We start from the raw sequence: 72,089 nt of genomic DNA on the forward strand, positions 1-72,089 counted from the left end.
GGCTATGATGTATCTGAGGAACTCACACATATTTTTGAAGGATGTGCATCTCAAACTTCTTTTTGAATGGATTCAAGTGCTGCTGATAATTGATTTCTGCCTAAACCAGTGTGTAAAATAAGTAAGTTTAGTACTGGTGTTGGATTTTAAAAGGGACTGGAAATCATTCTTTTATGTGCAGGGAGAAAAAAAAGTGTTCCCTACTTGTGTAGCAGTAGAAATTATTTTCTCGAACGGGACTGTAGAAGAAGATGAATCTCTGCTTTTGAAACCATCATCTTTACTGTTTGAATTGAACCTACACCTTATGATGGTCATGCAAGTTTTCTGTCTGTATTAGGGCATCTTGATGTTCCCATCTGTTTATGTGGCTCAGCAGCTCACTGTGGGACAGAAAAAAGTCATTCCTAAGAAGAAGCTGCAGAAACAAAACCATACCTGAGAAAGGGGGTCTGTAATGGTTGGCCTGACCCATGGAGTGGGTACCACTACACTGGCTTCTGCTAATGCTGTATTTCAGCAAGATGTAGAACTGAGCAGTTAAGAGTGTGGTTAACACTGTACTGCTGCAGTTAAATATTTTGGGGCATTTCATCTAGGTGGCTTAAATCTACTTGGAATATGTCCATTGAAGGCATGTTGCTGATGGTGTAAATGTGCTATAAGAAAAAGGGGTATAATACCTGCAAGTGATTTCTCTTTATTTAGTGTTTTTATTTATATAGATATATATAAATATTGCAGTAACTTATCTAGGAGCATCATTAGTTATCAGTTAGGGACATGGTATGTCGAACAGCATGCATCTAAGTCAGAGAGCTCTGGCCCTGAAAAACTTGCAGTCTGAATAAGAGTCAAAGTACCGATACAGACAGTTGAAAACAAGTTTGGTTGGTTGTTTTTTTTTTCTTTCCTTTTTTTTTTTTTTTTATGTGCCCTCTAGCAATGTTTAAGGACTGTGAAGATTCTTGACATCTTACCGTTTTGACTCCCATTATTGTGGAACTCTGTGGTTATACATATTTCAGCATCTTCTTTTCATGTTTCCATATGTCTTCATAGCTGTTGGACGAGTTGGTACACGAGATGACTCCTTTCCTTTTATGTGTGCTAGATGTTGTAGATTTTTAGAACGAGTAATTAAATTACTATTTCAAAGGAGTTCACCACCACACTAATAACTTATCTGTAAGCTTATTAAAGTAATTGTTTGTACTCTAAAATGACTAAATAACTGTTGTATAATCTCAAAATTACAATAAATCATAATTCTCCCTGGATGGGGCTAACTATGACTTCTGGATGTGTTTAACTGCTGATGTCTGGCAGTTACAAACACTGTACTTGAGCAGACCTGGAAGAGGGCACAGAAAAATAATTACAATTTCTGCTATTGCACATTCTACATGTTCACACTGTGGTTATGTGCCTCTTGCACCATTAGCCAGTCCTTAACCAACAACTTCAGTTAAAGAGTATTGGATTGAAACAAACAACAGTGATAGCTACCTAGGAGATATTGTTAGTGTTTTGAAGGCAAAGGTAAATTCCCTGTTTCACCCCTGCTGCAGAGGACACTTTTCAGCACTTAGGAACTTCTAAAAGAGGAATAGTCTTTCCCCTCCCTTCCATTTGCACATGGAGAGAAGATGATTGACCTGTGGTCAAGTTAGCAGAGGAGGCATTAAACACTGTAGCCTTAGTGCAGTCTGCTATTGCTAGCTATCTCCACGTAAGTCCTTAGAGGTATAACTGCTATGATAAAGTCAGGTAAATATATGTATGGCACTGTGGCATGGTCTTTGCAGTTGGACAGGAGACTCAGCATTTCTGAGACCTCTGTCTGCTTCCAGGGACAAGACCCATGCATGTACCGAGGGGGAAGGAAAGAGTGGAATACAACAGGTTTCAGTCCTGCAGCTCAGATCCATGTGGCACCTCCTAAAATTTTTCTTTCTAATCGAGTTCAGCCTTTCTTTTTCATACTGTTGGATCAATGAAATGTTCCTAAAATGAGCTCAATGGCTGGGTTTTATTATAGCCTTAAGGAACAATTTAATTTTGCCTTAGAAATGCATCTGATATGACTATTTGCTCCTGGGATCCATAAGATGATTTTTACCTTCCCTTCTACAAATGACTATTCCTGATCTTTGGTGACTGGCAAATGTGTGTATACTGTGTGCTCATCCTGGAGAAGTCAGAAACAGTGTAGCTGGCCCAGGCAGAATCAAGTGTTTATAGCAAAATTAAAGGCTTTACAGTAGATTTAATTGCAACATCTATTAATGAGTTTACATTTTAGAAAATAGTTGGGAAAAAAGCTCACACAGCTAAAAACATTCTGCAAACAACTGTGTAAAGTGCCACATTGCTTAGCCTTAAAAAGCTGTGTTTCAGGATGAAAAATGGGAAACTTTCGGATGACAGAAGCAAATATCCTATCCAGACTGAATAAAAGGTACAGGAAATAGAGCAAAATGTACTCTGCTGCTCTCTTCTGCCCCTGGCTATGTGTGTACTGAAGGACACTGACACATGAAAAACTGTGACTGAAAAGATGATTTCGTCCGTTAGCAGGGGTGTCTGTTTAGCAGAGTGCATGGTGTTCCTTCTCTCCTTTGCTCACTATTTTGTTATCTCTTCTTCAAAGCTATGTCTGAGCCCAAAGGGCCTTGTAGGCCAGATGTGTGAACTCTGTCATCCCTAATGACAGCTGCTTATATCCATTTTGCACTTTTTGTGCTGGCTATTCTCTATCCCAAAACTGTAAGGTCACAGGGGGAAGACAAAGGTGTTAGTTTTGGAAAAGGACTGAGGGGATGAAGACTGAGGTATAATAATGATTTGTAACTGAGAATCTGGGCAGCCCCACTACTCCCAGGTCCTTCTTCATTTGTTGTTTTACTTATCTGTGTAGAAAATAGAACCACAATATTTCTTTGGGGATTGACTTTTTTTCTGAAGGAGCTAAGAATCTTTGGTGCATGCTCCTGTGGGAAAGGACTGGCAGGTGTGTGCTCAACTCCCCTAAACTGCCTTCCAGATGCTGACATTGCACATTATCTTCATCCTCAAACTGAGAAAGACCAAGGGCGGTGAAACCATCCAGGATTTTCCACATGCAGGCAATAGTGTAAAATTCCCATGTTGGGGAATACTTTTTCAGTATTCAAGGTATTGCTCTCAGGCTGCACTCTTAGGACTCTCTGTGTATAAGATTTCACCATCAGCACTTACTCAGTTTTATTAAAATTAGACATTTTATATTGAATTAAAGAGGCATGACAAATTAAAAATTAATCATTTTATTAGAGAAACTTTCCTATATTTCAGTGACTTGAAACTGAGTCTCATAAAACTGATTTCTGATTCTTTTTCAATTAAATATGTTTATCTTACTGGTGTATTTGGAATAGATTACCATACCATATTTTAACATGCTCTAACAACAAATCAGCAGATATGTAAAAAAAGTGAGTTAATAACATAAATGATTGCCATCATGCTGCTTTGTAAAACCATTCTTAATTTAATCCATACACTAAGTGTGCTTTCCAGTTACAAAAATTCATTATAAGTATGAAGCAGAAGTGAAACCATGAGACAGAATTGTGACTGATGTAAAACAGACACACAAAATGAGTAGCATTAGCACACTTACTTTGAAGTTTGTTAAAACCAGTAAAGTGATATCCACTTTAAGTGAAACCTGCTGTTACAGATACCTACTGGGAACATTTCACTTTTGAACTTACTCCTTGCACTCTTCTTTAGCATTTAATATGTTGTGATTCTTTTCTTTTCTTTTTTTTTTTTTTTTTTTTTTTTAATGTAGCAAGGAGAAGTATAAAAGCTGACCTACTCAGATACCTCTTTGCCCACAGACAGGGAGTTGAGTATATTCAGTGTTTGGGAAAAGAACATGTCTTTAACTACATTTGAGAAAGTATCTTGCTATATCAGAGTACAGTTGAAACAAATAGCAGTTTACTCCCACTTAGTACCCATAGTACCACTGCCACATGTGAATAATGGAAGAAATATTGAGTCATTGAGGAAGCGATTTGAGAATCACAAAGCAAATGAGGGCAGTTAGGTTGGTCACTGAGTAAACTTTTAGCATCTTATTGATGGTGTTGGTGATAATTTGGACCCTAGGGTTTGATTGCAGTCTTTGTGAGCTTCTCCAGTTAAAAAGGCAGGTGGAAGGAGACAGGTGTCTCCTCCAATTCATGCCTATTTATTTATGAAGATTGGACAAAGTTACAGTTTCCTGAGCACAGCTGAGATCCCACCAAGAAACAGTTCAGCATTCCAATAGCTAATATTTATCCAGGTAACAAAGATAGGTATGTTTATGTTGCATTAAGACTTTATTCCTGTTTGAATTGCAATAGTGACCCATGAAATAGGTCTGCAAATTTAATGACAGTACTGTCATTAAGCAGAATACTCTTCAAACCCTGGCACTGTGTTTATATGTATATTCTGAATAGTGAATTATATAAGTTTCATAGTAACGGAAAGTAACAGAATTGTCTCTTGCTCAAAAAAGCAAGAACATGACCATCTGAAATGGACTGAAAAAGCTCTTTTTTGGAGAGCTCAAAGTGCTCCAGGATCTCTGTGATTTTCCATGATCTGTCAATCACCCAGACAATACACGCATACTGGTCTTCTAACAACAAGAGTAACTATTAGACTCCATTTGTCTAGTTACTTATGTACATCTGCACATAAAATAGACAAAAACCTCATTCTGATGACTTTGTTCATAAGAAAGATGTGTATTGGTTGAGACATGTTTAGTGTGTTAACTGTATGTGTTCTGAATCAAGACCTCATGTCAGCTTTCCAGTATCTGAAGGAGGCATATAGGGATGCTGGGGATGGACTCTTCATTAGGGACTGTAGTGATAGGACAAGAGGTAATGGGTTAAAACTTAAACAGGGGAAGTTTAGATTGGATATAAGGAGGAAATTCTTTACTGTGATGGTGGTGAGGCACTGGAATAGGTTGCCCAAGAAGGCTGTGAATGCTCCATCCCTGGCAGTGTTCAAGGCCAGATTGGCTGAGGGCTTGGGTAATATGGTTTAGTGTGAGATGTCCCTGCCCATGGCAGGGGGGCTGGAACTAGATGATCTTAAGGTCCTTTCCAACCCTAACTATTCTATGATTCTATGATTCTATGAAATCAATAACTTTATCATTATCACAGACTTCCAGATCTGCTCAGGTTTTCTCCTGAAGAGGACATTTTTTAATGTTAATTTTGTAACCTGAAGTAACTATCTTTGGGCAAACCACATGACCTGTGGGAGGATTATATCGAATGGATGCCAGTGGGTGGAGTGTCTTCTGTTGGCCAATAGAGTGGTGCTGCAGCTTTGCATTTTTGTGAGTGTATGGGTGTTCTGAGACCTGAACTTCCTACTTCAGCTAACACACAGAAGCAGCTCGGTGGTCTATGATCTGGGTTATTATTTTGACAATGTGCAATATCAGCCATGATTTCTACATATTTCTGTAGCATTGATTGGAGTTATGGTGTCATGGGTAAATATAAGAACAAAACAAAAGCAGTGTAGGATGCTAGAATGAGTATTACAAAATTAAATTAAGTTCCTTCCCCTTGCATTTTCTTCCAAAGTTAAGAAGCATTCTTAGCTTTGGGGGAAAGTTAAGAATGCATCAAACTTTAGCTGTATTTGTAAACATGCAAGAACTCTGCTCCCAAGACTGCAGGCTGGAACTGCAGGTACTCCTCTGGACTTGAGAATTTGCACTGGCTTCAGCTGTCCTCTGAAGGGATGCACAGAGAGGTCAGAATGTACAAAGCTCCTTCCCTTGTTCACTGCACAAAAACTATTAAATAAACAGGGAAAAAATGTCATACCGCACAACCAGGACTATATCTGTGTACACTTGCTGTGTGTCATAAGGGTAGCAAGGAACTGAAATATAAATTCCACTTACTTGTCCAAGGAATGACTTGTGAATCAGGCATGTTCACTCTTGTCTTAACAGCAGAAGACTTAGCAGCCCTAAATGTATTTTAGTGTTTTTGTCAGCTCTGGTTACCTCTTGATGAGAGTTTTCAGTAGTGCTCATCACTTCCTCTTGTTTCTTTCAATCAAGAAGGAAGTCTGAAGAAAACCAATGCCACATAATCTAAAGGGCTGTTCAATGTATGTGTATTTCTGAAACATGTATAATTAGCCATGTATAGACAGCTGGAGAAAAGCAATTTGCAAAATAAATTCATTTAGAAGGCAATTTAGAGAAAATAGTGTCTTATTCATTGTGTCAGTGAATAAAAATAATGAATTATTGAGATATAAACTTTCCCTATATCGTTTGTTTCCAGTAGGCAGCGTGAATGCAACTATCTTCTGTGTGTTCTCTTCTACCATATTATCCAGAATCCAATGATTTAGTCCCATGAATCTGGGACAGGTGGCTTGGGAATAAGCTGTACCTGGCTCAGTACTGCACTTTTTGTGTAGTGATTTTTATTTTTTGAGGACAGTTGGCTGGAAGGAGACAGACAAATTGTAGCTGACAGAGTGGAAGATAGTTTGCTGTGCTCTGACTGACGTGGGATTTGATCCCTTTCTGACAAGAACAGCACCATGTTCATTTCCTTTACATCACACATTTCTTTTCAGAGCCCGTTGTCAGAAAGCTGCTGAATAACTTTTTCAGAAAGAGTGCATGACAAGGAGCGCGGTAGCAGGGACAAAGGCAGCTATTCATTTAGCTACTTCTTTGTTGAGATGCCTGACTTAAAATTGTATATCATTTCCCATGGAAGAATGGAGATTTGGGGCCAATCCTGTTTTAACTGCTTTGCCTAAAGAAAATAAAACTGAGAATGAATTTGGCCTTATCTCTTGCCCTGAAAGCCTTTGTTTGCAGAAGTGGAAACTGATGGGCACAGGGTCAGACTGTGACCTGGAACTGCTCTGCTATTCTGGACAGGATCCCCTTGCTGTCTTGATCAATTAATGGTATCTCTTGCAAATGTGAGGGTTCAGGACATTCCTGTTGCCTAAACTAGCTTAATATTTCCCTTGTGTTGATTGATTTTTAGATATTCTTTCTACTTGACTAACATCACTCATTGTGGCTTCCTGAAGGCATCCTGGTAAAAATTCTTGTTCCATATTATGGAAAATTACCAATGCACAATATTATTTCTAAATACTTGTTCACCCTGAGCACTGTTTTCTGAATCGCACAACTGATGGTCAAACTGGAAAAGGATATTTACATCTTGTAAAGATTGCTTTTGCCTAGACACTGTTACTTTTCTCTCTGGAGACCTCCTTGGACCATAATCTTGAGCTTAATTCATATGTTCAAGGTTCCCATAGATAGCTAGAAGATTAGGCTAGAATGCTACTGTCATTGTCTTTAAGCTTATTTTGTATTTTCCATTGTTTGTAGCTCAGTAATTGAAAAATAAATTAACTGTAGCTGTAGAGGTATGTGAGACAGAGTTAGATGGAGAACAACTTTCTTTTTCAAGAGGTGATTCAGTGGTGAAGGGAAAACGGACTCTGCACCCTGATAGGACTTATTTTCTTAGAGAATAGCAACCACTGTGTCCTCAGAAGCTGTACTTCAGTGGCATTTCAGTGGCCAAAGCAGAGATGCTTAAAGGTGACTGTTAGACAAACACTGCAAAACTGAAGTCTGGCTGTGATGAGCCGCCCATGGGTGGTATGAGGACAACTCAGTATAGTCACTGGGGGAGGTCCTTTGCTCCAAGACAGACAACTGAGGTGAAATGTGCATTTCTTTATTTAAACTTTAGGATTTATTATATGACTGGGCTGGCATTTTCTTTCTTCTTTTTTTTTTTTTTTTTCAATGCATATGCATGCATACAAGGATCAAAAACCTTGCAACTTCTTAAAAAAAAAAAAAACAAAACACCAACTTTTTTGCCAGTTTCTTGTCCTAAAAATGAGGTTTGTGTTTTTCCTTTTCTCTGCTGTCCAGACCATGCTCTTGGTTTGGGGGAGTAGATCGATCTGGCAGTGTGATACATTCTGACTAATTTTTCTGGCATCTCTATGATCATGTTTTCCTGTTATCCTTGACTTGTCGTCAGGGACAGACTTTTGAAGGCATCTTTTTCTTCAAAGTGTTCTACATGCAAAAAAAAAATATGTTTTTTAGTCTCTAAAGCTCTCATTAATGTTAGACTCTTAAAATGGATTTGACTGTATGCAAGGCTGTGTATAAAAGACTTTCCCTCTTGCTTATCTGTTCTTCAGCATTTCTCACATGTGTTTGAGATTTTGAACCTAAAAATATTAGATTGGATTATTATTTTGTTTTCCTTTCAACCATGTAAATATTGAGTGGCAAAAATGAAACAGAATCCTCATTCTTGTTAAAATACAGCAGGACTTAATAGAAACTTAGAAAATAACCTTAAGATTTTATTTTTTTCCTGCAATAGGTTAACTAAATATGGCCCCAGTTCTGCAAAGGATTACTTATGTTTAATTTTACATACTGAGCATTGACTTTTGATGGCACACTGCATAAAATAGCCTCATTGAGACTTTTGAGATCATGGTCTAAATGACCATACAACATGATGTTCTGTATACCATTAAACTCAAAGCAGTTCTGCCAGGGTTTCCTTTCATGCCTCTGGGTCTGTGGATCTCTGTCACTTACAAGTCTCTCTTTTTCTAAGGTCAGCTGATGACACTGATGATAAACTTTGTTTCACCTGCAGGAAAGTTGGCACCTCTTTCTCCATCACTGAGCTTGTAACAACAGATAGTTATCCTTTTTGAGTTAAACCAGCATACACACTCTTTCCCAAAATCATAGAATGAAATCCAATATATAGGCAATATATAGAAAGAAATATTAGAGTTGTTTTTTTTTCCCCTCCCTGAATTATAAAGAAGAACATAAAATTTAAGAATGCACTGAAGACTGCCTTTTTAATGTTGCTTTGCTGCTCTCTAAGAAAACGCTAATTCTGGATCATAAAGGCATATTAGTCCCCAGGTACATCAAATGTAAATAGATCTGGAAAAAAAAAAGCCAAACCAACAAAACAGTGCTGGCAGAGGCAATTGAATTAACAAGTAAAAATTAAATTCATTGCATATTTACAGTCGCCCCAAGTATTGTTTTAAAATATAGTTTAAAATTTTATTTCAAATAGAGCTTCTCATTCGACAAATTTTAATTCTAAAGCGATAAACAGTTAACTAGTTTGATTGCTTAAATGTAATTCAGGAAGCAAGTAGAGAATACCAGTGCCATAAACTCCATCCCCTGCTTTCCTCGGAATAACTGTCCTTGTTTGAATAGTAGAACTGATACAAGTATGCACGCAGATGCCCTGAAGTTCCTAAGGGACTAGAGCTGTTTTCATCAATGTGAACGGATATTACCCTTGCCAGGGATTCAGTTTTGTCCCTGTCCATTCTGGCTCTCTTTTTCAGTATAAATGGATTTGGATGTGCAAGTATGGCACACTTGCAGTGCCTTGTGTGGGGAAAACTAGAAAGATGCATAAAAGTGCAACTGGAACAGGAAGCTGCCCTGCCTGTAGAGCCAGAAGCTTGCAGTGGTGCAACTAACGCATTCGGTATCACAACAGTTCAAGCCAAAGTATTGCAGCACACCATGGTCCTCCATCCTCAGTTACCTCTTCCTGCCCTCTTGCTTGGAGCGGCATTGGTGCTCTGGCCAGCAGCTAGCTCTGAGATGGTGGTAAACTGAAGCTAAACCATAGGGTGAATGGTTCTTCAGTTCCTCTTAACATTACATTTGCTGTTATTCTGTTAGAAACCTATTGCAATACTGATGTTCTGTGCTAGCGTGTATGCAAGTATAAGGGTTTTGTGAGTAAGGAATATATATATGAAAATATGTAAGTCAATACCACAAAGGCTTTGCTTTCTGTGTAAGTGTCTGGAATACTTCTAACAGACATAGAGTGGACTAAGCTTCAGGTTGTGTGGTCAGAAGGTACCTGGAAAAAGATACATTGGAAGTAACAATCTTCATAGGTTCCTTTCCAGCATGAGGACCAATGTTACTGCAGTGGCTGCATTGCTCCAGGCCATTCCTGCATGGACGGGAAGATTAGGCACTTCATGAAGATGTAAAATAAGTGCCTGCACCTCGCTGGTGCAAAATCCAGGAGATGAGAGGAGGCATCTTACTCCCTTTTGCAAGGACATTCCTGTATCTGCTTGATTCCAGAGCCCTAATCTGTCTCCTGAATTTGGGCACCTCTGAGCATTCTGTCACAGGACTGAGCAGGAATCGCTGTTGTTCTGGCTAAGCTGGACAGTGTATTTTAAGAGGTTAAGGTTAAGGCTGGTTGCTTTACTTTATTTCCCCAGCATACAAGCTAATGATCATTGTTCTTAACTGAGCATGGGTCTTCTAAAAGTGCTGGGCATTGGTTTCCATTGAATAGGAGTACCTTGAGCCTGGTGCTGGGTGCTTTAGAAAGTGCTAAAGCACAATTCAGCCTGTGAGGGTAAGGGAACTGTCACATGAATACCTTGACAGCTTATGCCATACTCAGTCGTTGGGATTTTGAATATTTACGACAATTCTGCGATTTGTACCATTTACACTGAAGCGAAAAGCCCTCCTTGATGAGAGACTGAGCAGAAATGTACTCTTATTTCTGATTGCTTTTTCCTTCCCTTGTGTGGGGACATACTGATAATATATTCTCCCCCTCATCATGATTTTTTTGCAGTTGTCCTTTTAATTTTGTCAGAATCTGTGCTCTGCAGCCCTGAAATCTCCCTCCCTTTTATTTTTTTGGTTTTTTTTTTTTCTTTCTTTGACAGATTGCAGTACTTTGCTTTCCCAGCTGGTTAATGGCTGTTACATTTTCTTTTGGGTTTTATTGTTCCGTTTTAAGAAATAAGCATACTTGAAAGTTGCTGTCAGTAATGAATTGAGTTTATACTGATGTAGTCATGGGTGAGGAGTTTTGAGGTAGGGACTGTACTGGAAACTCATTTAACCTTATACTGAGTAGCATGGATGTCTTCTTTCTCTTTTCTCTTTTTTTTTTTCAAGTGGAACTTGGGTTCCAGCAATTGTCTGTGTTTAGCAAAAAATATGTAAAAATTTTCTGCTTCCTTGCTTTACATGCTGAATATGTAATTCAAGGTACTTTTCATTAAGGAATATCCATGTATGAAAAAGCACCCGAGGGCTTATCGTGAAGAGAACAACTTAATAAAAACATATTATACTATAAATTCACATTTCTGTCTTGATCCAAGTTAATTTTCAAGTGTAGGCAAGCTTTGGAGTTACTTACTGAACTCTGTTTATAACGTAGCTATGGCATTGGGAAGAAAATACCATGCATAGAGACAAGGGATGTTTTCCAAAGAAGCCAAACTACTTTTTTTTTTCTTTTTTTAAATACTACTCGACTTTTATGAAAAGCACAGTCTTTATGTGCCTGACTGAACAGTACATTTAAAACAGTGAAATGACAGTGGTACACCCCAAATGGAAAACTTTTCCATTTGCAGCACTGAAGACTCTCTACTGCCGCCCAGATATTCTCTAACTTTCTAGGGCTGAGTCTTACAAACTTAAAATAAATGTTTAATTCCAACCCAGCAGTGCGTGTTTGAACCTCGGTTTATGAAATCGATCAGATGAAGTAGGGGTACCTGATGGTAGTGACAGAGCCACTTTGAACAGCTGACAGAGATCATTATTAAAAAGGTACAACAAAAAGCAGAATTCAAAGACTCAAAATCATTTACAATGTAAGCCTGAGTTCGTTTTCCCCACAGTGCAACTCAGAATAAATTTGATTAGAGGCAGAATGGCTGGAGAGGGCTCTTACACAAGTTTGTAATACCAGGCATAATCAGGCTTCTAATAGCCTAAGGGATGGCTGTGTTTGAAAGCTAATTTTGACTAATGCAGGGTCTGAATTTAAAGCAGGACTAGGTATTTCTGAACAACTGTATTTTTATTCCAGAATAAAAATGTCCACATGTGAAGTTATTCAGAAACAGCTATTTTGGCATAATCTATTTGTATCCAAGCCTTAAATCTCTGCCTGTAGGCTGCTAATGGAGAAACAAAGAATAGTATCAGCTAATAGGATCTCTCATGAAACCTCTTCCTTCCAAAACCTGCAAAAAATCTTCCCCAAATGCAACATTTTAATTTAACTGTGCATATCTTGATATTTTTTTCTCAATTCGAAAGAAGTCTTTTTAATTAAGAACAGGATTAGCCCATATGGCTTAAATGATATCTTCAATGTGCTCATCATTTTGTTAGCCTTGATTAAAAACAAGTCTTTCATTTTCAAATCTTACACGTAATATTGACTTTTAAGTATTTTGGGGTTTAGAGTAAAAATTCAGAAGGCTAGTAAGGAGAAAGAAAGCACTAATGATATTCCACTGGTAGAAATGGTCAAAGGTTTTGCGGTGAAGCCCTAGAAGAAACTTGGCTTCGTCCCTGTCTTTGTGTTTTCTTCCAGCATCTGAATCCTCAAGCATAGGAAACTCACTTCAGATTTACAGGTCAGGGTTTTGTATTCTTTGCAAAGTTGAGATTGCAGTGTGAGCGTTCGAGAAGCTTCCTGACCTGGCTGCATAGATGTGATTTTTGGAAGTGCTGAATTCCCTCCTCTTGGGATAAGTTGCAAAATATTTACGTGTGAAACTTGAGGCCAGTTGTTATCACTGCTGAATGCAACACCTCTTACTTCAGTGCAATCTTTACTACTCTTAGCGACAGGATTGGCAGAATCAAGCTTTGTGTTTAGCTTTCACAATGTTTTGTTTTTTTTCTTTCTTTTTATATGTAGCATTTAAAATTCTTACTATGGCTGATGTTTTGTATTCAAGTTAAACTAGGGTAGGCCTGCATAACCCAAGATCAAACAACAATTTTGCAGCTTCTGTGCAAAACGTTTTGATAGCATTTTTAGATATAAAGGTAGCAAAAAATATTTGATATTTTTTCATAGGAAATCAAGTTATGTCCATTAATAAATAAAGTTACAACACACTATCAGGTTTCAGAATTGAATATAGGGATAACTGTGTGTTTCCACTGGAATAAACACCAGTAGGATTTAGAAGGCATGTTGTAATATAGGTAATATAATGAGCTATTATACTACTAATGTTGCAGTTCAGTTTGATGGAAGTCTGTTACCAAGTACCCGAATATGTTCTTAGATGTGTTTGGCAGCATGTTGAACAGGCATGCAGTGATGCATCCATGTGGAGCTCCCTTGAAATCAAACCACCTCTGGAAGGAGTTAGTGATCTGCTGCATCCTGCCTTTTACTCTGGAACGCGTTTGGGTTGGGACTGGGACTCACACCCAGCCCTTGGTTGTGTTTTGCAGCCATAACACCTGCTTTTCAGCTGTGCCAACTGGTGCGTATCCCAGATTTATTACCCATATATTTTCTTTTTCCTGTTTAGCAAATATATAAATGTGCTTTATAATTTGCCAATAAATGAAACATTTTGTATAAATCTTGGCTCTTATCCATAGTCCTGCCAAAACTTGCTATATATCCTGAAAGCATTAAGATGGAAGTAACATTACCTTGAAGACCGACACCTTTTTTTGCTGAACTAGCAGCAAAAAATGCATTAAAATGCACAGAATATTTCCAAACATGTGTAGTCAGTGTGTTTACATTTATGATACCTGAGAGGATGCTCTGAAATGCAAGAGTGCAAAGTAGGTCTCTGTGGCACACAATTCCCTGAATGTATGTGTGAACTGATTCTGTAAGTGGAAATAAGTTTCTTTGTTAGCCTAAAGTTTTAATTCTTGCCCTTTTTAAGAGTCTGTTGGTATCATAAGATCAGGTTGTTTATCAAGGGTAGAGTATGATAGTTATTTTTGCTTTACCAAAAGCCAATTACATAGGTTGCTTCCAGTCCCTCTCTAAATAGGTTTTTCTTTCAGCATTAATTTTAATGTTTAAATAGCATGTGCATTTTCTTACAGCTGCATAAAGATATGTATAAGTAGAAGGCTACTTTGGTTGGGAAGTTCCAATGCTCAGTGAAGCCTTTCGCATATATAGAATACTGAATATCTAAACCATTATTTAGCATCAGAATCAGTTATGGTTGTCTGACTGATGGACAATCTTTTCCTGACCCAGTCTCTTTGCAGGTGACCTATACTGTCTAGACAGTTGCATATTATTTATACATTCATTTCAGTTTTGTAGTTCTTTTAACTGAAGTTGAGGGTGTTAGTTTGCTAGTGACTTCATATCTGCATCAGTCCTTGAAACAGGCTGGAACAAAACCAGACACTTAAAACTAACAACACAGACCCTTTCCATTGCTGTCTGCTGGTTTGCCTTTCCCTTCACCACTCCTCCTCTTCATCACTCTCTCATCTCTCTTTCTCTCTCCCCACCCAAAAAAAATTGGAAAGGGATAAGGGTAGGAAAGGAAGAAGAAAAAAGAAACCTGACACACAAGGAACACTGTGTAAAACCTGCTAAATTCAAAGAGCGGAGATAAAATCTGGTTGATCCTGTTGGGTGACTGGGGACTTGCACAAACTATATTTGCATCCAGTTTTCAAGTCTGAAATGTTAGGACTAAAACAAAAAAACTGTTCTGCAGGGCTGTTTCCTAAAGGGTGGGTAAAAAAGGAAATAACATTAAGCCAGCCCTGAATACATCGCACGTGAGATATCATTCCTCAAAGGCAACCTGCAAGAGCCCTTCTTAATGTATGAATTTCTTTCTAGTATCGTGCTTTTGATTTCTTTAGGGGTAAGGCAAGAATGAACATGAAGTAATGTGGTGCTGCTCTGTTAAATTCAGTTCCTAACACTTGCAAACACTAGCTGTGTTGTTGCAATTACTGATGGTATGTGAGTCCATTATTTTGAAGATTTTGAGGAGACAACGTGAAATTCACATCTAGTTTTAGGCTGTTCACCATTTATGAAAATTTGTCAACCGTACTCTCCTAAGCAACTTGATCTCTTTTTTCTTTTTTTTTTTTTTAGGTGTATAGAAATAGAAGCTCACACAAATGCATCTATGTGTGGTAACAGGTTATCAGATTATGTCAGAGAATATTTACTGGCTTGTTTTGAGATGAAGGTTGTGCTGTCACAATTTAGAGCTGGAGGAGCAATAAATTCTCACCACCTCCTCCTTTCTTTTGCAAATGGATGATTTTCTTAGGGAGGGCATTAAGAATCTGAGAATATTTGTCTTCAGTGTGTTCCCAACATCTTTTTATGCATGAATAATCACAGTAACAGTTATAAAGGCACTGTTATCAAATGGTATTGACAAGCAAGATGGGTGACGCAGAAAGAGGCTCCAAAAAACAAGGGTCTCTGTAACAGATGCTCCAAAGTTAAAGGAAAGGAGGGCATGCCAGGAGGTTCATGGAAATATAGCAAGGTGGGTAGAGCACACAAGTGCCTGGGGAGAATTGCTTGGGATCCACGAAGAAGGAAGGATGAAGTGCAACAGAGTAGAAGACAAAGGGCAGTAAATGGACTTAACTAATAGAAAAAGGCAGAAATGTGGTGTTCACCAGCCTCTAGGGGACCTCAATAGGAAAATTAATTTTACTGACCATGTTAGAAAGGATTTTCAAAATCATTATCTTCCCCCATGCTTGAATATTGTTGTTTCATATGAAAACAAATTTAAAAAAAAATCAAATAGTCAAAAAGGTATTATTAGTTACTGCACCCAATCCATTTCAATTCTTGCAGTTCCAGTAGTGCTCTACTCAAGCATATCTGAAGGTTTTCTCATAAAAATGCCTTGATTTTCATGTCTCTTACAAAAAGACTTCCCTCTAATTCCTGTTAATTTCACTGAGAGGAATATCCTTAACTCTGGACTCAGTGTATTTGTAGGGAGTACAAGCAGACGACAGCTGTTTATTTAAAAGATGGTCCTTGTGATGTTGCTTAGAATTAGGGTAATAGATTAGATGAAGGTAGTCAGAGATCAGTTCTATTGGTGGACTACCTTTGTACAAATTTTAAAATAAAGTAAGGAAATATCAAATTAACCACTCACTGAAAAAAATGCTTGGATTTTAAAATTATAATCCTAAAAAATACACATTTTCTAGGTAATAGGAAAAAAATGTTTGGACATTTTTCATGCTTGTTACTTGGAGTCCCAGAATCTTTCTGTTTAGCTAATACAGTATAAGATTAATTCTCTCACAGCACATTGCCTGGAGTTCAGTGCACATGTTTACTGATGTGTACAGCTCTCAAATAAGTTTAGTGCTTCTTTCATCCACTGTTAGGAAGTATATTTAAAAGAAATTGCCTTTTATAGATTTAAATTACAAAAGTACTGATATCATGCAAAAAGCAATGCAACTCATGCAAGCATACAAATGTGTAAATCTTAGGGAAAAAGATACCCAGGGCTAATATGAATGTAAATAGGATTAGCTGCTTGCATTAGTGACTGAAATACCATTTTAAATGCTTACTGCCTAGTTATCCTTACGTATATATATGCATATATGTCTATATAAGTATTTTTGTATATACATATATATGTGACATGTATGTATTTTCCCCCCAAAATATACCTTACTAGAATTTGAAAAAAATATTATTTTTTTTTAGACAGGGAGGATTTTTAAAGAGATCACTTAATGACAGCTGTGTTAGTGATGGAATCTAATATTTTATTAGACATAGAAGGCTTATGTTTGTTGTTATATGAAATATTAACACAAAATGAGGACAGATTTCCATCCACCCAAATGCACTGGTAATTTTAGACCCAGTCTTCTCACTGAATCATGAACAACGACAGCCACCAGATTCTCTTTAAGCCCATGAAAAGAACAATTTTCAGTTAATGGTACCACTAAAGCTGCATAAATCAATGTATGAGGCATTTCATTAGAGATTTTAGTCCCCTGTGTCATGGCTTCCGCAGCAGAGCAAGTCTTTTAAGCAGCCTTAGTGGTAGTATAGGGAATTTAGTTTTGTTATTACTTATGCTAAACTGATAGAAGTATGCGGGTTATAAGAAGCCTAGAAAAAAAACCCAAACCAGTGATACTCTTGAACTTGAAATAGGGTAGGTGGTTAAGGAATAGGGCAGATTTTGTTTCTCAAAATATTTAATCTTCTTGTTGTTTCTGCTTGTTAATAGAAATAGTAATCCTGTTTTCTAGAAATAACTATATGTACCTGTGAATTGTTTAGTTTAAGTGACAGCTAAAAAGCGATAATGTCATTTTTCTCTCCTGTATGTAGTGAATATGTTAGAATGATGCCATAATAATTGTACATGAGCTTGTAGAGAAGAAAGAGTCCTAATTAAGGTACCTGTGTGCCCTGTCAAGCTGGGCCAACAGTTGTCAAAAGACACAACATTGCATACCTGTAGTGTGATGTCAGAGTGATGATTGCTCAAGCAGAAAAGATTGTACTTGATATATATCTCAGCTTTATAAAGCCATGCCATTGTGTAGAGGGGCCTGCAAAGAGTGGTGCTATGGCTTCTGTTTTGATAAAATCCATATTGCTATAGGCTCTGTGTAGAACATGGGAAATCAAAATTAATTAAGCAGAATAAACAATCTGGCAAAAAATTAACCCTCATTTTTCAGGTTAGACTTAATTTATTTTAACATTTTTCAGTAAAATACTTTGAGAACATTTTTTATTTATAAAGATTGTTCATTTCTGTTTAAAATAACCCTTGGGCCCTTCAAATCACAGCAAAGCTTTGTTTTACATTGAATTCTTTTTTTTTCCTCATTCAAAAATTAAATACACACATAACCCCCCAAAATCTGTTTAGGCTGACCATCCTTTATATTTATTTTTAAATATCTTTCAGTGAAACAAAATTGTTTTTCAGTTCTGAGCAGATGGTTGAATTTGAGTTGATGTGATGGAGCAAGCCTGTACATTAACTGCTTATTCCACATGGCCTAAGGCATTGGTCCTCACTCTTTTGAAGCCATCAGATTTCTCTGCTGCAAAATACAATGCCATGTGGGATATAGTTTGGGAGTGGGAGATCCCGCACTTGCTCTTTGTATTGAATAGGATTGGTTTTGGCTGTTGTACGGACAGTAGCAGTTCCCTTGATGAGCTAATTTTAAACCTGAAGTCTGAAGCTACTCTTCAGCCAACCAAGAACAGACCAATAATGGTAATATCTGCTCTGCTTTCTGGTCTTTGCTCTTGCACTTAGCGGAGAAAAGGTTGTTGTTTGGAAAAGCTCCTCAGGAGCAAGCATGCTGAAGGAGTCCGTTTTTCTGTCTCACTAAACCTTCATCTTACATCCCTGACATGTAAATCACTCAGTGAAGCTGCTTGGCCTGCATTTGATCCCAAGGCACTGTACATCTGGAGCTGCAGCATAGAAGTCAGTGGAATTACACTAGAATTAGTGTAATTCCAGAATCAGGCTCCCCAGTGCACACACACAGGAGTTAGGCAGACAGGACTTACCCTTTGTTGTGGGCTACTGGTTTCCATCCTTCTTGAGTTAATTTTCTTGGATAATTCACCCCATTGTAACTAGACCAATTGCCAGCATTATGTAACTTAAAGAAAGAGAGCTTACTACATCATTTTTTTGTAATTATACAAAGATAAAATAAGTGCATAAATGAGACCAGAAAAGAGCTCTGCGTGTTTACAGAAATAAAAATAAATTAGTGTTTTTCAAATTAATATTTTCAAATGCTCAGGTTGAATTAATTTGAGAAATATGAATATGTATTGGTAGTGTTAATTCTTTGGGGTTTTGAAAATTCTTACAACCACATAATTAAATGAGCGCCTTTAGAAATACTGATAAAACCCATTGCCATTCAAATATCCATACAAGACAACAGGGGCTGTAAGCTGTAGGCTTTAGAGATTAGTTTGGCCATGGGCCAGTATTTATCACAACATTTCCATCTTAGAAGATAAAATTTAATCATTTTTATTTAAATATAAATCAAAATTAATGCGGGTTTTAGAAAAACGGGTGTATAACCTAATCACAATATCTTTATTTTAGAGATGCTTGCCTCTATTGTCTCTATTCACAAGAGCAATGCTGTCTTTGTTGTGCTGCTCTTCCTTCAGATTTTTTTTTCTTCTACAAGGGTGCAAAAGGAAGGGGTGGTTGACCCAAATACAGTCCTATCTCCTAATTTTGCCAAGATCAAAGGCATTTCTAGCTTTTAATGTGCTGCCTATTGGTGAAGTCTAAAAACACTGCATTTAGGCATTTCTCTACTTTCCAGACACAAACACAGCCAGCCCAGAGTTATGCTTTTGCAGTGCTTCATTCTGTCAGTGACTTATCCATGCAAGAATACTTACTACCTGCACACCCTTGTACATGCCAGATACCATAATCAAAATAGTTGACTGAGGTGCCCTAGCTCTGCCTTATCAACTGTGCATGTACTTTTGCTGAGCTTGTGCACTTCAACAACCTGTAATTATAATGTTGGGGCTTTTCTTATGAAGCCATATAAAAATTACCTTATGAAAGAAATTAAATATAAAATAATCTGGTAGTTTAAAGATAAATTTTGAAAACTTTAACTTTTTGACATGAGGCTATGGCCAATGTGCTCAGGAAGCAGAAAGAAGTTCCGGTTGATGTGGTAGTATTTATTGATGCCAGTTAGCTTGCTGAAGGAACAATATTTCTCTTTAAATAATAGAGAAGTAAAAGCTTGGACAGTATTTGCAGCAGCCACCAATCTATGCGAAGCTTCCTCAGCCAATTCTAAGCTAAGTCTGGGATTCCTCCCCTCTGGCTCCAAATTACGAAATGCAACAAGGGAGAACATTTTAAAACACTGAAGGGTAGAGGTGCTGGTATTGTTCTGGTAACACTGATTCTGTTAACAAGCCATGTGGAATGTCAGCCTTAAGATCCCTGGTTACATCGTACCTTCAGATTGGACAAGAGATCGCACATGAATTCCTGCACAGCCATCTGTAAAAGCAGCTTTATAATGGGATTTGATGTGAATGTATATACACATAAGAATGTGAAACTGATACTTAATAACATGATAATTTAATCTATAATTGGAGAGCCCTTATGTTAGGTTGCAAAAAACCAAACTGGTCTTGCAGTATCCGTCACCAGCTGGAGAACACTTTGATGAACTTTCTCTGGGAGAAAGAAATAAGACTGTTGCTCTTTCTCAGTACTATTTCTCATGCGAGGAAGGTAAACTGCATCTGACCTTTAATGCAAAAGCAAGCTCAATGTTGTTCCTCAGCTTCATATTGGAATAAATAACATATTAACATCTCTAAAATGTAAACTGCTGGTTACTTTTGTGTTCAGAATTTTCTTCTATAGGTGTGTGTTCAGTTGATTTGCTTCTCCAAGATAGTATCCAGGCCATCTCATGGAAAAAGAACAATTGTTTATAAAGCTCTGAGACTGCTTAATATTGGTAAAATACATATATTAGAGGTATGGTATACCTCTATACACAGAGTTAAAATCTCAGCATTGTTTACATATCTCAGCATCAGCTGTGCAGATGACTGGAGTGTTTCCTATGATAAATTGTAGCTTCCAGTGTCTCCTATTTCTTCAGTAAACAGGAATGAATTCAAAGCTGAGCTAAAGGTGGATCTATTTCTTCAGCTTCAACGGATTTCCTTGCTTGTTTTGCAGCAGCTCTTGAATACTAAAAGGTAGTTGTTGAGCTCTCACTTCTTTACCTAAGGCTATGTTGGTATTAGTTGTTATAACCCTTTAGCGATTCAGACTAAGTGGGGCACTTCATTAGCTCCAGTTAGAGACAAAACAAAAATGTTTGTTTAAACTGGGAGATCTTAAAGCTGTGTATCTTTCACACCATTTAGAAGATTTCGCACAAGTGCTCCCCTTGGGGTTGTCTTCAAAAACCAACATTTTTTCAGGTGCTCTACTTTCAGTCTAGCTTTCAGTAACCTCTTCCTTGCTGTTAACCCACACTGTGTGCATGCACATTGTATCTGAAACATGTTACATGGCATTTATTTTTCAGTTTTCCTGGGGGCAGCATCATACTGCACAAAGTATATTTCACCTGCTGCCAAGTGACTCTGATTTCCAGTTAAATACTGATATAAGTATAAACTAGGTCCTCAGAATTATGTTTTGATGTACATTTTTACTGCATTTTGGATGTTATATTCTGCCCGTTACTAAACACAAAGGAACCCTTGTGAAAACAGAGAGCTAGCAGAAGCAAGTTGGGGAAGTGTCTTTTTGGGGATGTTTATCTGTGGCATCCACATTTGAATTGTATGTACCTCACCTTGTCACTGTCATGCAACATCCTTTATACATATCAAGATTGGCTTTGCAAAAAATCTACTCATTGGAAACCATTTTAATGGCCCAAAAGTGACTTTCAGGGAGAGCAGAGGACAAATAAAGCAAAGGGGAAATATTTCATGGGAAACTTGTAGCTGCCCTAGTATTGTGGCAGGGCAATGAGCTGGTTGGTGGGAAATTGAGAAATTCATGAAACCTGGGGACTATTCCTTCTGTTAGAAGGTCTGAATGTTGCCAGCAGAATGAGGACACACAACTGTGTAACAAGCCAGACACAAAGCTTGTGTAGTTGGATGGATGAGCTTAATTCAGGGCATGTGGGATAAAACTGGTGGTTTGGTTTGCTGTGTTTTTTTTCCTGATAAACTGACTCCAGCAGCGTGAAAACCAAGCTCAGAACTGAAATCTCATACACCTTTCTTGCAGGTCCAGAGAAAAATGACAATGTTATTGAAAACTATCCATTTGTCTTCAGGGTGAATGTTTCTACCATCTGGCATAAATGCCTTCCCATAGGGTAGAAATCGTGCTACATTTTTTGGTGCCCACTGAAATTAATCAAGCTGCTTGTGTTTCAACATGTTGTAAAATGAGCTGCTCCATCAAGACAAGAAATAGCTATTGTTTAAACAACTCCTCCAGCATCCTGCTGTTTGATTCTTAGATAACAATGTTATGGGATTTTGGAAAAGCTTTGCCTATCAGGTTTACTGAAGACAGCTCTTTAAAGGAGCAAATTAGAACCTTAAGAAACTATGGCTGTGGGAAAATATAATTTTATTTTAATATAACAAAGTTCTAAGAGTATACAAAAGACCACTTATTCTTCTGTATGGGATTTGCATCAAATCTAATGAAGTCACTGCAAACTTCATTGTTTTTTACCTGCCTCATGCTGAACTGGGGCTGCAGTTCAATGCCTGGTGCTGTTGGATATGTTGGGGATTGTAGCACTGTGTACATCATTGATTTTTCTGGATCTTGAGGCACTCTTCAGGGGTGTCAATTCTCCTGCAGTTGCCTTTCAGCAAAAAGATAATGTGGGCAATAGCAGTGGTTGTACACGTTTTCTGGGATCAGTTGCTGAAGTAGGTAAAGCCTCAGCAGGAGTATTCACAGTAGCATCTTACGTTTTTCTTTACTCTCAGAAAACATTGGTGGTTCAGAGGAGCTGCTGGGGTGAGAGAGAAGGTGCAAGGAAGATTTATATTACAAACATTCTTTTCATGACAATTGCTACATCACTGGTTTTATAGCTCATCAAAGTGTGAGTGAAGTCGGTGTGTCTGTGTGTCTGTATGTCTAAGCATGTGTGTGTATGTTGTGGAAATGTTCCATGTCTAAGGATACACTGAGATGGTCAGTTAAGTCTGATAATAAACCAGAGGTCTTCCTGTTTACCTGATGTTTCTGATGGTTTGGGCATAAACTGAGGTCATGTTTAGAAGATTTTCCTCACAAGACTAAGCTTTTTTTCCTTCATTTTCTTTTTTTTTTAGCGAACACCTCTCTCCTCCCAAAAACATAAACCAAACCAAAAATCTTATCTAATCACATGCCTGCAGGAATCAGGGCTTTAAATGAAACCCCAGATATCTCCAGATTTGTCCTAAGAACACAGCTGCCAGCAACACCAGGTGGTGTTGTAACAATCAACATTATTATTGCTAAAAAAAAAGAAAAAAAATTGGCCAGAATATACACAGAAATGTACTGAATAGTAATAAAAAAGTGAATAATAGTTTAAATGCTTTTCAGCTGTTCAATAAGGCAAACAGATGTAGTAACACATACTTGAGAGCATGTTATGTACTTCAAATAGAGAAGTTTAGAGTATCATTTCATTATGCACAAAAAGAAAGAGACAGAATAATAGACTTATTTCAAAAGGCAAAATTTTAAGGAAGATTGTCAGAGCTGCCCTGAGTTTTGTATCAGATCAAGTGCTGGGAGCTGAAGTAAGCTACACTTAATGGGAGAAGACCTACTGCACCAAGGCAAGTGGGTTCATAAAGCGAAGATTCCCCCGCTGCAATTAAACAAAGGATTTTTGAGGAGTTTCCAAAGTGTTAGAGGCACATAACATTGGAGTATTTGTAAAGGCAAGAAAGCAAATGATAACAAAATGTGAAATGTTTAATGGAGAGTGCCTTAGAAATGTTCAAAACCTCACAGGTTTTGAAAATATGCTGGTTGAAATACAGCAAGCATAGCTTGGAAGTGGGGAAAAGGCGGAAATTCTGGTGTGAAGAATCATAAGTGATCTAGTGCCAGTCAAATGGGAGGGCATCAAAAAACATATAAACCTGTGCATTAAGCTGTATGTGTTACCACTGTTCTGATGGAAAAGTAAAGAAAAATTCAGTGAACGGGTTTTCTGGAATTAAAAATAACTCTTCGTATAGATATAAGTAAAAATCTTCCTGCAGGGGTTCTTATTATGTAGTTATTGTTATTTGTTATAGTGTTGTCTTAGACACTTGGCTCCCAAGCTGGTGCACTGTCTACAGCACTTTTCAGAGGAGGCTTTGGCCCAGGGGGGGACTTGGGTTGGAATTCTCTCAAGTGCCTTCTGCATTTCTCTTGAACTGCATTTATCACCCTCCCCTGGCTTTGTTTTAACCCAGCTTTCTTCCTTAGCCAGACAACCTCTGAGCATGTCCTCTGTTCCTCCCTCCTTTCCTCTGTGTGCTCCTCTGAAATGGTGTCTATCATCTGGCTTTGTTATTTCTGATTTGGTGTATTTCTGCCTGTGGAGTCCCATTTCTGCTCATGCTGCAGAGGCAGGATCTCTTGTCCGTGGCTATCCCTCCATGGTACTGTTAAGCTTGAGTATGGCTGTCATGGTTTAAGCCCAGCCAGACAGCTCGTTGACTAACTCCCCCCCTTTTTCTCCCTCTTTCTTTCCTTCCCCCATTTCTTTCCTTCCCCTACTCCCCCTTCCCCCCCCCCCCCCCCCCCCCGCTTCCCCACTCCTGGAGGGACGGGGAGGAGAATTGAAAGAATGCAACTCCCACAGGTTGAGATAAGAACAGTTCAGTAACTAAGGTATAACACAAACCACTACTGCTACCACCAATAATGATGATAAGGGAAATAACAAGGGAAGAGAATACAATACCACCTGCTGAAAACGAGTCCAACTCAGAAGAGCCCGTGTCCTTCTGGGTAACTCCCAGTTACCCCCCCAGGAATGACGTGCTGTGGTATGGAATACCCCTTTGGCTAGTTTGGGTCAGGTGTCCTGTCTCTGCTTCCTCCCAGCTTCCCCTCCTCCCTGGCAGAGCATGAAGCTCAGAAAGTCCTTGGTCAGGGTGAACATTACTGAGCAACACCTAAAAACACCAGTGTTATCAGCTCTGTTCCCAGGCTGAAAGTCAAAACCACAGCACTGCACCAGCTACTAAGAAGAAAAAAAATGACTGCTACTGCTGAACCCACGACAATGGCTAATAAGGTTACCAACCTATTTTACTACTTCCCTAGATTCTCCCAGCAGTGGGAATGGCTAAGAACAGCTAGGATGAGGCTCCCAAGAAGCCACTAATGGTACTGCAGGACTACAAAACTAACTAAAATTCATGGTGTACCAAGTCTGATTAAGACTTTAAGCCAGCCAGTGAAGTTTCAGAGTTGTGGCTGCTTTGTTTCCCTTTCCTTCTCAAAGCAATGTGTTGTTATATGCTCTTGTACCATAAGCAAAAAGTTGTGATATATGCACAGATAGTTTGAAATCAGTGGGATAACTCAGAATAGGGTGATAGCTTGCTTGAAATTAAAGTAACAGAATCTGTGTCGTACTGACATTAGAAGAAATGTAATTGCTGACAAAGGTGTCTTCAAACAGCAGTCAAGATTTCATTTCAGGTGTTTAATCATCCAGATGTACAGTATCTGTAACAGTGAAGTTCTGTACACCCTTTCTCCCTACAGAATTTTTAGAAAACACAAAGACTTTAACACAGTTTTAATAACAAGTTATTATATATGTAGATATATAGAAAAGCTAAGTACTTCCTATGCCAGTTGAAGATACATACACACAGAGAAAATGTCTGAAAAGCTGCCTTCTACCTATAAGTGCAAACATATTCAGATTTAATGCCAATAAATTACAGATGCTTCCTTTTAGCCATCATTATCCTTATTCCCTGGAAAGGGGTGAGTTTAGGCTGAAGCATCAGCCCTGATATTCTGCTCTGACTTTAAATTCCTGTACATTTTGATTTTGTCGTACATTTAGCATTATTTCAATGCATTTCTTGTGTGTAGGTGAATACAAAGAGCAGGAGGTCACGAGAGGCATCACCTTGTTATATCCAGAGGTCAAAGCTAAGAGAGTGTCAGTTTCCACTTTAGGCTTTTGTGACATAGTTGACATTATATATACTCTTAGGTATGCAATGCAAATCACATTCCTGCAAGCTAATTATAGGATAAATGTAGCCACTTAACTAGGCAGCCGGCATGTCATCTCAGCATGGAGCTATCATATTATATACATTTGCTGTCTACTGTATAATTAACAGGATAAAAATATTACTGCCAGATACCATAAAAAAAATTAACACTATCTTAATTGTCTTTTCAGCTCAGGTATAGCCTATTACCATTTCAAAAAAGACTTTGTCTAATACAGTAGAACTTTAAACTTCGTTTGCTGAAGATGCCATTAATCCCTTTTCATGCTTTGATCTGCCATTGTGATACCTTTGGACTTTGACTTTCTGTTTTGTTTTTGAACTCTCCTTAAAAACTATTACTGAGATTTAGTGGCTTAAATTTGAGACTTCTCAGGACTCTATGTTTGATTTTTAAAAACTTCATGGCTGTGCATTTGGGTTTTGCCATAAGAGAGATGTGTGCAGCCTGTAAGAAGCTTTTGTGTAGGGTGCCTTGTTTCCAAGCTTTGCACATTGTTCTTGTTTAATCCAAATTTTGTGGTTTTCTAATCTCTTATTTTTAATGCATACCCTATAGTGTTCACTGCTGTCTTGTACATGGCTATAAATGAGTGGAGTTTTTGAAAGTTTAATCCTAATTGTAACTAGTGTATGCTTTCATCAATATTTGTGCACTATTTTGATGGAAAGTGGTTTATTCCTCCCCCTCCTTGCAAAATTGCTGTAATCTCTCTGTGATCTGAATGGAACATCACTGCTGATATGTTGGGAATTTCTAGAATATGAATGCTGCTTTTACTACTTGGAATTAATTATATAATGGCTCACATTAGGTATATGTTAAGAGCACGTTTATTTTCAGGTCTTTGTGGCAGTAATTAAACCTGGAAACAGTCAGTAATTTAATGAATTGCTCCTGAATTGTTTGCTACAGCAGTTTGCAAATTGCTTCTGCTTCTAGAAAATATACCTGTGTTACAGACCTGTAAAACCTAGTGACTCAAGAGAAGATTGAGATAAATGTAGCAACATTTAATTTGGCAAAGCTTTCTCTGTTATTTCTGTTGCAGTAGGTCTGCAGAAACCCTAGGTGGTTCTTGCATATTTACTTAAATGTTGACATCAGTAATGACACACATGGCTAACAGATTTTCCACATATTTTCCTCCCTGGATGACATCTTCCTACTCCATCAGGACTCAAAGTCTGATTGTGGAGGCTGTTGATTGATTGCTTAGAGCACATGAGGTTTGGGGAAAACACAAGAATGACAGTTTATATGAATATCCTAATACGACACTTTTTTTTCTAAATTTACCCTAACTTTTATTTTTCTCTGACCTAGAAATGATTTTTATAGGTGTACAAAACCCCACAGATACTTTAGAAACACAGTTGACTCACTCAGACATCTTGTTAGCATTTTGTACTTAATTGCTTCTTTCTCTGCTTACCCAGGGGGGAAATTCTGCATGCCAAGATGGGTCTCTACTAGATCTAATAGGAGGGGAAAAACAAAAGGAAATAATGACTAGTCTTCCAGATCATTCTCAGTGGTCCAGATGAGGGGGAGTACATTTTCCTGGCAGTGAAACCCAAAATGTTTAACTGGCTCATCCAGTGTCTCCTAAATTTTCAAATAGGAATGGTATTTTTATTACACTCTATCTTTCTACATTTTAAGCAATGTATAAGCTACTTGTGGGAAAAGTAGCTACTATCTGTAGAAGTCACTTTAAAAAATATTGTTACTCCTGAAAGCGTTGCTGCTTTGTATGAGACTCTGGAAAAAGGAAGATAGCTTTATGACAGCCTCTTTTCTCTACGAAGACCAAAGGGCAGCCTAACATTGCATGTAAGGATACAGCTTTAATAGCAAATTGCCAGAAGGGTTCTTTAGAAAATAAGAGACCTCCAAGAAGATGTTTATATTTACATACAAATCCACATTTATATATATAAATTACATATATCCAGAATGATATATGAATATGCCATGCTGATATTTGTCTTGCTAAAGCTATGGAAGGGAGTAATGGTATTTTTTTTTTCATACTGAGCCACTAACACACAGAAGTGATTAGTGAATTTCCAAATATATGGAAGCTCAAAATGATCATATTTTATAGGTTTTTTCCAGGGCCAAAGGGAAGTGCCAGTCTTGACTCTCCCATCTCCTAGAAATGTAGCTATTTTCCACAAAGGAGTATGTGTTGGAATTTCTTTTCTGCATTCAAAACAAAAAAGCAAGTAAGTTCCTTTTATCAATAGATTTGAAATTTAACACAAATTTGGAATTTAAACATTTTATACTTGCATGTTCTATAAAGTAAGATAAAAAATCAGATAGCTGTATATCCTTAAGTAGCCCTTTCAACAGTCTTGTCCACAAAATTTTGTACTAATTTTGAAGATAATATCAAAACTAACCTCTGGAGGCACAATAAAATAATTCTGTACCTGAACAACTGACTGTTCAGACTACAGCCATCTTAAAAGCCACAGCAGTGTGAAGAGCAGTTCTCCAGACCATCTACAGTCACGCTGCTTCTTTACTCATGCTGCCAAATTGAAGGATTTGATTCCCAGCGTTTCCAGGACTGTCAGACTGGGGCTGTTACGACATTCCCTCACTTCAGGCACATTCTTCTTCTTTCATTTTACTGAATATATTAGAGGGTTTTTAAAGGACAGAGCAACGTTAATCCTAATAGCCTTAGGTTTGAGACTCCATGCTGTTGGCTGATAAACCAGCCTGTCTCCTTCCACACCCAGAACATTTATTCACTTTACTGGCTTTATCTTCCCCAACATTCTCGGTGATTTATCCTTTTAATCTCTCTGAATCAGTTATAGCTGCTATTCTTTTAACTATGGCTAAGTGTTGGAAAATTCTTTTTGAATTGATGCACTTCTAGAAAGGTTTTGCCAATCAGTTGTGTGATGTCTTGTTCTCAGGATTAAAAATGACCTTGCCTCGAGCATGTTAGAAGATTAAACAGCAGCTCTTGGTGCTCTGGGGAGCTAACAGTGGTGTCCAGCTCCTCATTCAACAGCTCTGAGGAGAGTTCCTCAGTTTAACCCCAGGGTCTGCAAAACAATCCTTTCGTTGACTGGACTTGCATGAGAGGGGAGGAAGAAAGTAACGGTACTCTTTTGAGCTCTATCAATTTCCAGTAGCAGATGCCACTTACTGGTGTTTATGCAGATGTTTTTGATGACATGGTCTCTAATGGACTCTGTCCTGGCAAGGTTCAGCTGAAGTCCCTCAGGAGTTAGGATTAATTTGCTTGTGGTCCCATCTCCCAAAAGCTGGTAGTGACATCTGAATATATTTTCTTAATTCATAGAAAATTTTCCCATTTTACAGGTAAAAGTTCCCTTGATGTAGCTTCTAGCTGTTCTCAAACCACTTCTTAGAGGAGCGTATAATCTGGAGAGAATTAAATGTAGCTGTGTTATGTTCAGAGGCATATTTATATTGGGTACCCCAGAACTTTTACAGGCATGGATGTTCATTATTCTGGACATCAGGGATGCCCAGGCATTAGCTTAGAGATTTCTTTCTCAGTCATCTCTGGTTGAACTTCCTACCCCTCAGGCAGAAGTGTATGTTGAAATAACAAATTATGCAAGAGTTAAGTGTACCTTCTTGCATGAGATCTGTAGCCTGTGTAGTCAGCTATTTTTACTGCTTGCTTGCTAGGTTGTAAGAGATGGGTCTTGTTTTAATCACAAAAATACTTGAATAGCAGTATTATTGTGATAATAAATGTATCCTAGGTACCTCTTCTGATAATTTTACACAGTCTGCAGTGGTTGTTTGTGTTTTAAAATGCATCCAACATATCTTTGTAAAGGAAGCTAGGTAGGCTTAATCTAGCTCTGATGATCCCAAAAGGAGTGACAAACTCTGCTTTATTAGTCATGACTATGAGCATGGTGCTATTCTCTTATCATGACTTCTGGCTGTCTGGTACAATGAAGATTTACAGAAATACATGATTTGCTAATCCTCTGTGTTTAAAGGAAGAGTACAGGGATTATGTGGTCATTCTCTTACTGTCATGACCAGGTATAGTGGTGGTGGTTATGAGATATGATTTTAAGAACACCTTTGGAAACACTGGAAGCTATTTTAATAGCACCTTAGCTGTGAATTAAGCTGTCATCACTCAGTGATCACTGTTCTGCTATGGCTGTTTTCCAGGCAGTCTGGTTTGCCTATGGACAGCAATGCTCCGCTCTTTCTAATTTTGATGAGGGCTGCGTGCTTGAAACTGCAGTAACTGAATTAGTAAGGAAATTATAAGGAGAGATTGTGGTTTAAGAATAGGGAAATTTAAAACTCTCTTGATATGCCAAAAGAAGTGAAACTAGCTCCCATATTGCTATTTTCTCTAAAATGTTTTGTTACTTAGGATATTTTGATTCAATAACTCCCTTCCTGAGATAGCTCCCTTCTTCCTTCCAACTGTACAACATGGGGAAAAGACATTTTTGGTACCTGTTGCTCGAAAGGCTCACCACTAAATAGATATATAAGATTTGTCATAGGTTAAGAAGAATGAAAGTAATGGCTAACAATTTACAGCTTCCTGGAAGCAGATAAGGCTTTTTGTTTCAGTCTTATTTGGGCAACTGTAGTGGGCTGATATCAATTGTACAAGAACTGATAGCCACACTCGAAACTGCATTTCATCACAACCATTTCCTTCTGTATTAAGTTCACATTGCAGATACCTTCTCACTTCATCTTATTTCTTCTAACAATAGAACTACAAAATACTCTGCAAGTATGTATTGAGTGAATTGTTGGAATTTATGTCTCTAGGCAGGGCTTTGAAGGATAATTTGGTGTAGAAATGAAACATACTGATACCAAATGTTACTCGTATCTTTCAGGAACATTAATATGGCTAGTCCAGAATGGGACAGAGGACTTGAAAACGCACAGATGGAGGTCAAAGGAAGAGAAGAGGTGCCCCAATAGAAAAATAACTCAGTAATCCTATAAGATTTTCTTTTACATCTCAAGGTATATAGAGGAGGACTTGAGGATGTGACATCCTCATTAGAATTGATAATTAGGTAACACAGATCAATCTTTATCACAGAGTAAGGGGACCAGACAGGTTGCTGATTTATGACCTGCATATGGGCTATGGACCCATTCCCGTTATTGGTGTTGGTGATTAAAGGTGGAATTCTGGGATCTACTTTGCTTCTTGCTTACGGTAGTGGTGTGACAGATTATGTACTGCTTGGTTCACCCCAGCCTAAAAACATATCTCTGACAGTGGTAAAGCTTTTTATTGTGTGCAACAACTGTGTAAAATAGTTGCCAGCATAGAAAGCTACATTGCATGTTACTATAAAGACTGTATTTTGGTAGATAGAGAAGTGGACACAATTGGCTTTGCTTAGTCTCAAACATTGCATTTTTTCCTCACTTCACAAAGCATACAATTGATACGAATGCTTGGCCCCAGTTTAAACTGATTTACATGAGAATTAGTAAAAAGAGGAAGAAAGCTGTTTAGTTAATAAAAGCCATTTGTTGGGGTTTTTTTCTTTGTAAATTATATTTATGCTAAAAAAACATTCTGCAAGCTCATTGCAGAAATATTTTTGCAAAATACCAAGGCCAGTTGGAGTATGTGGAAGGGGAATTGTTTTCCTCTGGTAGAAAGATATTTTAGGTTTTGTTCAGATACATGAAATAATTGCCATTTATGTTTTGATTTGTTGTTGATTCCCACATATTCACTCTGGAGTAGCTCTGATTAACTGCCTTACAAATGTTAGAAGAGTGGGTAATTAAATGTTATTTTGTGACCTTTATGTGCCTTAAGGAGAGAGACATGATTATCTTATCTCACATCACTTTTGGGCCTTTGTAGCCATCTAACTAGAATAACATTTTGCAGTTTGGTGCACTGCATTAACACCTGCTCCATTAAATGAATCACATAGCTACAGATGCACCATGAAACCAGTTTCTAAAACTAGTGCTGGCTGTTTCATGTATATTGTGCCCGTTTCCATACTTATCTCTTTTTCACCTTTTGTTTATTGTTGTGACAAGGCTATGAAAGTGTTTATGTATCCAATGAACTCGTTTTCTTCTTCAGTACCAATTTTGAACTAGAATCTGTTTATAAATTCATGTTTTATTACATGAGCTATGTGCTCCTTCAAAGTTAAATCCTAAGAATTCATATTGTTCACCTGCACAATTTAGGAAGGAATAGTGCTAGATTTTTCTCTTGACAGATAAGCACAAGAAATAACCTTATATTTCTGTTGTATGAAGGAAGCTTATTCTCAAATTCTCCTTGTGGTGTTTTGGGCAATAGCTGTCCAATATTAACTTCTGCTAATTGTAGCGATTCTAAATCACAGAAATTGAACGTATGTTTTCCATATATTTCCAAAACATTTCTCTTTGCATAACAAAGATAAACGAGTGAAAAAATACATAATGCATGTATTTCTCATATAGAAGGTAACAAGCTTTCACTAAGACATTCTTGCCTTGAGTGAATTAGACATTTTTAATTACACACCATAGGCTTCAAATGCTACCATCAGTTTATTTGTAGGAAAAGCTTGTTTCTTACAGATAGAAAAAACAATTTACACACTTTGTTATTTTCATGTATTTTTTTATAAAAGGTGCCTCAGAATGTGTTGAACTAAGCATCTATTTAGATGTATCTTTTTCTGGGTTTACGTATATGTTTGCAAGTAATGTGAATTGGGTTGTGGATCTATAGAGTAAACCACTTGGAGCTATGGACACCAAGATCGCACTGTCTGTGTGTTCTTATTTTTCCCAAGGGCTGAGTGCCTTTTGGGCTGGAGTGCATTAGGTGTGGTCCTGTGAGGCATCTTCTAGTTTAGTTTCATCCAAAAGGGGTCTAGTGCTGTGATGTGATCCAGCACACAGATTGCAGGGTATCTTCTGAAGCACACTAAATATTTGAGCTGAAGCACTAATGTCTTTGTGGTCATAAAGCAAATGCACAAAAGTTACCAAGCATACTAAAATCATTGTATGTTGCTGGAAACGTTTTTGAAAAAAGGAATGTGGCATTTTTGTGTGCATGAAAAAGCCTGTGACATCATCTGCTGGTGAGACTGAGGGTAATTGGTAGAATATTGGTGCAGCCTGCTGAGAGAACTGCTTTAAGAGCAATTTCCTGCTATTCACTTAAATGCTGCACTCCTCTTTTGGTGACATCCCTTCCACTGCTCACCTTGTAAGTCACCTCAGCTTCAGTATCAACTATTTTCTGGCATATGATCAGAACAGGTGATTTTGGGGTCAATATTTTCAGAAGACAAACATCAAAATAGTCATGGAGCTAAGGTTGTTAAATATAATAAGTCAGATATATTAGGGCAGGTCCTACCTAATTTATGCTAATGTCTGTCCATTACCCATGGCAAAGCTGTGAGGGTTTACTTGAGCTGGAGACACACACCCAAACTATTTTTGAATAATTTGGCAATAATAACCAGGGTTTATAAAATGATGTCCCATTAATGAGTACAGAATTTGGGCAAGCCTGTCCTAAAACAAACTCTCTGTGTTCTGAGTGTTGAATGATTGCAACAGTTTTCCAAACCAGCTCTGCTGAGTAGTTTCTCATTTGTCAGTAATCTCCTGTGGGGTAAAATGTATCTCTGAGAGTGATGAAGAAAGCTGGGACAGATCTCACATTTGTCAATGAGGAACATGTTTTCCACAGTTGAGCAGAGAAGAACCTGGTCTTTAAAGTTCACACCTTAAATTACTCCAAGACGGTGCATTGATATAGAGATTAACACAACATTTAGATTTCAAGTATTTGCAACATAGGTATTGGCAATCAAAATGCAGATTTAAACCTCGGTAAATCTCTCCTCTGTGGTGTATTCAAGACTAGTTTTCAAACTGTTGACATCTTACTTAAATATACTCATTCATTATTATTCTTTTTCCTTTTCATTAAATCCTGAAGATTGTGAGCCTGTGGGTTTCTTTTCCAGATTTCACTTTCTTCTTCTTTCCTCCTATTAGGGATCAGGAGCATTATCCCATTTTTTTAACACATATTAATTGAAATAATGCTTAAGTAATGGACTGGATCAAGAGATTTTGACTTGGCCTGAGAGTCTGGCAAATGATCCCCATTACCAACCACACAAAAAGATTTCCTTATACTTGTGCCAATTTAAAGCATGTTTTGTCAGTCATTAAATGAAACCCTATAAAGTGACTTCACCTCAGAATACTGTATCATGGCACAGTAAAACTCAAAAAAGACTGTGACCCAAATGCATATGTAAATAGCCATTACATGGGTCATTTGCAGACAAAAGTATTCCCATTTCTTGCCCTTCAGAGTTAGGGGTGTTCAATGAAATTAAAAGAAGAGAGGTTTTTCAAGTTTAGCCTTGAAATTGTATGCAGCCATGACATGGATATCTGGCTAACAGAGACCCATAGTGCGCCCCCTCTGTTAGTTGCATCCTTTTGCTGCTGTGGAAGTATGTTAGTGTAATGGAGACTCTTACTACCCTTAGTGATTAATTCTTAAATTTTCTGCAGTTATCTTCAGGGATATTTTTTTTTTAGATGAATGTCTAAGGTTTAACATTTTCTTGCAGCTGCCAGTGTTTCTTAAACTGTTTCTCTTTCTGTTTGACATACTTTCCCCGTGGCTTGCTTGGGTTTTGAGGTAGAATAGATTCAGATTAGGGCTGGATTTGTTCTAATAAAATGTGCAGAAACATAATTTGTGACAGCTTCTGCCTTAAAAATTTATCAGCCCCATTAACTGCTTATGCTCACTGACACTACCATCTCAAGCAGTTAGAGACATGGGGGTTGCTGATGAGGTTCCAAGGACTTTGAGTTACTACATTTGCCTTACCTTATCATCATCTAGCCTTCCTGCTGTTTTAAGGTTGTTTTGAGTATGGAATAAGTTGAAATGCCTGAGAGTCCAGCCTTAGTAATGTCTTTAAGTTAATCCACTGACATGGATCTGGGGTCTGTCTTACCTTACAGTAGTGTATAACATTCCTGCCCATCTTTCAACAGCTTGGTATGGAAGGGTATAAATTTTGATACTGCTACCACTGAAATATAAGAAACCCTTAAAAGTCTTGTGGCCACATTCTTTGTTTTCCTAGCTACTGCTTTTGTAGGAAAATGCTTATGACTTTTGGATGTATTCTGCTCTTTTCACTTACATGTGTTTGTGATACACAGAGAAGATGCTTCAAGGGCAATTGTTATTTTGATTGTGGCAAGCAAAAAAGGATGTCATAGCATCTTGCCTACAACAAGAAGGAAAGAAGAATGTAAAAAGAATTTGAGATGGAAAATTGAGAGAAGTTTATATTTGTACTCATAATGGTAAGACCATTTACAGGGAAAAAAAAGTGTTGCAATTGTCAAGTGCCAGTAGTCCTAAAGAAGTGGATTCTTCTGGTCGCAGTCCCAATCCTGAGACTGCAGAAGTTCACCTCAGATAAGAACCTCCTTTTTAAGGCTGCCATTGCCTCATCTATGAGGATCCCCTCAGAAGTTTTGAATCATAAGGGCTTATTTCATCCTGAAATCTGCTGACTTGTGGAGGGAAAATCTGCACCAACATCAATGAGTATTGAATGAGAACCTTAGAGAATCAGTCTCTAAAAATGTGACGAGACATACAAAGGGACTATCCAGTATGCTTTATTCTCCTGCCCGTGACTTTATATCATGAAAATGAATGGTTTTTCACTGGACTGCAAATGGGTTTGTTTCTGAGGGGTTAGATCTATAATTGCTTATGACTTCTTTATCTAAAAATATTTGCAAATGGGAATCATCTAAATCCTGAAGTTACTTCCTGTGTACCCTACAGAAAATCAATGATGAGAAATTAAAGCAGCCTGTGAGATTACCTATTGTCTTCTGTATTAAACTATGTTGATGCTTGTGTGTGACATAAGGAACAGGCCCACAGAAATAGTATTTCGGGATAAGCCACCTGCATTACAAAGGCTTAACGTTTAACACAGACTACAACTTCAGATTCTCTCATTATTAAATGGCATAATTCCTCATTCATCAGCAACATAATTTAGTTGACAATAGCCAGCCATGTAATTAATTTACACTTAAATTTTAATTGTCACTTGTGTTTTATTTGGTCCTCCTAATATCCAAGTCATGTCATTTTGCCATGCAAAAAGCAGCTTTGATGAGGATAAAAGATTGCAATTATGTGAATGCATAACAATAGAAATGTATTGCTGGTGGTCTCCCTGTATGGTCTGTTGAAGTCAATGTCAAAAGTCCAAATAGGTCAAATTCATATTAGTTTGTAGTAACATGCCTACTCCTGACTAGCAAACCACACCGTTTCCTTAGTCTACAAGCCAATGCAATTGTAAGTTTTTATTAAACACTTACCTGTTATCTTTCTGTTTGTGGTCAGATTTTATTTAGTGTGTGATGGATGCATGCAACCAGATGCAGAAGTGCATTTTGGGAGGTTAACTGGCATAAGGTCTGTTTGAACACTTTGCTTTCACATGAAAATTGTTTTTAATGTTAAACTTAGGTGGTAAAAATTTCTCTGAGAAGCACAGGTAACATCTTAGTATCTCTGAAGAAGATTCATATTAAATGCTTAGCAAAAACAACTGGATTTTTTCTAAGTACATCCATTTTAGAAAAAAACCCAAAATCTTTTAAAAATCATTGTAAAGTTTTTCTATGTAAGGTCTCCTCCAAAATAGAAGCCTTATGCAGAGATCATTCATATGGAGAAAAGGGTGGTATTCAAGTGAGTTTCTCCTGTATGTTTGAACTTGTTTGTCATGGGAGGTATTAGAAATTCATCAGAATCTTAAGTGAAATTGTCTATTCTGTCTGAAACACTTAGACCACATTTTGTTTTTCAGTGAAATGAGTTTTCTCTCTACCCCTCCCCCCATAAGTGATAAAGGAAATGGAAACAGATTCAGTATAGATTTTTATTTTTCCTTGGATTATGAATGGTGAGGGTTAGGGTAATGTCTTCATTTTGTGCCAGGTACAAGGTTTACACATTTATTTTGATGGTATATTTGTTTTATATTCTTTTATATATGGGGAGGGAAAAAACCCTGCCAACCTTTCCATCTTGTACTTCAGTTCCCTTTTTTGTTTTTCCATTCTCCATTGTGGATCGTGGGAATATCAGTAATTTTAAAATTACTCTTGTATCACCTTCTGTTCATCTATGCTGCTGTGTTTGTTCAATCCCTTGGTGGCCTTTGCAAACTTTTAAAACACTTCCTCTTCCATATAATTTTCTGCATTCCTTTCCTTCTTATTCTTTATCTAGCCCAAAGCATCCATCCAACTCCACCTCTTCTCTCTGCTTGACCGTGCCTTGCTATTATAACAGTAGTGGTCCGTATCTGACATTTTCAGATTACAATTTATTCTTCCTTTTAAAGATAGCTGCTTGGCAGAGACTACAAAGAGCTTCACCAGGTGTTCTAGGTTTGCCGTGGAAAATGGTTTCACACAGTTGTAGATTCTCATGATCTTGAAACAGTCGAGTGAATGAATAGGAAACGGAATCTTTCATGGATGTGGCTTTCGTAGCTCCCATTGCTTCTCCACCTCATGATACCTAGTAACGTGAGATCACTCACCACATTGAGTTAGAGGAAATTTATTGGTTTTGGGACACCATCATGCTTCTTTCTTCAGGGTTTTTGAGTAGAAACTTGGGTTTGGTTTGTGTTTCTGACCCAAGATGGGAATAGTTTCAGTGCACCACCACCAAGTTAGGACTGTGCAAGCATTCCCAGTCTAACAGTCAGATAATACGCCTTCTGTAAACTATCCCATCAGGTCTGGTTTATGTGCAAATCACAAGCTCTACTTTTGCAAATGGTTCCAATTTTTGTGTGAGTGATCAAAGAGTTGCTGCACAATGGGATCACTTACTCCAGAGATGTGTCTGGATCTAAGGTTAACATGTTTTGCATGGAATATTCATTTCTAGCATTGGTTGAACACTGTACAGTTTGGCTGGGAACAGTGGTCAGAGTTATGTTATCATTTAAGAAATGAAAGAAAGTAATGCCAAGCAGACAGTCACAGCATGCAGCTTAGCAAGACCAAGAAGAAATGGTAGTGAAACTAAATCAAACATAAAGGAAGCTGGTTCAAAGAGATAATGCAGCAAAGGTGATATGAACCATACAGAAATGCAATGTTGATAACTGAAAGAAGGTAACAGTGTCTCTATCCAAGACACACAACCCATAACACTAGTGAGCCCTGAGTTGACTGGGGAGGTCAGCTTCACCAGCTAGCTGAAGCAGTAGTCACCACACACTTGGCCATGTGGCAGCATAACTGGAAAAGGCAAACTCGATGTCTTTGCTTAGCGCTATTTCCATACACCCTTTGGGGGCTCTTCATCTTGTAACAGGAAGGGTTTTTTTATTCTTGTTTGGCAGACACACAGATCTTTGCCCAACTGCTCACTTGGTAGGTTTCCTTTGGGAGATTTATGGTTCCTCCCTTACATCTCAAGTACCTTGGTTGCATAAATGGTTTGAACATTGAGATTAAAATACAAATTGTGACAATTTTGTGAACCGAACCACATCATCTTTTTCTTTCCTTTTTTTTTTTTTTTTGGTCTGCTTTGAGTGTTTAGCCCTGGAGAGCATATTGCTACACCATAGTTATTAGCTTACAGTGTACTAATTTCTAGTTTGACTTCATAGGGTCTTTTTGACATTAGATGGTATCCTTATGTACAAAAGCAACCTCTGCTTCTTTTCTCAAGCATATACTGATCTTGAGCTAGGCAATCATTAGCTTAAATTTCATTTTCAGATAAATAAATAAAGCCAACTTCTCATTAATAAGAAATTGGTATTTGTGCAAGTCTGTTCTTTTAAACCCTCATAACTCAGCCAAATAAAAACAGATTTTCACTGGACTACCAAAAGGCACATGTCCAACCTAAAAAGTGTATTTAATAACTTCCCTCCTTCTGCTGCTTTTTTTTTTTTTTTTTTTTTTTTTACATTGACATTAATCTCCTGTGCACATTTGGAATTTGGAATGGAGTCATTTTCTAACTGCAGTGCTTCCAATTTTAAATATTCTGTTTCCTTTCAGTTTTTCCAAGCAATTCAAAGATTAGTAACACTGTAAAACATCTAAAAGCATGCTGGAAGTTTCCTGCTGCTTCAAGTGTTGTGTTATGTTATCTTTGGAATAATTTTAAGGTCCCACTGGTGTAGTATAACAAGTTATTATGTCATGGAGCTTATTAGTATGCCTATGGGAAACATTAATTCACACTGACATCATACTACATTTTTCAATAAATCAAGGGAATTTTTTGTTTTTAAGCAATAGTGATTTTTTAATAAAAAGAAAAAGTGATCAGATTATTTTTCATACTTGTTGGGATGTGAATTGACTGGCTTGGAGGATGTGCATCATTATCTCAGTAACGGCCTCTGCATTGTTGCAGGGAATGGAAAGAGCAGAGGTTTGGGTGGCTTAAAAGACCTTTATTTTTCTAGCATATACATGTTATTACAAAAGACTTTTTACTCTGTGATTAGCACAGCAGGCTTAAATTGCCTGGGCTCTGGTCATTATTATTTCTGTAATCCCAAAGTTTATGATATTATTCAGGATTTAAAAAATGACAAAGTAGACTTAAATTTTGTAAGGATTTAATGTGTGATGCATTTCTTTTGGACCTGAAAAGTCTGTTTTTGTTGACACAGAGAACTGAAAAATGGCCACAGACCACAAAGTTCCCAAAGCGTTTCCAGGGAAAATATATAAAAGGGGAGTTGCCTTTACTGTGCTGTCTGTATGCAATTGATTTTATTCCCATTTCCCAGTGATACTGTTACTTAAAAACTCAAAAACTATTTAAGCCGTTGATTTGTCCATGAATGATGAATTAAACTAGGAACTGAATTTAACTTCCATTGGATAGCTAGATTATTATTATTCCATTAAGGCATCTAGCATTTTATGAGCATTAATTGACTACCCAGATATATAACTGCAAATTCAGTTTTGTAGTTGGAGATTAAGTAGCAGACCCTTTCTTAGATGTACCACATAAACTTTTGAGATTGTTAATTCCCTCTTGAGTTTAGTTTGCTTATGTGAATACAAGCAGCTTTGCTGTTGCAAATACATCACAGGGGTCTTGCTGAAAATCTGGGTCTCCACACTGGTGGTATTTCAGATTGAATACATTTACTATAGAGCAATGTTTTGCATGTGGGATATATTTCTTGGTAAGTGCTGCTCGCCACAATCAGATCATGAAAGCTCTCAGTGTTTCTAAATAACAGGCCAGTTATGACAAGTGTGAGCATATTCCATGAATAATGTTGATCCATGCTCTAAAAACTACTTTATGGGAAAGGTTTTTGGCATATCAGCCTTTTGCTGTGCAATGGCTGGGGTTATTCCCTTGGACTCACCCACACAGCGGCAGGGTTGCAAGGCTCCAGTTTCAGAGGAGGCTCATGGACCAGGTGGTTGGATGTGTGGCTGGTGTGAGATGACGTCTGTTTGCAATAATAGAATAGACACACTTGGAAGTTTAGCTAATACTGTGGGAAATAAAATTAAAGTAATAGACAGACATGATGTATCTGTAACATTAACCTCAACTTTTCCTGAATCAAGTCACCTTACAATAGTAAGGTTAACCTCAAACTTGTATGACGAAACAAAATCTGAGTGGATATGTAAAGGCACTCAGGTTTCCTAGCTCTCTAGGAAACTGAAGGGTGGGAACTCAGTAGAAGGCTGTAATCCTTCTATTTTGGCAGCAGGTGTTTAAAGCAAAACACGAAATACTTGCAGTTTTATGAAGAGTCTTAAGAGATAGCAACACTGATAGCAACATTGAGATGTTTTCTTGGTGATGAACCCTAGGATGGGCATCACGTACCCATGTGTTCCTTCTCTAGGATGACTGATTGGTTACTGCTAGTTATTTTCCATTTAATAACAGTGATAAAAATCAGATGTTTTAAGGCATGAAGTGGTGTGTCTGATCCCTTCATCTGCTTTGCCAACTCTTCTGTCTCATGGATATTTTATAGCAATTCTCCTATGTGGCAGAAGGAGTTTGGGCAAAGGGAATTTTTGTCGTCTTCACTGGCTAAACCAAGGGGAAAAGCAAATTACTGCTGTATGTTTTTACATCCTGAAGTGATGTACCTCCAGAGGACCATTGTGTTTCTGCATAAGGGCAAAAATAACATGAAGCAGTGAAAGAGCATGCTTTACAGTGTATCATGTATGTGTGTGTGTTTCATATCAAGGACACCAGGAAAAATCTTGTTGGCCTACTTTACCCACTTAGCCCTTTTATTTCTTTTCGTGTTTCTTGCTGTTATCCACTACAATTAGCAATATCTTCCACTAGTGTTCAGGCACCAATTACTGCCCAGGGAACTGCAGGAATATCCTCTTCACACTAGGATGCTTTCAGTAAGCATCCCAGTAAGAGTGAAAACCTGGACTTGTAGATCCTGGAAGAGTTATGGAGGTGGTCCTAGAGAGGCTAAGGCTAAATGTACAGTCCTCTGTAATAACTTCCAATTACGTTGTTTTAATTAAGTTACACCCTGTCCCATGCTTAGCCTTTGCTGCTGTCTTCCGTTATTATTTTTTCATATTTGAAGTACAGTTTAATGACTTAGTGCTGATTAGCTCATGCTCCCAGTAAACAGAGAGCCCTGCTGTCCATTTAGTGTGGTAGCAAACAATTGATGGCATGGACTTAACACATAGGAGCAAGAGGAGTCCCTGAATAAATAACTGCTGCATTGGTTTTCATACTAGTGCAGTACATTATTTAAAAAAATAATCTAATTAATATAATTAGTAATCTGGTTCAGTTTTATGTGACTCCTTCCTCTCCTCTCCAAAAAATAAGTGGTTCATTTTTCCTAATATGGTGCCTTTTGATAATTTTGAGAAGGACATGACAGTGTTTGAAATTGAAGTTAAGAAAGACTTAAGAAATTAAATAAATAATTAAAAAAATTCAGACATTAGCTATAAAAGTGACAAGCGTATTATTTTAGCATTGTTTTTGAGCCATCAGGAACAGAAAGGTTGCAATTTATATTCTGCACTTAATTGCCAATCTTAGCCATAAATGCAAGTGCCAAAAGTCCCACTGAATTTCCACTAGCAGCAGCCCTGGAGTCAGCCTAATGCCTGGTCATGGAGCAGCAGACCAGCTGAAGGAGGACTGTGCTCATCAGAAATACAGCGTAGTAATCATCTCTATAGCTCTGCCTTTGGCAAAGGGTGCTGCAGAGGGGAGGAGATATCATGTAAAAGGTTTCCTTCCCAAAGCTGGGAGAAAGGCATTGACTGAAGTGAGCTGGATCTCCTGCGAGGCGCAGGGCATCACAACAGTGGATAAGGCTGCAAATTACTCCAAGAGAGACACCTTCTATTTTTTTGTTTTTGTAGCTTCACTTGATGCTGTTTCCTGTACACTTCTGTTTTCCATCTGTATGTTGCCATATATGGAAGGATTACAGAGTCCTGCTGGAAATCACTTTGTTTTCTCTGGGGGAAACAGACTCCAAAACCTCATTTTCCTAATCATGAGAATGCCCTGAGATGCTGTGGGATACTGAACAGCCAAATACTGAATCAAGGGCTAGAAAGAATGGTTATAAACATTAGGTTATGAATATTGTGTCTGAGGCAAGTGTTTAGAAGATAAACAGACAGCACTGAAATACTAAAGAAAGATGATGAATATAAATATGCATGACAGGAAGTGCAAAGCAGCTTGATTTTATAAAAATATAAAGGTACATTTCTTCTTTTACTTAGAATAATTTTCATTCATTATATCAAGCAATTTAAACCAAAATTTGCCAGTCAGTTTGGAAGCAAGTTTTAAAACAAGTCAGTACCAATATATAGTGTCTTTTAATGTGTATCAACTTTATACTTAAAAAAATTAACTGGCTGTATAATGATTTTACATATTTTAAAAACAATTGCAACACTGAACATGAAGGCATAAAATACAGTTTTACTGTGTTTATCTCTTATAACCAACAATGCAAAAATAAAAAAGATGTGAATGACACACAGGAATACTGTTTATTTCTAAAAAAGCTACAAGTGGAATTACAATTTCTGTTTTTAAGCATAATTTCTGATAAATACTAGAAGCCCAGAGAAAAATGTATTATAAATGGTCCATGTCAGTCCCTAAATACGGCACACTAAATCTGCACACAGGTCAGAATCTTCATGTTTTTTTCTAGGGATGTGTCTGTGTGTGGCAAAGAAGTAAAGTTCAAACCCCATAAAATACATCATTTATATGCCACTCTCCGTTACAGAACAGCATGGGCATTGTTAATGAGAAGTGCTGCTAAAAGAATATTTCCCTGAGTTTGTTTCCAGGCACACTGTGGCAAAAAAAAAAAAAAAGAGGTGTTCCCTGAGGATTAAATACTAATAAAAATGTTGGGGGAGTGCAGTGGAGGTTAAGAACAATTGGATGACACCCCCCCCCCCAAACATGGTACTTGAATTTTTCCTGTTCTATGAGTTCATCAGCCATTACCACAGCGTGAGGTAAAGAATTTGCAAAACATACATGGAGAGCTTTTTGCTGCTTATTTTTTTTAATCTCTGAAGTCCAACAGTGATGATGAAGGTAGCTGTGACATTTGCAATTTTCCATGCACCAGCCCATTCCATTTTCTTCCCTGGTGCCACTTACATGGTACAGTAAGCCTCCAGCATTGACAATAATTATAGCCTGAATAAAATGAAGAAGGTAATATGAACAAAGCTCCGCTGTAATTGCCTTTTCATTATTTGCTAACAGTTAGTTATTCAGTCACAGGGAAAAAATTACACAGTAATTGGTTGACAATAGGAAGCTAACGCTAAATTCCAGAACTATGATATTTTTTGTGTGTTGGTCTTTTAGACCTTTTATTCATATTTTGATTAAACAGCTAGAGCATTAAAGTGAAATATAAATGTAGCCTTGGTTCAGATTCCATAACATTATTTTCCACCTCACACAATTTTTCATTCAGTTTTGAATTTTAAGCTATCACATATGGCAGCCCTGTAAATATTGTAGCCTATTGACTTTGAAATACAGATTTGTAACTCTCATTCACTTAGTATAACAATAGCAAAGAATCCATTTTGCCCTAAAGCTTTAAAAAAGTGTCCAGCATGACTATGTGTAAACAATTTAGTAGTGCAGCTCTGCCTTATTTTAGATATTAAGGTGGAGGAACATTGGTCTGAATTTGTATTATATATTATTTGAGTTTTAAACAACAAAAAATCTTTAGCAGTCAGTGCTGTTTTGGATGTAAAAAACAGTGTGATAAGCCCCTACATGATGAGCTATGCAGGAGTACCCTTTGAAAGCTGTGCATGGTTTTTGACCCACCTGTGTAAAATGATTGCAGTTGGGTCTCAAGGAATCATGGGAAAATTTGCTTCTGATATTTATTTTCCTTGCTTTTTGCTCTTCTATTTTCTTTAATCTTAGGGTTTTTGAACCCCAAGTTGCATCTGAAATGTCTTCACTGTTTTATTAATTAATTTAAAACATGTGGTTTTAATCACTACTGTTGTCCCAGCTTGGCAAAGGACCTCTAAGTACGTATTACTGAAGCCAGTTTATCTGCTTAAAGTTCAGCATTTGTTTAAATTTCATGCGTATTTAATGCCACCATGCATTCATCAGAAATCCTGGTGTTACGTAGGTTGACACTGAAACAATAGGTCAAAATCCTCACTTTTTATTTATTGTAATGGCTTTTTAGAAACTGCCCTGGATGGTGCAAAATGAGCAAGGCTGTAACCTGGTGAATAGTTTTAATTTCTAGTTATTTGCTGCTGTACTTGTGTGGTCATTTACAATAAGTTGCTCCCTGTAAACATGCAGTTGATGGGCTTTCAATGACTTTTTTCCCATTGTTGTTATAAAGCCTTTAAAAGGGAGCAGATACTAGGGGCTGGACTGATAACCGAAATCTGTATATTTGTGATCAAACATTTAATTAGAATAACGTTGTCCTGTAAAGTGTAATTATTAGTGTTTCAGCAAGCAGATTTTTGCAAGTCACCAGTCTAAACAGCAATGTATTAATTTAGAGCTTTGTCCATTTCAGAAGAAGCAAGAAGAATTGATGCACCCTGTAGTTTCAGGTAATTTTGTGTACCTTGATAGAGGCTCAAATGCCAACAAAGCAATTCCTGGAGGAAGAAAAACTTGCGCAGAAGCTGAAACCAAATGAAATGTAAATGAAAGCACAATTACAACAGAGACTTTGAAGAGTTTTTTTCTTATCAAAGTTGGCTGCCTCTGTGCAGAATGGGCTGTGTCAGCCCAGCAGACAGCCAAGGTCAATGCGGTAGCTGATCTCTGCTCCACGGGCTGCACTCCACTGGGTGCTTCATGACTGTCTGGGAGTGGGGTTGGAGTTCCAGCCAAAACCAAGCAATAAGAGCTCCTTCCTGGGCATTTAATGAAAATAATCTGTAAGGCAAAAGTTGTGGTGTGTTCTCCTGGGCCTGATCCAAATATCAGTGAAATCAATGGAAATCTTCTGCTGGGCTCAGCAAACTCTGGATAGGCTCCTCCAAAGCAAAGTGTTGAAGGAAGTGCTGGCAATAAACAAATACATTCCATCAGCCCCGTTCTGATGTATATTTCATACTCTGCCCTTACTTTTATTTCAAGTCCTAGATCTTTATTATAATCAGTCAAAGTCCTGGCTTTCAAGTTGTGAATGGGCATCATAATTATCTAATGCAACCACTCCAGAAATCAGATTAGTAATTAGCTGAACCAAACTGATTGGTGTGACTTCCTGAATGCATCTCTTTAATGCTGAACATTTACTTTGTGCTTGAAGGATTTGTTTGTGTGTTTCTTGTGTGTGATGAGAGCTTTTCTGTAATTAGCTCCTGGGGGACAGCATATTCTAACAGTTAAAAAATAATTGCAGCCCTATGAAATGTGAAATGGCTTGGGCTGGCTTTTGTTGCAGCTTAATTGTATGCAACAAGTACAGGAGGCTTTTCATTTCACATCATGATAGTAAAGATGTAGCTTTCATAAATAAAGAAAGGAATTTTGTATTGTAGTAAATAGTCTCTAATGTGTTAATTTTTCAGAAAAAAAAACCCAAACAAAGCACATTTGAGAATTCTCAGTGTTATTGAAGTAGATGTTCATCATTGTTTCATTAGCTTGTAGTTTCTATGTATGATTTTAATGAAAGGGAGAAGGAAAAGTAAGTGTGACAGGAAAATACAAATGACTTGGTGGTCAGTCTGAAGCAGCTCATTTTCTTTTGAAATATAAAAGTAAATGCTTTGTCTTGTGAAATTTTATGGCAAAAAATTGATTTTTTTGGACAGCAGTTACAACAGTGTTCTGATATTTTGAATGAAAAAGCTTATTATTCAATAACTTTTTTGGGAAAAAAAAGGGAGCAGGTGAAGTGTTACTTATGTTCTTCTGTTCAGATATAGGTGTGTTCTTTCTTTGCCTGTAGGATATTGTGGTTCACTGTTCCAAACAACTGCAGCTGCCCCTCCTACCTTGCTGTGCACTTGTAATCACTGGCAGCACTTGCCTTATTGCTCAGTTTGTTGGAGAACCCACTTGGGGCTACCATGCTGTCTGTAGCAGGGGTCCTTTTGTGCTGTTCCAGGTAGCCTGAGTCTACTGATTGTTAGTGTGGTTAGTGCCTAATGCCTACAGATAGGACTGCTAGATGTACTCATGGAGGGCACTTGGAATGCAAAAGGTTTTCAATCCCAATTTATTAGCCTGAAGACAGATGTATATCTCCTTGTCATTCTGCCCATTCAGAATTATGAGTACTAATTCAATATTTATTGATATTTAATTGATATTTTTCACTTGCCAGAATTTTGTTCTGTGATTGTAAGCTGCATTATTGCTAGATTAAATATAGAATTCATGCATATTTTCTCCCTTTAATCAAACAATAAAGTTATGTAATTCTGAGTTTAGGCTAATTATCAAAGCTCCTGAGCCATCCTTACCATAGACAGCATTGCTATGGTATATCTATTATCACCATCCATTCCTGTGGATAGTGGCATGTAGTACTTATTTATTTTTTCAATGTAGATGACAGTGATGCTGGAGTCTCATTGTCATCTAGATCTGATAACTGCAAGTCATTTTGATATGGTTCTTGGGTAATCTACAGTGTCAGACTCTCAATGTCATCTTGTCACTACCACTTCTTTCCATAGCATCACCATAGACAATAGCTCTGCTGCTGCTGCTTTACCTTCAGGGTTACCCTGCAGAGGCTACAGATTGTCCAAGAAGTCACCACAGGAGTTGTGCATCCCTGGTAATGGAAAGAAAGAAGAACTATGTCTTCCATAGCAAGCCTGCAATTGGCTCTTGCTGGGCTTGTCCATGGCTGTGATGTTTGGTGGGAGACATGCTGTGGGATCCTGCTGTTTTTCCTTTGGCAGCATTTCAGGAATTTGATGAGCAAGTCCTCAGCCACTGCATTCCTCTCACCTGGGGAGAAAGGGAGGGTGTCCTGTTCATGCTCTGCCTGTGCTTCCCTTGGGTGTTGAAGCAATTCTGATAAGAAACAAAGCTTTTATTTTTCCATCCTTGTGTTTTTACACTGCTATCCCCAACACAACAAGTTCTCAATATAGCTGTTGAATTGCTGTTGATTTTGCCATGAAAAGTCCCTTGACAGAGAAAACGAGAGTAGTGTGTGACCTGGTAATGAGAATTAAATTCTGCCCATGCTGAAGGCTCTTAGGAAACAGCAGCAAAAAAGCTCCCTCCAAATAAGTACTTGCTGTGGTACTGTTATGTTGCCTTATGTACTTTGTATTTTTCAGTGCTATGGATGGCCAAAAGTGATTTGAACAATGCAGTTTTTGTGTCTCCCTGGCAACATAGGTAGGAATGGGTCAGACGATTTTATGAAGAAGTCATTTTTGTTTAGCCAATGATGTTATAAAAATAATATTCCACAGATAATGTTGACTTAGTCTTTTGTAGAAATCTTGTATCTCTTTGAATGAAAGCATTATCAAAATTACTTTAGAATAATTATTATTGTTTTCTAAACAGAAGCTTAGCTTTCGGTGAACAGAAATGTTTAACTTTTTACATTAACTTTGGATGTCATTGCTATGAATGTAATTGAAAATGGTCTGTTCTTAATGTGCATTCAAGTTTTAGACTGTATTTATGATGCTGAAAGTAAATGGGAGAAGTTATTTTCTTGAAGTACCTCTTTAAGTTGTGTGCTTACTACTTGCTTCTCATCCTGAAAGAAAATAATATTTACTCTGGTGTATTGGTCCTACAGATGAAAATACAAATTACTATATTTTCCAGTGAATTATCATCTTGGCCTGTAAAACCGTATTTGTCTTGATCTGCTCATGGAAAATTGAGCTAAGACTGTACCTGATCACTTAAAGAATACAGTTCTGGGTATAAGCAACTCTGATAATGTGATAGGTAACTTTTCATAGAACAGTCTGTGGGAAGAAGGAAGTATAAACTAAAAGGGATTTTTTTGCCTATTAACTGGCTTCATGACAAAAGGTTATTGACTTGACAGCACTTAATTACTTGTCATATTTTTCCCCTCTGAAAGTGTGGTTTATTAGTTTCCATAGAGGCGGCAGCGGTAGGGCTACAGTTCAGATGTGGTGGAACTCACTGAGCCCTTTGCCTCTGGTTCTGCTGTAAATCCCTTATCCACTTCCCAGCTGAGTTCAAAAGAAACCACGTGGCAAGTGACTTGTTTAATGTCATGCAGTATTTTAGTTAACTAAATACTAGGAGAAGCATAGGGTTGTCCCAGATCACTACCTTTATATTCTCATTTAATAAGGAGAGAATTGAGAGGATTTAATAGAGGCTTTCTCACTTTTACAGTGCAAAGATGCAAGTATTAATTTTAAACCAACAGAATAATCTGTAAAAAGTTATATTTGGTAGGATAATATTTAATAAATAGGATAAGTTTCTTTCTTACTGAATTGCATTAGAATAGAGGGATGGGATAACTTTTCAGCTGCTCAGTAATGCAGTGATTACTTCCAGCAGATATATAACAAGATGATGAATGGGATATTTCCAAACTTGAATTTCATGTTAAATAAGAACTTGAAGTAGTGTGCACTGGTGATCAGTCCATACTGATGTGTACTACTTCTCTTTCTGGCCAATTCTTTTGTTAGGAGCATAAACAATTGCATCATTGCTATTTTAAAATATTCTCTGACATACATGAAAATGAATACAGAATTTGGAATGCCTACTTAAATTTCATTTGACATCTCATAAAGTCAAGACATGACCATCATAGTTCCAACTTGTAGAATAATGTCCAGAACTAACATCATCCTTTAAAAGGCACCACAATTTTCTGCTAACATGAATGTAGCATACATGCAAATATGACCAAGTGTTTAACAGCATAAGTAGCATAAATGGTTTCTTAGTGTTTATCTATAGGGAAAGGCTTTGTTGCTGTGTAGCTGGGTTGATAAGAGTGTTTCTGATGTCACTCAGGCAGGTACCACAGTCTGAGAGCAGCTGGTTTACTGCCTTCCCCTGGAAAGAATAGTTGTATTTGTCTTTACTTGATCTTTCTAACAGAGGATCTTAGCTAGCTGAAGTCAATGAGAAACTTGCCATTGATTTCAATAGGTTTTGAGTCAGTTCTTGAAGTCGTTAGTATTTGTTATGTTTTGACATGAGTATATTTGCACTCAGAAGGCAGCAATAAAACCTGGATTTCTTCCTTATGCTATGTAGTGCTTATTTTAATGTGCTCTTAATACATCCTAACAATTATTCCTTCCTGCACATGGAACATCCATATGATTTGTGTTTCTTTTCAGTACTTAAAACTAATCTTTGTTTACTCAGTCTTTTAGGTGGGACACTTACCTTAATCTTCTATGTTTGTATTCCTTGAAGTCATGGGGCTTTGTATGATTTAGGATTTCAAGAGCCTGTCTTAGAATCTTGAGGTCAGCTTGAACTTCTTTATTAGGTGGTGCTTGTTTTTTTTGTTTGCTACCACAGTTGAGAGCAATTCTCAGAACTCTTTTGGACTCTCCAGCCACAGTCTTCTTTCCTTGACTCCACACAAGCATGCACACAGTCTTTTCTTTTTTCTTTTTTTTTTTTGGCTTCTTTTTTTTTCCTCCATTTCTTTTTTTGGCCTTATTACTTGTGTGTGATGTGAGGTTGTTCGGAAATTAAAAGTATCCATCCTAACTTAGAATTGTCCTATTTTGAACCTATATTTTTGCCTTGTTTAGCAATGGGAAATGTTAGTTCCTAACAACTAGACATAATATTCTCAGTTTGTTATTCCTTTATGATTTGGTTATTCTGGTTTCATTGGTTTGTTGAGATGCTCTTTATTGTGCATGAAATATTTTTTTTATTTGAACCTTTCAGGGAAAAGAACATTGTTCATCTGAAATTAAGAAAGCAGAGAACACTGATAATATTGTAAACCAACTACAACATTATCTTGGGTGGGTGTGTGTTTGATTCATATAACTTATTTGTTATGACTTCACTCAGATTTTTACCTTTTTGGCTGCTAACCAGGTCTTAGGTTTTTATAATGCCAGAATATAGTCAGCTAAGACAAATTGATTCAGACAGTTGTCACAGAAGTATTTAGCTAAACTAACTTCAAAAGTTTTACACTGCTTGACATTGCAGTACTGTCTTTGAAGTGTATATCCTGAAAAATATTTGTGATTAACAGTTCCAGACAGGTGTTTCACCAACGACATGTGAAGATGTGTAAAAGAAGAGATTAATATTTTTCAGTATATTTAGCCTCTGGAGGAAATATTTGTCTTACTTGTTTGGAATTCCACTTGTCACTTCACCAAAAGCTTTGTTCTCAACAAAACCTGACTGAACAATTGAAATTAAACTGTATTTGGTCATAAGAATTAGCACAACACATGCTTGGTTTTTTATAAATAGCTGCAGTGAGGTAATTGTATGGCAGTCTTTTACCGGCTATGGCTCTTCTCTTATGATACTTAAAGCAGGGTACCTAACGCTTGCAATTAGAAAATACTCAAGCTGGGATTGAAAACAGTAGGAGAACCACGAGAAGCAGCCTATGCTAATGCTGCTGTGGCTATCGGAGAAATCCATGCCACCTGAGAGAAGTGTCTGGAAGGGAATGGGGCAGGTGACATCCTTCTACTTTATGTGATTACAAGAAAGGAAATAATGTAAGACATTAGAAGGGAAAATATGAAATACACCTATTTTGATTTGGATGCAAATATAAGCTATTCTGGTGAGTTGCTGTTATACAAATTGCTTCATTTTAGTAGGTCAAAAAAAATGACTTGAGCATGAGTTCCCAGTTGTAACAGTGGGACAGGTTTTAAATCCCCACTTTGGGTGGGGGTATTCTGCAATCTGCTTAAAATGCAAAACTTCTGTGCAGGCTGGTGTTAGGCATTTGGGAACACTGCCCACTGGCACCACGTTTACTTGTGACAGACAGCTATCATGGGATAGCTGCTGAGATCAGGAAACACAAGGGCTTTGATTTGTCTTCTGAGTGCAGTATGTAAAATTTGGGTGAGTTATTTAATTTCTGCTGTGCAAGGAAGGGGTGTAGAGAGTGTCCTCTTATTCCCACTGGGGGCAAGCAGCCATCCTCTCCTTACATGACAGGCTTTATGCCTGGAGTGAAGAGCCTATTCCTGTGAAGGGACAAGGTGTGGCTGATGAGTCCAAGATAAACCCTCACACAAAAAAGGCACTGTGTCGCTGAATGGGTTTCCAGTGTAGCTCTTTAATTTCATCTCTTGGAAATGTTTCTCCTCTTTCATCCAACTACCTTTATCTTAACTTCTGATCTGAGGAAAGCAGCAGCCTTTCAAATTGAACAAACCGTGTTTCAAATAGGCTCTTCTGCTTGTGACAAGATGTACCTCATTTTCTGTGCAAGCCCTCAGCAAGGTCACACCTTTTTAATTTATTTTCTGTAAGAAAAATCTAGTTGCATGATAGAACAGGGCCAGATCTAGCTAGAGGTCATTTCTTGAACTAGTCATAAAGTAGAATAGGATTAGAACCATTTAATATCCCAGAATGTACCAAGCATAGTTCTATTAAAATGTAGACTTCATATTTATAAAGAAACATAAATACCTGCTTAAAGTTCTGGCCAATATAGTTATAATAAAGGCAATATTTTAGATTTTTCCCTCTCTTTTTACTATCAGAGTGACCTTGCTTTTCTTTTTTTCTCTTTTTTTTTTTTTTTTTGGTGACTATTAAACATAAAATTCCTATTACAACCAGGTGGTGTCATAACTTGTATTTTTTTTTATTTCGGAAATAATTCTAATTTTATCTCAAAAAATCCCCTTTTTAGTGCAAAAAAACTTCATTAATGTGTATTAATATAGGATTAACACATGTTTAACAGATTTTACTATTCATTCAGAAACAGAGAAGTACTAATCTGCATGCCATCTGTATGTTTTTGTAGACATTATGAGATGTGTAAGTTTTTGAAAAATGTTAGTTCCTAGTCTCATTCTTAGACACATTGCTTATGCAGCTGAAGAATCTGTACTCATCCAGAGCATAGCGCTTTTTTAACCAAAATTTAATAACCCTTTTTTGTTAGATTTCTCATGTCTTGAGGGTTGTTTCCCATCAGCCTATCTACTTGCTTCCATATTCTCAAATACTAGCAGTCGATGGCAACATCAGCTTTTCACATGTTGGCGTTGTTTCAAGAAGTGGTGTACAAAATAGAATTATTTTACTGGCAGAGAGACCTTTGGCAGCAGAGAAAGGCAGAGCCTAGGTCAGGGTACAGAAATGTCACACGGCTGTTGGGGCTGTTGGGGCCTGTCCCGGTGCCTTGGCTGTTCAGGGTTCTTCCTGTCGAGTTTATTATGTCAAAGTCCTATCTAAACTTTTCCATTTTACATTTACTTCTACCATTTTACATCATGGATGCAGTAGACCTTAGCATCTCTCCCTAAGTGCATACAATCCATGAATGCTTAATACGTGCCTATGTGCTCAAAGTTTTGATGAACAAAGGCCATGTGTACATGTGAAGTAGCTGTTTTTCTTAAAGATTTGTTATTATTGATAATGTCATGATTACACTACGAGTTACTGAAGCTCAACCATTCATTCTGAATATGTGTTGAAATACATGAACCACATTTAAATGTTGTGCAAAAGGGTGACCTGAATGCTCTGAAACTCAGGCAGGGATCAAAGACATTCTTGAGTTCTGACAATAATGTGCTGTGTGACAATGATTAACTTGTGTATCACCATGCAGTGTGCAGCTCTACCTTACTAAATACCTCTTCTATGGGTAAAATAAGAGTGCTGATTGACATCACTGTATGTAGTGAGAGATTTTTTATTAATAGGTACTAGCTTTTTTTGACCACTCAATAGGTATCGTTATTTTCAGTTGAACATACCTCATTTATATTTATATGACTAAATTTACAGTTACATGGAGACTGTTGGGAAAAATTACTATAGTTCCACAGTAATTTATCAGCATTCGGTAATATTTAATGGCAAATGGAGGCCTTTTGAAATAAATTTTGCATATTAAAATAATATGGAGTTTTTTAGAATACTGTAGTAAAACCAAGTGTGTGTTAAAATAACAAGCCCTCAAATATCAAAGAATAGCTGTTTTTTTTCCTCTAATCAGAATTAAAGTGATATAGGATATGTCTTCCTGTTTTCCCATAAACATTGTTCTATGTTTAACAGCATAATCAAGGACAAATGTGGGGTTTTGAGGGTTAATTTTTCCATGTGTGAGAAATTAGGCTTAAAATGAAGTAGTGGTCAGAATGTTGACTAAGAAGAAATAGTCTTATCTTTCTCTGTGAGATGAGGTTTTGTATTTTGAGTTCAGTTTTACAAAATTACTAGTACAGCCTGTGGCCATCTTTCTTCTGGCATGCCTAGGGAGCTCCCACCAATTGGGCAAAGTGAGGTGACTGCAGGAATGTAAGTGTGACTTGGCCAACACGAACAATCCAGCTGAACAGAATGAGGAGCTTCACCTCTGAGGCTGAATATGTAAAACTGCACAAAAGTCTCTGCAGAATCTGAATCATGGTCTGGTATCTCAGAGAAAAAATTACAGGAGTCCATCATTCTGCTTCAGAGCTTCAATTAAGAGTGTACCAGTACTGAAGTTATAGATGTTTGTAAAATGGTCGTTTAAAATGCTCTCTCCAGAAAATCTTTGTGCTTCTGTTTTCAACAAGAATATGTTTTGAGTTCACTACCTTCAGTGTTTGAGCTGCCTACACAGGCCTACACAGGCATTATTACAGAAAGATGGTGTATTTCTTACACTGAGACAAGACCACATGTTGTCTTAAAACTACCCACTTTTCTTAAGAGTGTTGGAGTTATATCCTGACTTAATGTTAGATTCACTTAGACCAAAATTATGCAAAGCACTTAAGCTCATACTTAAATTTGGTTGACTTCAATTAGAGTCAGATATTTTTAATGAAAAGAGCAAGAGAACATGGACTTCAGTGCAGCCATGAATTGATTACTTTTTCTAACCTAGCTAATTGCTATTTAGGCAATTCAGATCTGGGAGAGGGAGAAGTGAAAGAAAGTTAGGGTACAGAGTGTGAAGTAATTTAAATGGACTCTGAATAGTAATGATTTGTAATCCTCCATTCTATAAATTACTGTATGGAGGAAAAGTGAACATTCTTGCTGCGTTCTTGGTGCTCTTGGAGCACCTCCCGTATGAAGATATGCTGAGAAAGTTGGGGCTGTTCAGCCTGGAGAAGAGAAGGTTGCATGGATACCTCATAGCAGCCTTCCAGTATCTGAAGTGAGGCTATAGGGATGCTGGGGAGGGACTCTTCATTAGGGACTTTAGTGACAGGACAATGGGTAATGGGTTAAAACTTAAACAGGGGATGTTTAGATTAGATATAAGGAAGAAATTCTTTCATGTTAGGGTGGTGAGGCACTGGAATGGGTTGTCCAGGCAGGCTGTGAATGCTCCATCCCTGGCAGTGTTCAAGGCCAGGTTGGACGAGGCCTTGGCTGATATGGTTTAGAGTGAGGTGTCCCTGCCCATGGCAGGGACGTTGGAGCTAGATGATCTTAAGGTCCTTTCCAACCCTAACTATTCTATGAGTCTATGCCAGCATCATAACATGTAGTACATCTTGAAAATACAAACTCTAGTCAAAGCTACCTGCAATGTGTTAGATGGTGTATATGCTTGTTTTTCTCATTTTTAATGTGTGAAACTCATTTTAAGAAAAAGCAGTTATAGAATTGAAAAAAAGATATTATAATTATGATTGAATTAGTTAATTAAAACTGTTTCTTAGTATCCTACACAGCTGATAAAATTGTTATGTGTTTCTCTTGGTTAATAAAAACTGTGACATATATAGGATAAAAGTAACACTTGTACAAAACAACAGTGGTATTAGAGATTCCTAATGGCCCCTTTGAAACACAAATTTCTTACTGGGGAACACTTTTAATTTTTAGTCAGAAATTCTCCTCCCTCAAAATAGTGCTATTTCAAAATGTAAAAGGTACAATATGTTGTAAAAGCTGTTCTCCGTTATTTGGGTAGACTATAAAAAAAACATGAAAGCCTAAAAAAAGATCAAAAGTTTGTTTATCTCACTGGCTTATTTCTAGTGAAAAATCCTTTGACATATCTCTGTCAACAAAAAACTGCTTTAGCCAAACTTATCTCAATTTCAACATTACTTTAGATATTATAATTGAGATAACTACTGATGGATTTCATAATTTATTCCTGCTTCCTGGTAATGCAATGTTTTGACATGGTATTAATGGGTACTTGAATATATAATAAGAGGATGTATGAGAATATGGGTCACTTCTTCTGACAGAAACTTCAGCGTTTTCCAACTTGACCTTGGTCAAGGAAGTTCAAGAAACTAAGAAGTAACATTTATTCTATGTGCAGGTATAAAAATCTTTTCAATATAAGTACAAAGAAATGTGTGACTGAAATGGGAATTAGGTGTGAATAGCAGTTTTTATCTTACCTAATATTATGTACCTTAGAACTGAGCACCTAAGTAATGATTCGAGGCTTTCTCTACAGTCAAGCAATAGGAAGGCAAACTTTCACAAGGCATAATATCCCATTTCAGGTGTCTAAGACACAGCATGGCTCAATTTTATAGATGCATATCTTTACCAACTAAGCTGTCCAAGGGACCAGTAAGTCTAGATGCTTAACTTTTACATGACTAAGGTAGGTGAGATGAATCCTATTTGTATTTCATGATGTAATAATAACATAGATTAATTAATTTTTATTTGTCATAATGTTTTGTGGAAAGCAGAAATAAAATACAGAGAGACTGTTAATAGTGTAGAAAAGACAGAGGCAGAATATGGCAGAAATAAAAGCACAGGTATGAAAACTTTATATAGATAAAAATTGAAAGGGGAGGGAGCATAAACAGAGATAAGCTGTTGTGTGCTCAGATTTTTGTCCAATTTTGAATTAGACAAATTTTCAATGAGAAAGATGAATGCTTTTGAAATGTATAGGAAAAATGCTGAAGGATCTTCTTGTATCATCCAAAAACAATGCTTTAGGCTAATATAAAATGGCACTGCTCATTGGGCTATGCTAATTTTACCTGTAGAATGTCTGTGGATTTCTGCTGGAAGTTGGATACTGTGTTCTGAGACACCTGTGTTGGGCACAGAACAGGATGAGGAACGTTTGCTGCTGCCCTTAAGCCCTGTGGAAGATTATATGTAGGTCAACAAGAGAGACTGAAGAAATCTGTGCTATAAATATTGATCAGCACCATTTAGATTTCATGGACGTTTCTTAACAAGGAAGGTCAAGGTGAACAGAGTCAAGGAAGTTTTACTATATGAAGCCAAAGCGTACCTAGGCTCCTAAAATATGTAAATTGCAGAAATCAGCAGTGTACTAAGCGATTAAACTTCTCTTTTCAGGGCTACCTAATGATATTGCCCTGAAAGACTGGGTGGTCTTCGTTAATAACCCTAAGCATATGGGTCTGAGATAAGATCCAAAGCAGACCTTTATTTCTAATCAATACAAGACCATAGGAGAAACATCATAGATTCATGCTGTGTACTGCAGGGTATGGTCCATTGTGCATTTATGATGTAAACTGTGGGTGTATGCTTCCTTGTTGCAGTAACAAACATTCTAAATACTCAAGACAATTAATAACAATTTCCTTGTTGCAGCCTGTTTTGCAACATATCAAAATATGTTCCCACATGCACCTATTTCTCCAGGACAAAATGAAAGAAGCTACAAGCTACATGGACTCCCCAGAGGTCATTATGATGCTTTTAACTGGCCAAAAGGATGAATTATTGTGGCTATTAAGAGAGTGTGGGAAATTCAGTAGTTATCAATTCTGTGAGGGTGGGGACTGAAAAATGTAGAAATACCCTGTGGTATTTCATCAATGTTTTATATAGTAACATATTTCACAAGAAAGTTTTATTTACTTAGGCAATTAAGAAGCAAACCTTCCTGTTCTGTATTTGGCATTCTGTCCTAGAACCAAACGCCCATGGCAAGTTATGGTCTGTTTTAAAACACAAAATGTAAATTGGAAGACAGCACAGCACACACCTGCTCTTCTCCCATCAGATAGGCAAGCAGTATGTAAAATGCAAACTGAAGGCAGCTGTAATGAAGAGAAAACTAAATCAGGACACTCTCAACTTCTATACAGAGAAGGAACTAAAGCAAATACAGAAGAGACACAAAAGCCCTTCTATTTCACCCTTTTCCACATGAAAGACACTTTTCTTAGCACAATAGTGGCAAAAAAAAAAAAAAAAAGGCATAGTAAATCCAAGTCTCACAGTCTGTGTCTGGAAAAGGTGGGGAGGGAGAGACACTTAATCTGTTTCAGGATCCGGCTCTGCTTGGAGCTGCTCGTGACATCTTTTTTCCAAAATTTGGATAGTGAAAGGGGTTGATACTGTTTGATAATTATATTGTATAGGAAGAATTGAGCTTCTTGATGGCTTATTTCTTTGATTTGCAGACATTGTGATTATTACATTTTGGCTGTGGTCCAGTCTTTTTATTCAGGCTTCAGCAGCAGTGAAATTAAAGCTCCAAATTATCAATTTGCTGTTAATGAAGAGACTCTGCCTCTCCATAGCTTTCTTTGGTATGGTTACTCCCTTCAGTCATGGTAAAAGCCGTGTTCTGGTTGTATCATTGGTGAATACTAAGCTTCAGTTGCTGTTTATTTTGTAAGTGCAAATAAATGTTTACGCTCATCATTGATTCCTGATAATTATTGCTATTAGATCATTTAATATGTTCAGCAATCAGCTGTTGTGCTAATTGATAGGCTAGCACATCCATTCATATACTTACTTGCCTACCTATAAAATGAAAAGGTTTTATCCTTCCATTCTAGTCTTATCTCTAGTCTGCTATTTTATACAACTTAGAAACTTTCAATGCAACTGCTTTGATTATTCATTTACTTAACAGATTATAAGCAGATACCAAACCTCCTTTGCTTATGTATTTTGGAGTTCTGTAACTAATTTTGTTTTAGATGACAAAATGTAGAAGCTTTTTTAGCCAGTTAATTTTTAATAACACTTGCAGAAGAAACAACCAGGTATGTAGAACTCTCTTGACATTATGTTTATACTCCTGAAAGTGTTGTCTCTTAAAGTTATGCCCAATATTTTGCAGTAACTGAACTGTAATAGAACTGTGTGGGAAAACTGACACTGACTGCTTTCTTGTTCTTTTCTCTGAGAAGGTTTTGCAATGAAAATTTTGCTTGCAATCTCCATTGTTACATCCAGTAAAACACAACAGTCTGGGAAGGATCGGTGCATCAGGTTGCATGGCAGTGCAAGTTATTGCAGCTCCAGCTAGTTTTCACCAGGTGTGAAAATGAAACACATTGCATTTCTTCAGGCATTCTGTATTTTACCTTGGTAATTAATCTGTACACATTAGTAAAGAGAATGAAATTACTTTGGCAGTGCTCAGTAAGAATCAAAGCACCACCTCCAAATATTTGTTGTAACAACGTGATGATCTATTTTGGAAGATCAGCCTTGGGAGTCTTGTTCAACTGTGTGTTTGTATGACAGCACATCAAAAGGCAAACCAGCAGCATAACACTTAGCACTCTTGTCTTTGATTTGCTGTGCAGAATGGAACTTGCTTTGTCCTTTACATGCACCCTATCTTAACCTCTCTTCTTCAATGGTAACTCTGTGCTTTGGATTGTGGCTGTGCCTCTGCCACCACAGGCTAAATTTAATACTGTTCATCGTGGCTTGTTCTCAGCAAGCCCCAAACTTGCCTCTACATAGCTGCTTCATCCAAAATCTATGAAGCTCTTTCCAAAGCTAAAGACTTTCTAGTCATGAACATAGGCTTGTGTAATGCACTTAGGCTGCTGCAGATGAGAAGCTAACTTTTAATTTATTTCATATGTGTTACAACTAACACATACTTGTCTTGAGCTGTAGGAGCTATTAACACTTTGTGCCCTGCCAATTGCTCCTGGAATCCTAGCAGAGATATAAATTGCAAGGTTCCTTCCTATATTTTCTCTCTGTCCTGTTCTAACTGAACTAGGGCAGAAGGTCTTGTGTTGATGTTTAATCCCAAGACTAACAACTGGTTGTGGCTCAGGCTTAAAAGTTTTATTTCTTTTTTTCATCGTGTCTTGGGCACTGCTGACTAAGTTTTTAGCAGTGAGGAAACTGAGGATGTGTTTGTTGTTTTTGAAGGGAAATGGGTACTGGAGAAAAAATATTTTTAAAATAGCATATCTACTAGGACTCCACTGAAATATATTCTGTTTAATGGTCTTCCCTCTCCTTCTCCCTTGACTTCTGTAACAGATGGATCAAATGAGTAACATTATATTTACAGTCACCTTTTTCTAGTAGCATGAATCCTGAGGAATTCAAAAGCAGCAGTCTTCCAAATGGATCAAAAAAGAGCTCACATACAATTGACTTATCGAAGATAACCAGTGTGCGAACGGCCACATTAATGCAAAAAACCCCCAACACCCCAAATAGTATGGTTTATGTATTTGGTTATAGACTCAGTTTCATTTCTATTTTAAATAAAACACCTAAGTACATAGCAATTTCTGGCAAGATGAGAAGGGCAAATAAGGAGAATTGTTTAGCAGGAGGTGTTGGGTTTCTTTTTAAATACATAAAGTTTGTCAAGCAGATCAAACTGAACTGTGTGATATTCAGACATATTTTCAGCAGTAAGCTCTCGTTATTGGTGTAAACTAATCTAGTCTCCATCTGGCATTTGTGAGGAGGTGACAAGCAGTCGAGAACATTATCAATCAGTTGGAGCCCAGTTAAGTATTTCACTGTAATTAAACTTGATCAGCATTAAAAATTACATGCGATAATTGAAGAGAGGTGTTTTCCAGTGTAGTACCTGTGGCCTATTTAGTGAGTATATACTTTCATGAATATATAAATACTGCTTAATGCCCACATATCAGTTGATAGGCAGATCATCAGATCTCTCTCTGTAAATCTGTGTAAATCTGCACAGTTGCTGTGAATTCAGTGGTGATAGTGCAGGGTAACATGGGACATTGCCAAGTCCATAAATATGAATTCCATTCTGTGTGTTATACCAGCTGCATAAATCTGAAGTATTAATATCATTACAGTGTATTTATCACTGCCAGACTAAGAAAGCTGTGAAGAAACAGCTATGGTTGAAAGGAGTTAGTTAATTAGCTTAAAGGCAAGATTGCGGCTTATCTTAATGCAGCTATGTATGCAAGCATGGGCTGCAATGCACCCTTCTCTCTGTTCAGGTTGTCATCTGTTGTCCCCATGTTTATTCCAATGCAGTGATGCAATATAAGCAAAAATTTTTGTAACTCAGGTGTATTAGAAAGAAGACGAGAGGGTACTTCTTTTTAAATCAGTTATTGCCTAAAATATGTAAGGTGCATGTGGGGGAGACAGCTCAGTTCCTTGATAGAGAGACATCTATCTATCTATCTATCTATCTATCTATCTATCTATCTATCTATCTATCTATCTATCTATCTATTATTTTTTTCTTTCAGGCCAGCCCTCAAAAAGGAATTTTTCTTATGTGTGTGGGCTAGGGCGGTCATAGAACACATGCTTTTGTGAGGAGTTATTGGGTTATATACTGTGTCTAGAAAGTACGTTAGAGAGTGATCAGGAGAAGAAATTGGGTGACGTCTACTTCAGAAAGGAAAGCTGGGGGAGGCCACATTTCTTTCCTTTCAAAGATGGTGTGGACATGAAGTGCTTCTGCAGCAGCTGAGGAAATCCACACTTGTGGCTGGAGTATCCATGAATCTATCTAATTTTAGTTTCATATACAAGCATTCAGTAAAGTGCCAAAAAACTAGTTTTAGGTTGCTGTATTTCTCTGGAATAGTTTCAGACATTTGGGCTAAAGGGCATCTATAAATGACTATAGTGTTTTATGTATGTATATCTTCAGTGGTATAAGTCTTTGAGCCTTACGTGAAGGTTATGATTTCAGGCATCAGAAATGGTCATTTTGATAATATCTTGTGTCTGGAAATAAATGTTTCAGTACTAAGCTATCACATTTCATATTAAAAGAAAAAATATCACTTTGCTAGCAGAGTTGGGTTCAAAATGGCACCACCGAATGAGTGTTAAGGTTGTATCTTTGCCTGTCACACTAGATGTAATACTTGTCAAATAACATAGATGATCCTGAAGTATCTTTCAGGTATCTCAGGTCTAGAGGGCAGGTTAAAGTACTGAATCTCTCTTCAGAAAAAAATATTTTCTACTTACTGTTTTTTACTGAAATAATCAAGCTACTATCAGAACAAACAGAACAAAAGCAAACCCCAGGAAAAGACGCTACCTGTGTTCTTTTTGTTAAAAATAAACCCAAGACACATGCTTTTGTCTTGTCAGGTTTATTTCAAGAGGAATTCCAATCTGTCATTGTGCTTGCTATCGGCTAAAAAAAAAAAAAAAAAAAAGGCAAATTAAGTGACAGACAAAGGGAAATATTAATTAGAAAGTTCTATTTCTATATATCATGTTTAACTTGCAGGATTGCTAAATATTTTCAGACTAACAGAGCCTGATCCTGCAGTATTATGGTGTCTGACTCACAAAAGAGCAATGATCTGTTTGCAAAGCACCTTTAATCATAGACAGGCAGAGATTTTATTGCTTTCATATTTGTATGAGGAAAACAGTTTAGAGTTGGTTTTGGTTTTTTTTAATTATTATTTCCTATGGTAAATAAAAGCTTTGCAGTATAACAAGGAACTTTTCCCTTTTGGTCATAAGTAAATATTGTTCTTTTTGCAATATGTGTCTTCACTTGTGTGGTCACAGAGGAGAAGACAAGGGTGCTAAGCTACAATGCAAATACCTGAACATTTGGCAGAAAGCTATTAATGCAGAGAATAGTAACATCTAGCCCTAGGTATTTGTAAATTATGCACAAGTAATTTGCATATAATTCATTATTCTTAGTCTCATGTTATTATAAAAATTAATTGTAGAAACACCACAGTTGCATTGGTGGGAGAGGGGCATATGTATGTCTCCATTTGAACTATATTACTATGCAGTTTCTTCTCCCTCCTCATGTTAGTTGAATGTATTTGCCCCACCAGCATTTTTCCTGTATGAGCACATGGAAGGCCTCCCCTTGGGACCATTTTACTTCCATAACTTTCGAGTACGCTTCACCTGCTGAGATATTCCTTTTGGAATAGATCAGAGCTGCTTCCCCATCAGGAGATTGCTTTTGAATTGCATGTGTCATGTGTTATCCATACTGCCCTCCCCCTACCCTACCCTGCCATCTAAAATAATAGTGGAAGAGGTAGGAGCTGTACCCTAATAGAGGTATTTTTCAGTGGAAGCTTGCATGATGAGCATGCATGGTTCCACATCCAAAGGCCAAGAGCATGGGGCGGCTGCCTGCTGCTCCTCTCCTTGTGCCAGGTCTGAGACTCTTCAGCCTTTGTGGCTCATCTCCTGTCATCCCTGCTTCTGGATTTTGTTGTTTGCCCACTTAGTACTAAAATATTTTCTACATTTACTGTATTTGAGGAAGGGACAGAAACATTTGTAGAGGCTGTCACAGGCTGTAAGAGGCCTTGAGGCAGTTTGTATTTGTTTGGCAGACTTTGTCATTCTCGCTGCCTTTTTTACTTCTGTAGACAGGTTTCTATTTGGGTCACTGTCATTTTCACTTGCACTTGCTTTTATGGGCTATCTGTATTCTTCTTTCTCTAGCATACTAGCATGCATGAGTAGAGCAAGAAGTTCAATGGGATGCCCTGAGTACACCTGGAAGATACAACGCCACAGACGGGTTTGCTTCAGGGGTTGTCACCATTACCTGGACACAAATCTGCTTCCTGACGTTTCATCAAGCCATCAGCTCCTAGGATGAGCCCTGTGACTGGCCTCTGCTTCAGGGATATCAGACCTTGATGGGGGAAGCTGGGACACATGTAGTTTCTGCTGAGGGCTCTCACTCTAGGCTGCATACTGTTCCTGAGGCACAGAGGAGCCTTGGATTTCTCTGAATTGTCCAGACACCTACATTGCGAGATGTTGGAAGTTTCTATGGTCCATGGAGGCATCTGCAGGTGTGAGATGGATTTCCTGCTGTCCTTGACTCTACTTCGGCATCTCAATTTTTTTCTCATGGATCAGAAAGGTCCATGCAGCCATAAGCAGCAAGCTGTATTTCCTTGGTTTGCCATATGGTACAAATATTATGTGGTAATGTCAGTGAATATCCTGCATTGACGTCCACACTGGCTGACATTTAGCATTAGCGATATAGACCCTTACGGAGGATGGCAGAGTGAGAGAAGTTAGATACTCAAATATGACACCTTAGTCTTATCTAAGTTGAAGTTTACTGTTTGGTATATAAACAAAGATAAATCCAAGCAATTAGCCTTGAACTAGCATCCCTGTAGATGTTTTTATAAGCAAAGAAGTAAACATTAAAATTGAGATATGGCTCATAGATCTGATGAAATTATTATCTATTGAATACTTTGCAAATGGGATGTTCAGTATAAGTAACAAAGCTGCATATTGGAGATTTAAGTGTATAGATAAGTGTTAAAGCATCTGTTAGTGCTGCCATTACTGTTCCTGAACTCCAGGTTAGCATGCATCCTAGCAAACCTTCTCACGCAAACTTGTTTTCTAAGAGGGCACTTCAGTTTTGTTCTCTTTTGCATTCACTTCTTTCAATTGATACCACTCTCCTTGGTCAAGTCATGTCGGAAAAAATGTGTGTGTCAAGAGTTGTCTTACTGCTTTTCACATTATGAGTATTTCTTTGCAAGCTTGAAACCTTGGGGTTGTGTTAAGACACATTCCACTAGAGGCATGTCATGACTGTTACTAGCCTGGGGTGGATTCCTCTGCAGGAGTTTGCCAGGATTGCGATACAGATTACACTGCGCACTTAAAAGTCAGTATGATGCCATAAATCCAGGTCTGGTCTGTTGGAGGACTGCGTCTGGGATCAGAGTTGAACCTGACTTTTCATTGTAGAGGGTGGGTTTTTTTCTTACATTATAAAAAAAAAAAAAATCTTCTATATTTAGTGTTGAGAAGTCTCTTGGCAAATTTGCTTTATTGAAAATCCAGACTTAATATTTGTGTTAGGTGTTTCTGGCATGACAATCAAAACTTGAGGCACCAGGACAAGTTGTTTCATTGTAAAACTTCCTGCTATATACCAGGGGAATTATTTAGGCCATTTCATTTACCAATATACCATTTTTCCAGATTCCAAAGAATCCAGAGACTGACTTTGATGACCTTTCTGTTCAAAAGCTCTAGCATTCTGTCATGGGTTTCTCATAAAAAAAATCTTACAAAATCTTACACTTATTTAAAATCTTACAAAAATCATGTCCCATGATCAGAATGACTCATGACTTGTATTCAGGGATGCATTTCACTGGGGTTCGCTCCTATAAGAATCAAAACAAGCAAAGAGGTTAAGGACTGTTGCTTATTTACCTAATTAAGTTAATAGGTTATTTACATTGAATAAAGGTACCTTCAAATTTCAGGGGTCTTTAAGAACAAGCCTTCGAATGTTTTGTGTTTGAGACAGCCATTGAAGTGGAGGGAATTTGCTTTTGTCTTGCAAGGCAGCTGGAGACGAGTATTCACCTGTTGAGGTGCCCACATGCTGGGGGCAGAGAGAACTTGGTCATCCCAAAGATCAACAATGAGATGACAGGAATGATAGCTATTGTGCCATGAAGTCCTGAGTCGATATGATACTTGAACTACTTACCACCAAAAAGCTTGTTAAGATCAGTGCTCACCTTCACACCTGTGGCTGACCTCAACTGATTTAGTTCTGGATTAAATAAAGGTAGTTTATCTTGACTATGTTTTTACAGTGACCTATAATGCATTAGGTTTCCCCAGTTGAACCAAGCACACTACTTTTTTTATCAGTCTCTGTGTCAAGAATGTATTGTTAATGATATACACTCTGGGAAATTCTGAACACAGCTCTCCTTCCTTGGATCATAGTTATAAGATGCTAGCTGCGTCTACGCTGTTCAAACTGTACACATCATAAACTAGAGACAGACATGGTTGCATTGGTTTAGACTTTTTATTTGTTGCAACAAGAGAAAAATCTGGAATGACAACAGTTCTGACATCCTGGAAGCTCATGCTGGTGTTATTAACGGGCTCTTTGGTAACAGAAACAGAGAGTAGTGTGCCAGATGCACCACAGCCATAGAGGAGGAAACAGGCCTGGGCTTGTAAAGGTGACAGAAAGGTGAGCCAGAGGTTAGTAGGAAAATAAGAACCCCAAAACTTAAGATCTTAGCTGCCTAAGTCAGTTTAATTTTATCTTTGGTTTTGGTTTCTATGTAAAACCTGCCTCTAACTTGTAATCTGTTCAGTTCCTCAAAACATGTCCATCTAATATGTTTATATTCTTAATAATCTTTTTCCACTCCAACTGGGTTTACCCCATGTTTACCTCTGCTGCCGAGAACTTCAGGCTGTGGGAATTAAAAATAGCCTCAGAGTAGGACTAAAACCATACATGTCCCTTTCTCCAAAGCACTTGGCAGTGGTGAAGCTGGTGCTTGTGTGATGGGTCTCTGAATTGTGGGCATCTATTGATTCAGGAGTTCCTCTGGGGATGAAACTAAAATACAAAGTAAGTTTTAAAAATAAAAAAAGTGAACAACAAAAAAAAAACCAAAAAAACCAACAAAACAACAAGCAAAATCTTCATCTGAAAAATATGCAGTTTAGTGAAAGAGCAAGAAGTGTAGTTTTAAGAGTTAATAGTTTAATAAGAATGTTAGGAGAGTCTTGCTGTTGTAGTAAAAATAAGATGGTGTCCTTGACTGTGTACATTTAAATGCGTTTACTTGTAACTGTCATTTTCCCATTATATAAAGGGGAATGCCAATGCTTTGTACTCACTACAAGCCATGTAAAGACAAACAAAAAGGTCTAGTCTTCAGAACAAGTAAAGGCAGTTTCTCTTTACAGTGTTTATTGTAGCTTTCTTTTTTCATTTTCTTTTCTCCCCTTGCTCTCTGATAAGAATTCCAATGGGGAGAGCACACCATTTGCTCTCTGTAGTCTAGGCTAAGGACAAAATGGATGAATATTATAATACTGTTGCTTGTATGACCATCTGTTTGACTTGTAACAAGATTCCTAAGTTATCTCTTCTGAACTCACTTTTGAGTCATTACTGAGTTGTTTTCTCTGGTGTAGATTAGTTATTAGACAATAAGGGCTGCTTTTTCCAACCTAGTTGCAGATTGACATCTTGGTGCTAGCTGACCTGCCTTTTCATTCTTTTTTTCTTATTTTTGCCTCCCCTCACTTCTTTTATACCATCAGCATCATACGCAGCTACTTCATTCAGCTTCACCTCCTTGGCAGAAATAGAGGCAAACCTTCAAGATGTTGGTGTGTCTCATTATAGCAACCTCAGGACTGTTACATAGCAGCACCCTGGTACATTGCTCCTGCCACATAGGAGCATCTACACTGCAGAATGTACGCCACTACAATAGATATAATCACTTCTTTACTTGGCAAAGATGGTCAAAATCAGACTGTTTTGAGCATGTAAATCTTGATATCTTGTGTTTACAGTTCAGCAAGTGTTATTGCCTTCATTTTATAATTTGGAAATGAAAGCATAGACGGAAAAATGATGCATCCACGCTAACCTTGTCTCCTCCATCACCACAGTCACAGGATTAGACTTTCTCATATGTAATATTTTGTAGCCTATGTCAAAGACCCATGTTATGGTGCTACTTTGGGTCAGTTGTCCGAGCAATTGCCTGTTGGCTTGTCTTCCATTATAGAATTGTTTCTTTCAGGCACTGGAGAAAGGAGATAGAGCTGCAGCAGGATAAGGAGCTGAGAACTGGGAATTACTGACCTGACAAGGCAAGAGGCAAGGAGAAAGAAGGCAGTATGTCTTCTTCAGGAAAATCAACAGATATCTTGGGGTTGGACCAGATAGCCTCCAGCGGTTGACATAAAGAGGTGATGACAGAATGGTGATTCTGCAAGGGGGTTGATGGTAATTGTCAGCATAGGCATGACCTAAATGACTTGCCTGGAGTAGTGCAGCAGCTACTGCTTCTCCTAAAAGAGAATTGAACCTGTTTCCCAAGCAAGCGATGGCATGCTGGAACAGTCATTTGTGTGTGCATTTGTGCAGCCTATCTGTACTTAGCTTTTGTACTGCTGAACTTGAACCTGTATTCTTTTAGACACTAGTAGATCCGGCAGAGAACTTAAGGGTGGAGATGAAGCGCATTTTCAAGGGGATCTTTAGCCCAGGAAAAGTCACTTTGTGTTAATGAAAATTTCAACTGAATGTGTGGTGGAACATTCCTTTACTAAGAAGGAAAGTAACCTTTCTCTTTCAAATGGCTACAGCTCACCTGTAGTAAATAGACAGGACTCTTGGTTAATATGGGAATCTTGCACCCGGCCTTTTAATAAATGAGGACTTTTATGGTACTTGAGCTGATGGAGGAGGTTTGTGCCTGTGGAACAAAACATTGTAGATGAACATTACCCAGCTCTTCATGGGGAAATTTTCTTATGTGTTCATTTGCATTTAAAATCGGAGTTGAAAATAAGGCTTTTAGGAACTTTTAATTTCTATTTAATTATGAGAATTTAACTTCGGGGTCTCTATCTGATTTAAAAGAATAATTAAAATTAAGTATGGCTGGAGTGATTTTTCACAGTTTTTCTGCTTGTCCTTTAGGACTTAAAGTAATAGTAAATTATTTGTGGCTAGGGGTGATCTATATGTAAATTCCATTAAGAATGGAATTTTGTTATAGAGAAATTCAGATTATGAAAATGACATTGCTGCCTTGAACGTCAGTAGCTAATAAATGCATTGGTTGTTACCATTATTTCTCCTAATGTCCTCAATTAAAATGATTTAAAATAGTACAATAGATAAGCAAGATCAATTAATTTTATAAGATGATCAAAGGAATGTAGTTCTGCATTGTAAACGCTCTAAATGTGATAATGGCTTTATCAGGCGGTAAAATAATTTGAAGTAGCTTAAACCTTATTCATTTTAGCTCAAGGGGCTTTTATTTGTAGCTAATCAAATGGCCTTTTGTATTTGCTAAGGTGGAATTTTCAGATCCTGTGCATTAATTTTGCAGAGCAAATTTCAGACATTTTTGAAAGTAGCCAAGAAAATTCTCAGAGGGTTATGATTACAGGATCTCATATAAACAAAGACAGCTTGATTATACTGATGCTCCTGAACAGGAGTAAATTGTTTGCATTTGCAATTTTTGAGAACACTTGTTTAGATTGCTTTGCTGCAACAGTACTTATATATCAAGCCCAGGTTTAACTTCCCTGTGACTGACTTTTTACATAAATGGTTAATTATATGAAATGTCTCAGGTATTTCATGTTAAGACTGTAGACTTGGAAATGAAATATCTATATTGTATGATGAGAATGAATTTGTTGATGACACATCTAAACATGGCTTTGAAACCATGGATGAGGGAACTGTCATGCTGGTTAACATAAGGGGGAGAGAGGTTAACAATCCTTGAGGATTTCCTTCTTCATTTCTTAATGATCATCCTTTTGCTATTAGTCAAATCCCTTTGTCCACAGTGTGCCTTATCCTAGCCACTTAAAAAAAAATGTTTTACTAAAAGAAAGTGCAGGAGAGGAATAAGAAAAATTTAACTAGATAGTTTAAGGCACCAAGAAACACTAGAAGGTGGCAAGAGTCAGTGTCCATCTTCCACTGTTTGGATACTGTGGAGTCTTGCCTTATAGACACTTGTTGAGAAGCCTCCAGTGGGAATAATTTGGTCACTCTGCCACCTGCGTAATAGCAGTCCTTAATATTGTGTCACCTGTCCACATTTCACCAAGGGTTGCCAAACAGGAAGAGGCTGCCCAGGGAACTGGTGAAGTCGCCATTCTTGGATGTATTTAAAAGATATGTAGACCTGGCACTTAGGAACATGGTTTAGTTGTAGACTTGGCAGTGTTAGTTTTATGGTTAGGCTCGATGATCTTGAGAGTCTTTTGCAATCAAAATGATTCTATGATCTTTTTAGTGTCTGATTTCCTGATGTCAGATAAAAGGCCCTAGAGGGGAGCAAGTCAGGTCTATGTGGAGGAAGCAATACTTTCTCTCTGTGGGATGTAGATAGGGGGAACATATGAGGAGAGAATTATGTTCTGTTCAATCTGTTAAAAGATATTTTTTGTTTTGATAATTTGGATTTCAGAATCCTGCTGAACACATGGGCTGTGTTGTGATACGTGTCATTTTTCAGTTGAGTAAATGGGTTTCATGAATGTTTGCCATCTGCATTCTCTCATCTCTAGATTAGTCTGTGATAAAGCAGTCTGAAAATATTTACATGGATTTATTAAAAAAAAAAACACAAACAAACAAAAAAAACCAACAACAACAAAACCAAGCACAACAATAACAAAAACTTGCAAAATCATCCAGAATCCTCTGAAGTGCAGAAAGAGAAATAGAGAATGCTGATGGGGTGAGAACACAGATCAGATAAATAAATAAAGCCATTGCAAAGGGGGCAAAACTGAGGCAGAGAGGAACGTGGGATGGAGAATGTGGGACAGTGGTGTAGGGAAATGAGGCTATATAAAAGCTATATTCTCATTACAGGGTGCTAGGAAAGCAGAGCAGAATGACAGAGTTGGCATTAAATGAGAAAAGGAAGAAGAGCACAGGCTGTGTGATTCTGTCAGAGGGGATATAAGGTAAATGGTTGCAGAGGACAGAAGTAATTGTTGATTATATATGCATTCTACTGAGAAAACGTAAAATGTGCGATTTTTTAGAAAGTATATTTTTTTTTGTTCTTAGATCCACTTCTGAATTACAGTGGATAAAACAAAACAAAACAAAACTGTATCCATTACTTAGAACAATTATATTAAAAAGAAGTAGAGGCTTCCACAGAAGAGAGACGAGCTCTCCCCAGAGAGAAGGACAGAGCCAAGATTAAAATCCATATCTCAAAGTTATGGAAGAGTAGAAGAAAGTCTGAAAGCCACATGATGTAATTCTCTCATCTATTTGTCAAATTCCACTTGAACCTCAGGTTGGTTTCTTGTGTCTCAACCCTCCTTCACTGGCAGCTGTTTCAGGATATCACTGCCTTGCTGATTAATGACCTTTTTCTAATGTCCAATTTCCTGGCATTTCTAATTGCTGATTTGTACTTGGTGTTTTCAATTAAGTGATTCTTTTTCCTCCCTAGAGTCTCATTGCCTTTTACTCCTCCCTCACCACTAGGATTCACTGGTGTTATCCACCCTGCTTTGTTTTGGTAGGCTAAAAAACACTACCCAGTCATTTCTGAATTTGGGCTCTTTTCTTGATCTTCAGCTGTTCTAGTTGGAGCCCATCTCTTCTGAACGTGAGTGACCAGATCTGCACTCAGTGTTGCTAATGAGATTTTGCATGCCCTTTACTGTAGATCCGTACTTTGCTATCTCTATCAGAGGTCCCTTTCTTTACACAGCATAGAATCATGTTTGTAATCTAAAGAACTCTTGTGCTGCTTTTGTCTTTCACCTTGATGTGGTTGGCAGGAATGCTTATGCAAGCTACAATGTGCATACACATCACAAAAGCTTTATGAAACTATGTTCTTATTATTTTTTCGTAACATTTAAATATGGTGGCTGTAAGTGCTTTTTAAAGTTATCAAACAAATGTAAAGTGTTACTAGTGCAATGTTGTTCTCTATAATATCACCATAATTTTCCCAAAATTCATAGCTTGCAAACTTATTTTGGGTAATGGCTAAAGTGGCAAAGCTGTGTTCTGAGAGCATACGGCAAGTATGGAATTGATTTGCAGTGAGGAAAACCACTGGTTGTGCTCTCAGACTCTCTCTCTGTTGAATTAAGGTGTTGTTTAAATATGGTTTCATATGCTTACGCTACTCTGTACCATGGTTAGGTAGGCAGTCATCTACAGCTATACTTTATTTGCTTTTCATTTCTTCTGGGTGGGTCTTGCAGTATTTCAGCTGAAACCTCAGCCATAATGGGCAAAGTGCTGGAAGCATTTTCTGTGCTTCTACATGCAATGCTCCCGTTAAAATAGTGTCAATTTGTCCTTGTTTTCTATTACTGTTGCTTCTTAACAAGTGAGTACTGATTTCACTTGTAGGTCATCTATAATATTTTGCAGCTGTCTTCATGTTTACATGCATGTTCTCTATTCTTTTATTTTTGATGTTATTGAAATAATTGAGCAAAACTGGGGTCAAGTCAGAAGCCTCCCTGAGATCAAACATAAGGCTATAACCTGATAACCAGTACTTTTTCTCTTTTTTTTTTTTTTTCTCAGCTGTGTACCAACCTTCTATTATTTTAATGTGAACAGTTTCCTGAAGTTGATTTGCAAAGCATTTTCAGAAGTGGCTGCCAAAAGCTGGGCTAAAGCCAGCATATCTGCCTCTTGGTCTCCCTAGCATCTAAGAAGCCAGAGGTCAATCAAAGAAAAAGATTTTTTGTG

Source organism: Neopsephotus bourkii, unplaced genomic scaffold (genome assembly GCF_033783945.1).
Source record: "Neopsephotus bourkii isolate Nb327-2 ecotype Australia unplaced genomic scaffold, CSIRO-AGI_Nbou_v1 NB_1374, whole genome shotgun sequence".
NCBI lineage: Eukaryota > Metazoa > Chordata > Aves > Psittaciformes > Psittacidae > Neopsephotus > Neopsephotus bourkii.